Source organism: Solanum dulcamara, chromosome 1, assembly GCF_947179165.1.
Source record: "Solanum dulcamara chromosome 1, daSolDulc1.2, whole genome shotgun sequence".
NCBI lineage: Eukaryota > Viridiplantae > Streptophyta > Magnoliopsida > Solanales > Solanaceae > Solanum > Solanum dulcamara.
The window spans coordinates 50,711,212-50,783,300 of record NC_077237.1 but is presented as its reverse complement, the minus strand read 5'-3'; the positions used below and the strand labels follow the sequence as shown (position 1 = coordinate 50,783,300).

The 72,089-nt window shown below is 37.6% G+C and overlaps 1 protein-coding gene across 1 annotated transcript; it reads right to left on the bottom strand.

Annotated features, from left to right (window-relative positions):
• Positions 1-24,687: 24,687 nt before the first annotated feature.
• Positions 24,688-43,762, bottom strand: LOC129884110 (serine/threonine-protein kinase PBS1-like). The gene is made up of 5 exons (XM_055958480.1): positions 43,254-43,762; positions 41,593-41,798; positions 35,531-35,720; positions 25,792-26,183; positions 24,688-25,670 (listed from the first exon to the last, which is right to left on the bottom strand). The coding sequence occupies exons 1-5, from the start codon at positions 43,363-43,365 to the stop codon at positions 25,188-25,190; spliced, it is 1,383 nt and encodes a 460-aa protein (XP_055814455.1). The 5' UTR covers positions 43,366-43,762; the 3' UTR covers positions 24,688-25,187.
• Between the last annotated feature and the right edge of the window lie 28,327 nt (positions 43,763-72,089).

Here is a 72,089-nt window from a genome sequence, read left to right as displayed (position 1 = left end):
GGGCATGAACACAGCCCCTCAAGAAAGGGGGTCAGTACGACATATGCACTGAGTATGTAAAACATAACATGATACAATTGGAAGCATATCTGAAGTAGAGAAGTAGGGTATAAAATGTCAAATCAGGAACATGTAACAGTACTCTATAAATCATAAAAACATGCATGCTCAAATTTTCAATATAGCCGGCCCCGACAGGGGTTTGGTGAATCATATATGTAGTATCAGTATCAGGCCCCAGGCTATCATCATAGTATCAGTACTAGGCCCCAAGCCATCATCATAGTCTCAGTATCAGGCCCCAGGCCATCATATATATATATATACAGATGCCGACCCTCTAGCGAGGGACTCGGTGAACAACGCAGTGAATTGTACGAATCGGTTAACTGGCCCGTGACTCGGAGAAGAAGTGTAACAGTATACACGAGTAGAGTAGTGAGAAACCAAACACAGTTTAAATCATTATCCAAGACTCAACTATATAAGAGGACTAAGTTATTGTCTAAGAATTTGAGTAACAGTATAGTCATTCTAGCCGCCCTGTAAATGCCATTAGGGGCTACACTAATTATATCTCAAGGTTCCTAGATATATACCAAAGTAAGACTATTCACTTAAGAGTTCCAGAGAAACAGTTTGACTATTATAGGAATTCAATATTTAGAAGTAATTAAGAGATGTTTCAAAATGGAGTTACCTCGGAGTTCACATCAGATTCAACTTATAACTAAGTCAAGGACATGCCCAAAAGAAGAAAGAGAACAAGCTCTATATGGTCTGTACTTTCCTTCAGGTGATCTTCATATAATATTTCGTACTCGGCCCTTCATGGGACTCGGTGAACCACTATGGCATCTTAATCTCATTTTTGTATCAAATGCATCTCAATGAAAATGAGAGATAGCTTCCCATACATTACATTCTGACACATAGAAGCCCTACTAGGCAATACTTAATCTTCACAGGAACTTTAATACTGAGCAGTGGGTAGGGGTTATGAGGCGTACTTGGAATCCTGGGAATGGAATTATCCCCGCACTTCATAAACAATCCACTTAAGGCTAAACATTGCCAAAAGGAAAGAAAGATAGTTGTACGAACTTATACCAAAACATGCCAAGAGAAAGCTTTACATACCTTGTCTGAATTATTCCTTATCCTGCTTGCCTCGCCGTCCTTTGAACCTATTCAACATGAAAGTAGTATGAATATCAACGCCTTTTACTTTCCAGCACCCTAGGTTACATCTTATTATTAATGGATTCTATTTCCTTAGTCGTTTCCCCGACTAGTTCTGTTATTCGCTAAGGCGTCGATGAAAATTGGGCAGTACCTCCCCTATAATGTGCCCTATACAAATTTACAATTAGGTCCCTAAGACCTACATCCAACCAACAATAACAACCTGCATCAATTCAGACCAACAATATACAACATAAACTCCAAATGACTTATTCAAAAATACGGTAGCACAATAGGGCGTCTAGCCTTTATTTTGTAGCACCTTTCATTATACGCAACGAGGGGTCGTGTGGATTCAACTAGCAGCACCCTAACCCACATTAGAACATATTTAGGCCCTGCAACAACACATCAAACCCCTGCAGCAGCACCTCACACGAACAACACTATTCTTCGACGACAATTTAACTATAGCGATTCCAATTTAGTTTATTTCGAACGTCGAGCATTTCTACGACATTCTTAAACTTCCATCAGCATACAAGTGGTGTAATACACCATATAACCATACCATAAACTCCAATTTAAAATAAAAGGTCTTACCTTATGTTAAACTTGTCAAACTTGCCAAAACTATCCAAAATGTGAAATCTGGACAGCCCACTGTCTTATATTGTTTCTTAGTTTCGGAGGGGTAATTAAGGGAAACAGGATTTGTGTCCTCAATAAAAGTTATAGACATGTGTATCAAGGTCGCAAAAAATTTTGAATTACCCCTACAGCAATTTTGTACGAAATTATATGACCAAAACACCAACAGCAGTCCGTGTAAGATTTCCAAAACCAAAATCTGGGCAGTACCTCCTCTACACTTCATCACCCTTTTTCGAGCTGATACAAGTAAAACTGGATTTTGGAGTCTAAATTAAAGTTATATAACCATGAAATACCTTTCCAAAACATATTGAATAACCCGAAACGAAGATATACACAAGAAGTTATACCAATATTACTAACCACTGTCCCTTCCAAAAACGGGTTTGTTAACTAACGTTTTCTCTTTAAGTTTCTCTTAGTTTTCCAAGTGTAGGACTGAAAATATAGTTCCGTAAGCATCGTAATATACATATATACACCTCCACGTATTTTAGGAACGTCGTATATAATTAATTCACGGAGAGAAAATTAGAAAACTCACCTTTAAACTTCAAACGCCATGGCTGCCTCTCTATCTCTCTTTCTCACGTTTCTGTCCAATTTTTCCCAAGTGTACAGCTGAAGAAATGACTTCTTAGTCATCATAATATACATATATATATACATATATATATCTCCACGTGCTTGAAGAACACCGTAGCTAATTAATTCACGGAAGAAAATCAAGGAACTTACCTTAAACTTTCTCCAACCATGGCTGCCTCTTCTCACGTTTTTTTTCTCTATGTTTTGGACTGATTTTTGGCTAAGTATGCTGTACTTAGTCATTACATATATATCCACCCTTTTTTAAAAAGTGCCACATGGAAGCCCCTTGGGGGTGACACGTGGCAGCCCCTAGGACGCCACCTAGTTCATGCGGCCTATCACACGTCGCCATGTGGCAGTGGGGTCCACCCCCCCAAGCAGGCAGGTGAGTCACCTGCTTGCTTGTCACCTGCTTGCTTGAGGTGCTTGCTTGTCACCTGCTTGCTTGACTTTCGTAAGTTCAGAAACTAGTTTTTGCTCCCTCTCGTAGGTTCGTAATCTCGTCTTATTTTAAGAGCCTATGTAACCCATGCTACACAAGCTTGGTATGTACTCCAATAGCTTAAGTATGTAAGACTTCCAAGTTAGTAGCTTACGTAGCTAAATTGAGTTCTACGACTCATTATTTGGCCCCCAATTCCTTCCGGATTCTTATGATTCCATTTCCAACCTTCTCCACTATGGGGTATCACACTCTCCCTTCCTTAGGGTCATTTGATAGTGTCATAGCGTATCCGGCTCACATGATAATGTCTAAGGAACTTAGGAGACATTCTGAGCTTAAAAAAGGGTGGGGGGTAACACACCCGCTCCGAAATTCCCCCGGATAACCAATCGACCTAGCCCTTTTAGGCTGACATCTATCAAAACCTCTGTCGGGCAAACGCCTTCTATGTCACTCTTCTACCCCTTGGGCATATGCTTGTACCCGGGTAATATCTATGCCTGGCTGAGAAGCCATGGCTATACAACTATCAACCAAATAAAGGTCCAAGCCCATAACATAATGATACACCCTATCTGCCATATCAGCTACAACTGTGGGGGCATTCCTCGCCAATGAGTCAAACTCGAGGCTATAGTCTCGAATACTCCTGTCGTTCTACTTCAACTATAAGAATTTATCAACCCTAGCTCATCTCATTTCTGGAGGCAGAAAGTGACAAATAAAGGCTTCTCTTAATTCATCCCATTCAGCTGGAAGAGCACCCTTTCCCCTCTATAATTCCCAAGACTCATGCTAGTTAGCAGCCATATCACGCAGCCAATAGGAGGCCAATTCAACTGACTTAGTCTCCGAGGCCCTAATGATTCGCAGTGTACGTTGTATCTATCAAATGAATTCTTGTGGATCCTCTACAGATCTCGATCCATGAAATTATTAGGGATTACAGGCTAGGAAGTCATGGACCCTCAAGCTATCTTGTCTATTTGCATCATCTAGGACATGCCTCCGAGCCTGTCATGCCATCAGTCCAGTCAGCAACTGCACTGCATCTCTCATAGCTCTATCTTCTGCCCCGTGCTGTGAGACTGGAGGCTTCTGTACTGGAGGTTAAAGATCTACAACTGCTGCTGCCCTAAACTCCTCTAGGGGTGGCGGCGTAGTAGAGCTCGCCGACTGAAGTACCATCCTCAGCATAGACTGGGCATGGGCTCTAGTAACTCTCGGGGCCTGATTGGTTCCCCCACTGCTGACTTGCCCTTCTGGGCCATGGTCACTTTCATTGGAGGCATCACTGTAAATATATAGGTAGGTTAGTAAAGGGTCATCCTAAAAGCATAGCTCTATCACACGATCTAAGATAAGAAAGAAGTAACATCCTAAATGTCCTATAGCCTCCTGTTTATAGATGTGGTGCACAACACACCAATAAACAAGCCTCTACTAGACATGGTCAGTGGAAATTCCAAAGACGAACTGCTCTGATACCACTTTGTCATAACCCAACCCCGTAGGCCATTATGGGTGCCCAAACCGGATACCCACGTATACTCCTACCAACCATAAGTAACTATGTCTCCTACTTGACTCGTAGTATACCAACAGATAAGAAAGCATACAAGCCGACAAGGTTATTATATCATATAGGGTCATTCTGTAATAGGTACACTTGTGAGCCGACAAGGCTGTCATGACAAGGGAACACCCCAAAACACAGTTGATATAAGCATAACTGTACATACATATATACACAACCCATATACAGCTCATATACAACCTACATACATCTCATATACAACCCATATACATCTCATATACAGCCCATATACACCCCACATACATAACCATAGACCTCTAAGAGTAAAAGAAAATAACAGTAACATAAGGCAGGATAGGGCCCCCACCGTACCCGTAAACAAAAAGATATACATTAGGGTTTAGTACCACAATTAGGCTCCCGCACAAAGGATCACTTCTGGACCACTGGGTGGGACTCCTATGCAGACGGATCCCCAAGCTGTATATCTCTACCTGCGGGCATGAACGCACCCCCCGAAGAAAGGGGGTTAGTATAACATATGTACTGAGTATGTGCAACATAACATATCATATCTGAGATAGAGAAGCAGGGGATAAAATACCAAATTAGAAACCTATACTTGTATCATGTGAATCATAAAAGTATGCATGCTTAATTTATACAATATAGTTGGGTCTATCTGGGATCAGGTGAATATACCTGTAGGACCATCATAGGCCCAGCTCCATCACCACCTTATTACATCACATCATCATATATATACATACGTACCATGTCCCTCTAGTGAGGGACTCATTGAGTTTTTCATGTCATTGCATTATCATGTCCTTGTGTAGCGTACTCGGTCCTTTAGTGAGGGACTCAGTGGGTAATGCAGTGAACTGCGTACGAGAACATACCCTGGCCCGATACTTAGTGATAGAAGGTTTACAATATTCACGAGTAGAGTAGTGAGTAACTATATGCAATTTAAATCGTCATTAGAGACCCAATAGTATAAGAGGATTAAGCTATCGTCTGAGGACCCAAGTAGTAGTGTAGTCATCTTAGTTTCCCTCTAAATTCCATTAGGGTCTATATTAATTAGAATCTCGGGGATCCTAGGCATGTACTAAAGTAATACTAGCCACCAATGAAACTGGAAGCACTTATCATCTTGTAGTCTTTAAGACTAGGAGTCTATACATTCAATACTTTCTTAACGTATAGGAAGTTCAAGGAAAGTAGTTTATCTACTATGGAGTTCAACCTCCAGAAGTAAATATGAGACACTTAGGAGTGGAATCACCTTAGCAATTGCATCATCTTTTACTTATATCTACAATATGCCAAAAGAAGAGAAAAGATAGGCTTTACATACCTTTTACGGGTTAATCTTTATCCCGTTTATCTCGTCGTCCTTTGAACCTAAGTAACATAAAAGCAACACGAATATTAAAAAAACCTTTAATTACATGAGACGGAGGGTCCGGTGGATGAAACTAGAAGCACCCACACCTATTTTAAAACATGTTACAGCACCCTAAAACACCACCACACGACTAGCAGCAGCCCCCACACTCACAATGCCTCATTTCGACTACAATTTAACTATAACAATTCTAAATTAGTTTATTTCAAATGTCGAGCATTTCCACGACTTTATTACACTTACATCAGCATTCAAGATGTGTAATACACCCAATAAAAATACCATAAACTTCAAATTGGAAGAGAAGACCTTACCTTACCCGAAATTGGCCAAAACTCGACAGACTTGCACCTCGAAACTTCTCTAGCGCGATGTAAATGTCGTGGATGCTTGCTGTCCATTTTGTGCTGCACCAAGACATGGTTTTATACTAATAATACCTCCATATCATATTGGTATATTCTATATAATTAATTTACAGAACAAAATTGGGATTTACCTTATTTTTCCTCCTAGGCCGCCACTCTTTTCTCTCTAAGTTAGGGTTTGTTTTCTCATTGCCTTGGCTTATTTTTTTGAGATATAACTGAAGTATTAGTTATATATACATATATATAGGTGTTCCTAGGATGTGACACATGTCATCCCCTAAGGGTGACACATGTCCAGCCCCTATTGGGCCACCGCATACATGTTGCCAATTAGGGGCAGCCACGTGTCATCTCTTTTTCTCTTTCCTGTGAGTTTGTAATCTCGTCTTATCTCAAGAACCTATGTAATCCAATCTACGTAAGCTTGGTATATCCTCAAGTAGCTTAGGTATGTCATACTTCTAAGTTAGTGGCTTACGTAGGTAAATCGAGTCCTACGACTCATTACTTGGCCTCTAATTCCTTCGGGATTCTTATGACTCTATTTCCAACCTTCTCTACTATGGGGTATCACATTCTCCCTTCCTTAGAGTCGTTTGATAGTATTGTAGCTTATCCGGCTCTTATGATAATATCTAAGGAACTTAAGAGACATTCCGAGTTTAAAAGTCTGGGGTGTAACATCCATTATGGGACTCGGTGCCATAATCGTATCATCATATAATCATATCATCATATCATTGTATACATATACCATACCCGTCCCTCCAGTATGGGACTCAGTGAATAAAGTCATGTGCATATATACCGTACCCGATCCATCATGGGACTCGATAATAATATAGTAAAATTGTGCATGATAACATACCTGGTATGGGACTCGGTGAATAATACAATACAGTATGCATGAGTGGAATATCATGAGCAACCATATATAATTAGATTATCATCTGAGATTCAATAGAATAATCAAAATAAACCATCATTTGAAAATCAAGACCGTAGTCATCTCCAGTACCCTTCGAATATCATTATGAATTATACCAAATATGAATTATACTAAAATATGAAGGCTTGAATCCTACACATGCATCAATACATAATAATATAAGTTTTGGGAATCAAGAATTAGTCATCCTAGTGTCTCTAAGAAAAGGAGCTTCTTCAGAATTTATACATTCGTCGTCTGTTTGTTTCATATGGATCATGCCAAAAGAAATAAGGATATCTTTACATACCTTGAACTCTATCTAAATGTCCAACATATACTTCTCGAGCTCCTGGGGAGATGGTGTACTTAGATATCAAGGTCGTTTGTGTGTTTTTGATGTTGATGGCTTAAGAGAAATGATATTGTTTGAATCTCATTGTTTGCAGTATTCTATGCATTCAGATTCTGAAAAGATGTATAGAGATTTGAGGAAAGTGCATTGGTGGAATGGCATGAAGAAGGATATTGCAGAGTATGTGGCCAGCTATCCTAATTATCAAAAAGTGAAGGCTAAGATTATTGAATGTAAATGAGTTTAGCATTTTGAACATCTATTATGAGATTGAATAGAGAAGTCAAATTATTCTTTTAAATACATTCATTGAGATGAGATCATAACTATTTTAAAGAGAAGAGATAAGTTGAGAAGAGTTGAGTTTTGAGTTAAGCCCAAAGAGACTAAATGAGTTAATTGAGAAAAATATGCTCACTTGATTTATGAGCGAAAAAAATTGGGAATGGTATTAAGCACCGATTTGGTAAGATAATAGAACAACTCGAACCCTATAAATGACATAGCTTGCATAGGATAGGTTCACGTCGTTCATTTGAGTAACTCCTCATAGTCCCAAAAGAGGATTTTTATTGGATCCAGAGATGAGGTTGCGTCCCTTACCCCTGCACGGTATTGAACTCATGTTGTAATGACAATAGTTCATTGTATCATCACATGGCACATAAGTGATGGTTTTCAGTTAGAGAAACTCTCCAAGAAGTAAAGTATTATATTTTCATATACTAAGTTGCATTATTATTTCAGGTATGTTTAAAGCATTGTCTTTTGTTATATTGAATTCTTATTTGAGTTGACCTATTTTCAAAGTTGAGCTCTTAAGTTGGGTATCCTGATGTAAGTTCTTTCTTCCATTTTACATACTCGTACGTTTTATGTAATTACATCATTTGACCTCTATCATTTTATGATGTAGACACATGTGATAGAGATCCTCAATAGGTGCATCAATAAAGATTCAGCTTTCTACCCAGCTTTGGTGAGACCTCTTTGCATTTAGAGGCACTCTTGAGTCTTTACTTTTCAGTCATTAGTTATTAGATTGAGGTAGTTTTAGTCCTGTCCGGGTACCTATTTTCAGAGTCAGTATTCTAGAGGCTTCATAGACTAATTAGACAGTGTTTAGTTTATTTCCTTGAGTCTGTTTTGAAAACATTAAGTTAAATCGCATACATTATTATGTATTTGAGTTTTGATTATTTATGTTAAAGAGTAGTAAGTAGCATGTTTCATTGTGCTCATCTTAGTTAATTTATGAGTTAGAGTCTTTCACTGAGTGAGTTAGCCAGGCCAAGTGGTTAGCAATAGTTTTCGATTGCTAGCCACGCCCAAGATGTAAACTCGGGGTATGACAAACTTGTTATCAGAGACTAGAGTTCAAGAGTTTATTCTAGGGTGTCTATAAAGTTGAGACTAGTAGAGTCCTTCTTATCAGTGTGATGAAGTGTGCCACATCTATACTAAGGAGGCTATAGTACTTTAGGAATAGTTTCAATTCTTTCATATTCCACCTTGTGCTATGGAGTTTAACTCTATGAAATCTTCTTCTAATTCATATGTTTCACGCTATCAGATCGTGCCTTTGAAGAGAACTTTGAGCCAGAGAAACATTGTTGAGGAAAATATTCCACAAACATCTATAATGCAGACCCAGAATCAAGCTTGAGTTGTCGAGGGTGAAAATGTTATAGGGAATGGGACTCAAGAGCCCAACAGACTACACAGCCAACAAAGACTTCAGAGGTTGAATTTAGGGGAGCTATCTCTATGGTCACCTAACTAATGGTTGTACATACTGGTCATCAGAATACCCAGTCCCGTTCTCTATGTCATACTTTAAACTAGGGGAGGTGTGACTAGAACTCGATACCTTATTCAACTGAGTTAGCCACTGAAACTACTAATTGATTCAACTACGAGCCCAGAAGGTCGGTCAGCATAACATCTAAAATACAAAGTCCAAACCATTAAGATCATAACCTGAATAATGGAAAGTCATATAGATGAACGTAGAAAAGCCAAAAAAATAAAATACTAGCTAGCTGACCAGGCCACAATGGAAGAGGTACATACATACATACATACATACATATATAAAAGGCCTAGACTATGGGGTTGGAAACTGGAAGCTGTAGAAAGAAACCCAAAATAGTGTGTCCACAACAGCCACTAAAAGTGATAAGCATTGGTGAGGACAAGGCCCCAACTATACCCAAACTGTAAACCAAAAGTAAACATCTTATGATAGCTTCAGGAAGAGGTGGAGCTTACCAACTCACAGTTGAACCCCGAATCCTAGTGAAGGGGTCGATCAAAATACCTACCAGGACCTACACGCACAAAATAAAAATGCAACATCCCTAGATAATGGGATGTCAGTACGAATAAAAATGTACTAGTATGTAAGGTAGAAAGTAGAACCATAAATAGTGTTTTTAAAAGGGGTAATAGAGATACCACCTGATATTGAAACTCTGATGGCCTCCATGACCGACATCTAACCTCATAGTAATCAAATATGCATGATATGCTCGTGTAGTCATATATATGTATAAATATATATACATACACACACAGACACACATATATATATATATATATATATATATATGACATACCCAACCAAATGCTAGCAATGCCAGTCTCTTCTGGAAGTGAACCGACATCATATTTGCCAACCTGTGGCCATTTGTACAATATACATAATCTTCTGGGAATATAGGCCCCTTACCTTCGATTTTAACTAAGATACCATGCATAACATGCCATGTATGATATGAACTTTGAATGTACATATTAGGCCATAACAAGAACTTATCCAATCTTGGCTCATTAGTACTCTTATTCTCATAATCACTTTTGTATAACATGCAAATACCTTGTGGAAACTCATATATTTTACAAATAAGCTTAAAAACTTAACTTGGCCTTCAGAAAGATAACTTAACCCTGAAGATATTCATAAGTAGCTTCAGGTGGTTCACTTAGTTCTTATACATGATTCCTTGATACTTAGTAAAAGAAAATATTTTCAAAATCAAGTGTTTTAGTAGTTTAAAAATAAAAAATTATATTTGAGATTTTGGAAATCGACATGTTACTTTAAAGTTTTTAAAATACACTTTAACAAGGAAGAAGGATGGATCACAAATACTAAATTCCTTTCATATTATTTTTTTGTAACACCACCCAATGACGAATAATAATTCATACATATGAACATATAGTCAAGAAAGCCGACAAAATGACATATATAGATGTTGAATATCCTATTTAACCGAACTAGGAGAATATCAACCTAATATCATCATGAAAATACTTTAGATGTGATCTCAATACCTTTCACAGAATGTCTTTCTAACAATAGAATAGTAAAATACAATATTTGACGTTTTAGAAATTTCCCAAAATTCATGATAAAAGGAAGGACAAAGTTTAGCCTTAATATACCTTCCAACCGAAGCCTCAAAGGTGTCTATATGAAACTAGACCAACCTATCAAAACATAATAATTGGTAGAATCAACAAGGTTTTGAGAACGAGCCATGGACATTTAGTAAGGTATTAATGTTACACTCGCGACCAAAAAACTCCAAAGAATAAAATTAGGCCAATAACAATAAGAAATTGCATATAAATCCAACAAAAATATGCTAACCACATCTCAAAGAAGCGACGAGCTCTCGAGGCACTATTTCTAGGTGTACTTCACATTGTTTGATCAAACAACCTTCTTACATGACTCCAATAAGAACCAAACAAAGCTCCAGCCCCTCAATACTTTAACACCATTAATATACAACAATAATAATCAAACACAATAATCCATAGGGGATGCCCGTCACAACAATATTCAAAACAACACTTTGTGGCTCAAAAAATCTATAAAAATGATACTAGAACACAATATCATGAAGGAAGGTTGTAGGGAAATGATTTCATTGACAAAAACCTTTGAAATACAAAGATAAACAATCTGCCTCTTTTAAGTAACAACAAACAAAGTGAAAATCAACAAGAAACTACTACAAATCATCGGTAACTACAACTTTTCGTAACAAGAAGCTTAGAATCTCAATCAACAAATAGATAAGTGTATGAGATCCTTACCTTGCCAATATCTATCCATAACTACTGCCAAATACACAATAAACACCTGTTATCTTCCTATAACAACATCAATGAAGATATTCTATAAAATCGATGGGGCTAACTATACCAAAATGGCAAGCTCGCTATGTAGAGCAAATTCTATTAAACTTACGAGTTGAAAGAATCAGTATTCATGGAGAATTCAGGGACTTTCCTTTTGATTTTTTTGGTGAATTTTTTTTATTTTTCTAAGTCAAAACAAAGCCAATATAACTTATATAAAGTTAAACTGACATAGAAATTAGAGGCCTACCTTACTCATAAAACATCCTTCCTAATATGTTAAGAAGCTTAATCTTATTCCAAAAGTATAAGTTAATTCAAACGTTCAAATGAGAGGGGTGTTACACGAGGCATTTCTTTAACTTGAACTTATTTAAGGGCATCCTTGACCTATAACTTAAGTGTAACTCTTTTATATTGCCACCCCTTTGTAACCTTATTCTCTCAAAGTGATACACCAAGTCATACAAACCTCATACACTCATGCCATGCTACGTATATTATGTAAAAGAAACACGGGGTCTCACATTCCCCCCCCCCCATCAATGTCTGTAAATGGATCCAAACAATTTCTTCTCTCAGCTTTTGGAATTCCCTCTCATAGTATGTGGTCCATTGAAACTTAGCATCTTTCTGAGTGAACTTTGTTAAGGGTGCTGAAAGTGAAAAAAACCTGACATAAATATTTTATAATACTCTGCTAACCCTCAGAAAGCTTCAGACTTGCCAGGTTCGTGGGTCTAGGCCAAGTCTTCACGACCTCAATCCTCTATAATTCAATCTGAATACCAGCATCTAATGTAATATGGCCCCTAAAAAACCACTGAACACAACTAGAACTCATACTTTGAGATTGCTTAGCTTATAAACCCAATCCTTAGAGTAACTGAAGCACTACTTGGAGATGATCTTTATGTTTTGCCTCTAAATAAGAATGTACCAGAATATCATTAATTAATAAAATGACGAACAAGTATAAAATGGCTTGGATATAATATTCATCAGGTTCATAAATATTGTTGGGCATTTGTCAATCCAAAAGACATTACAAGAAAATCAAAATAGCTATAAATAAGCCTGAAGGTTGTCCTTGGAATATTACTCTCTCAAACAACTACCTGGTGGTACCCTAAATGTAAATCAATCTTTGGGAAGCATTCGATATCATATAGTTGGTAAAAATATACCAACCCTTTGTAGTAGATATTTGTTCTTTATAGTCAGCATATTCATTTTTTGATAATCTCTACACATCTACAATAAGTCATCTTTCCTTTCCACAAATAACGTTGGTGCACTGCATAGTGATACACAAGGCCTGACAAAGCCCTTATCTAATATATTTTTCAGTTGTTCTTTCAATTCCTTCAATTTTGTTGGTAAAATTCTATATGGTGGAATTGATATCATCTAGGCATCAGATAATGTATCAATAGAAAAAAATTAATCTCCCATTCTTGGGGAATACCAAGAATCTCACCTGAAAATACATCTAGAAACTTATTAACTACTAGAATAAACTGAAGAGTCGGTGGCTTAGAATTAATATTTAAAACTCACTTCAACAGTATGATAAATACAGCCTTTGGAAACTATTTCTTTGTCTAAAGATTGGAAATCAACTTGCCATTCAATGTTGCCACATTAGCCAGCCATTCTCGTACTACTTCTCTTGGGAACTGAAATCTAATAGTCTTTTCTTAGAATTCGACATTGTCATAACAAGGTGCCAGATAATCCATACCTATATTAATAACAAAGTCGAGCATCTCTAGCGCTATAAGGTCTACAAATTTCTGACGACCTAAAATTTCTACCGTAAAACCATGATAAATCCTCTTGAGCATAAGTATTCAATAAGATAATAAATACAAAGCACCATTTAGATTTCATAGGTACTTATAACTTTTGTCTATAGCATGATCTATTAATTGAAAGAAATATTACCATTCTTAAATGCCCTGTAGCCTTTTAATTATAAATGTTGTGCATAACACACCCACAAACAAGACTCTACGAGACACGGCTTACGGATACCCTGAGATGTGAACTACTCTGATACCAAGTTTGTCACACCTCAAACTAGGGGAGGCATGACTGGCACTCAATACCTTATTTAAGCGAGTTAGCCAGGGCCCAGAAGGTCGGGTTGCATAACATCTATAATACAATGCCTGGACCATTAAGTTCATAACCTGAATAAGCAATTCATATAGACAAACTTAGACAAGCCAAAAAAATAATAAAAATACTATCTAGCTGCTAAGGCCACAACTAAAGACATATTACATACATCTATACATATACATGCCCAGCCATGGGACAGGAGGTTGGAAGAGGTAGAAAGAAAGCCAGAATATTATGTCCACAATAGCCTCTAAAAGTGTCATAAGCACTGGTCAAGACAAGTCCCTGACTATACCCAAACTATATAATAAAATTAAACATCCTATAAAGCTCCAGGAAGAGGTAGATCTTACCAACTCACATTTGAACCCCAAATCCTAGTAAAGGGGTCAATTAGAATCCCTACCAGGACATGCACGCATGAAATAAAAATGCAGTGTCACCAAGCAATGAGAATTCTGTACGAATAAAAATAAACTGATATGTAAGGCAAAATGTAGAATAATAAATAGTTGTTGTAAAAAGAGTATAGATATACCACCTCAAACTGAAACTCGAATAGTCTCCATGACCAACATATAACCTCATAGTATTCAAATATGCATGGTATGCTCGTGTAGTCATATGTCATGAATACATATATATATTGATGCAAATGCATGATATTCCCAGCCAAATTCTAGCAATGGAGGTCTTTTTTATAGAGAATTGGCATTATATTTGCCAACCTATGGCCTTTTGTACAATATGCATAGTCTTCTGTGCAAATAGGCCCCTTACCTCATGTTATAGCTCAGAGTCCATGCATAACACGCCATGTATGATATGAACTTTGAATGCACATATTAGGCCATAATAATAACTTAGCCAATCTTGACTCATTAGTACTCTTGTTCTCATAATCTCATAATCACTTCCGTATAACATGCAAATGTCTTGTGGAACCTCATATGTTTTTCAAATAATCTTGAAAACTTAACTCAATTTATGAAATATAACTTAACCCTAAAGATGTACATAAGGAGCTACAGATGGTTTACTTAGTTCTTATACCTGATACCTTGATAATTAGTAAAAGAAAGTATTTTCAAAAATCAAGTGTTTAAGTAGTTTTAAAAAAAATCTATTTAATATTTTTTGAAATCGACATGTTACATTAAATATTTTAAAATGCACTTTAACAAGGAAGAAGGACTAATCGCAAATACTAAATGCCTTTCACAATATTTTTAAGTCATACCTCCAAATGACGAATAAGAATTCATACATATGGAAATATAATCAAGAAAGCCGACAAAATGACATCTATAGATACCGAGTATACTATTTAACCAAACAAGTGGAATATAAACCTAATAGCATCATGAAAATAGTTAAGATGCGATCCCACTACCTTGACCATATGGTTCCTACTACATATAGAAGCATAACATGCATGAATCCAATTCATACTGAGAACAATATCAAAATTGGTCATATCAAGTTCTACAAGATCAACTAAAGTGATTTTATGAAAAATTGAAACTGGACAATTTCTGTAGACTCTTTTAGCCACAACTGAATCACTAATAGGGGTATAGACCAAAAAAGATCTAACAAGATCTCGGGACTAACAATAAATCTCATAGAAAGATAAGGAGGAACAAATGATAGAGTAGAACTGGATCTAACAATGCATATACATCAAAGTCGAAGACTTTCAACATACTTGTGACCACGTCGGGAGACTCTTCCACCTCTTGCCTAGCTAGAAGGGCATAGAACCTATTTTGGCGTAGGCCACTACCTTGTGGAGCTTCTCCACCTTGATTATTTTGACCTTGGGGACTCCCTTCTCTCCCCTTATTAGGGAATTCAGAGATCTTGTTCCCCATTTTACCGCACCCAAAGGATGCACCAGTATAAGGCAAGCATTTACCTCCATGGTTTCTCCCACACTTAGTACACTTAATATGAGTACTGGATTTAGGTTGTAAAAAACCATTACAACCACTGGATTTAAATTGCAAAAACCCTCCTTCAAATCGAGCCCTCTTGGATACCCTCACCTTCCTCTCCTTAAGCTTCTCCCCTTTAATTTTTTCAGCATGTGTCATTAGCCTAGAGATATCCTTCTCATTAATGAGCATAGCAATTTGGCATTTTTCACCACCAAGTCCGACACACCTGAAATAAACTTACTCATTTGGTCACGAGAGTCAGTTACTACAAAAGGAGCACACTTGGATAACTTTGTAAACTTGAGGGAATATTCCCTTACACTCATGTTTCCTTTCTTGAGATTGATAAATTCCAACACTTTCATCTCCCTCAACTCAAGTGGAAAGAAGGAGTCAAGAAATGTGACCTTGAAATTTTCCCAACCTATGGGACCTTCTCCAACCCTTTCTGCTTTCCGTTGATTGTACCACACTTGAGCAACACCTTTGAGTTGGTAGGCCACCAATTCCTCCTTCTGTTCCAAAGACACTCCCATAATAGTGACAATCTTATACACTTCATCAACAAAGTCTTGGGGATCCTCATGAACCTTTGATCCATGAAACTCGAGAGGGTTTACCATTTAGAAGTCTCTAACCCTTGAAATAGGTGTAGACACATTTAGGGGAGCAACTACTCATTGGTTCACTTGAGTAGTCATGGGCTTGAGCGACAGCTTGAAAAATGGCTTGAAACTCCACATGAGACACTTGTTCATTCAAAGGGTCATTTGAAGTTTGTTTATCCTCCTCAATATTCATTTGGATGCAGTATCTTCGTGGAGGCATGATTCTGTAATTCGCAAAGAAAAAGCGTTAGAGGAGAAATTCTTAGAGTTAAACTATATAGCACAATGAGAACATGAAATAAGTTATATTTTTCCTAAAAATGCCGCATAGCCTCCTATTCATAGATGTATTGCGCTTCACACCAATGAAAAAGACTCTACTCAAACTGGCATGTTAGACTCCCTAGGATACTTTAAACCTTGTGCTCTGATACCAAGTTTTTCATAACCCAAGCTAGACCCTAGGTGCGACACTGCGATTAGAAATCCCAGAGGACCCAACCAAACCTCTTAGCATATCATTAATGAGCATACATAAGGTAAATAAGTAGATAAGCTAAATCATAGACATGGAAGCATAGTCTCAATAAATGGCATAAGTCTCAAAATGAGAAATGTAAGACAACATAGACTCTCAACATCTAACATGCCTCTACTAACTAGATGGGGGCATAAGATAAGTTCCTATCTCATCTATGATGACATAAGAGTAATAAAGTAATCAACTGGTAAAATGAAATAAGAGTCATGTCCTCGAACTGTGAGGACTCACCAATAGCACACATAATAGCTCTAGCCATGAACGGGAGAGTAAAAGTAATCGCCGGATCCTACATTATGATACAATGTAGAAAAAGTATGCATTAGTACATGGAATACATTAAGTATCTGAGAAGTATTCATGAGAAATAAATATTGGACATAATCAATATGAATCATGAGATCCAAGACCAATATCTTAAAACATGAGTAAAACCATGAAAGCATTAAAATATTTAACTCATTGGTTAATGCATCCAAAATATCATCATCATTAGAACTTCATAACTTTACTTTAACTAGTGTGGGATAGGACCTTTAATGTGCGAGCTATTACATGGAATCCGATGATCCCCACATCGACAAGGGGGGAGGCTACTTGACAAGGTAGACTCCGTCCAATATTATCATCATTAAGCGCTATATGTGGATCCACTAGCTAGGTCATATTGGAAAACCTACAGTGGCAATGTAGTTTATGAGACTAGAGGTTGCTACTAAGGCTTAGGTTGAGTCCTCATCTCAAAGTCCTTTCGATGCTAAGTTAATATCCCACGGAATACATATCATAGCACAATCATAAATCATACTTGGCATAGATCATAAGCCGTTCATCATCATACTTCATAGAAAATTGTTCAGAAGTATAGCTCATTGTCATGTGATTCTTGTAATGTGGGTGTAGGCCTTCTATAATTACGAATCTTTTTTCATAGAAACATCATTAGGGTCATAATTCACCCTCATTCATCATCTTGATTGAAACATCATAGAACATCATTCATAACCTTTCATGAGTCATTCATAAACCTTGAAAATATTTCATATTGCTTTACTTAAAATCACTTGGCATTCATGATCATATCTTATACTTGAAATTAGGGTAGAAACATGAATACATGATTAATTTACTTGAAAATAATGAAATTAGATTGAAAACATGCATAATCATATGCTTTATATCAGCCCATACTTAATTAAAATAAATAATATTAATTGAATGCATAGTTTAATCAATAGTGGTAGAATATATCATGAATAAGAAGACCTAGTGCATTCATCATAAAATTAGGGCTTTCTGAATAGTAATCATAGAGAAATTTGGGGGGAAGCTTGGGAATCCATGGATTAAAGGTACCGATGGATGAATTCCCACATACATTAATCTTTAAAATCCCTAACTTGAAGAAATTGAAGCTTGATCTTAAAGAAAATGGTTAGAATTTATCTAAGGAAGAAGGAAACTCTTGAGAGGAGATTTTGATTTGGAGTGTAGGGGTGAGAATGAGAGGGTTAGAAAAGCTTAGGGTAGTTAATAGGTTAGAATAGAGTCCCAAAAACCATTCACATTCATTAATGAAACTACAAAAAATGACCAAAATACCCCCAACTTAAAATTAGAATCGCACCTGGATGGGGGGACCTACCACAGTCAGTGAACATTACCACGACCCGAGGTGGTGGGGTGTGGTGTTGGTCTTAAGCTTCTGGAAAAAGGCCTTTTAAGGGTTACCCTTCACGAGACCCACCATGATCTATTATGGGTATTATGGCCTATGATGTTCGTCCGAAATGAGGGACTCGAACTAGGATTTGAGGGTCTAAGAGGGGTGTCCACCACGAATGGCACCACGGCTCGTGGTGCTCACCACGGACCATGGTCCTTTTTATGAACCCCTACCCTACACACCTGAGTTTTAGAACTTTCATCACGGTGTCCAATATGGCCCATATTGTGTTTGACGGTCTGTGAACCTTGCCCGTGGAGATCACTTGTGCATAACCTGAGATTTTTCTGAGAAACTTCTTTTGGACCTTGCTTTTATGACTTCTCAACTTCCAAGGTCGTACAGAGCTACTTTTCAAAGATTGATATTCAATCGGGTTATCATCAACTCCGAGTAAGGGAATGTGACATTTCGAAGACAGCTTTCAGAACTTGGTATGTTCACTTTGAATTCTTGGTTATGTGTTTTGGATTAACGAATGCCCCTGCAACTTTTATGGATTTTATCAATAGGATATTCAAGCAGTATTTGGATATGTTTGTTATTATGTTTATTGATGATATTCTGATCTACTCACGGAGTGAGGAGCAGCATGCCGATCATTTGAGGATTGTCTTGCAAATTCTCAAGGAGAGTCAATTGTTTTCTAAGTTTAGCAAGTGTGAATTTTGGTTGAGTTCAGTTGCTTTACTTGACCACATTTTCTTCGGTGAAGGCATCATGGTGGATCCTAAGGAGATCGAAGCAGTTAAGAATTGGCCTAGACCGTTGTCCCCTTCCGATATTCAAAGTTTCTTGGGCTTAGCTGGTTATTATAGATGGTTTGTGTAAGGTTTCTCTTCCATTGCATCACCCTTGAATACTCTAACTCAAAATAAGGTGAAATTTTAATGGTCAGAGGCATGTGAGAAGATTTTTCAAGAGTTGAAATATAGGCTTCATTTTGCACCGGTGTTGACTTTGCCATAAGGTTTCGATGGGTTCGTTGTCTATTGTGATTCTTCAAGAGTTGGTCTTGGTTGTGTGCTAATGTAGAATGGTAATGTGATAGCCTATTCTTCTAGTCAACTCAAGGTTCACAAAAAAAACTACCCAACCCACGATGTTATACACTGTACTTTGGTACCTTGGAATGCTTCTTAAGCTTCTTAAGTTAATGGAAAAGCTCTTAAGTTTATTAGAAGTCTTCATGTGAGTGGGATAATCTATAATGCTATCAAACAACTCTAAGGAGGGGAGAATGAGATACCCTAATAATAGGAAAGATTGGGAATAGGGTTATAAGAATTCGGAAGGAGTTGGAGGCCAAGTAATGGGTCGTAGGACTCGACTTACTCATGTACGCCACCGACTTGGACGTCTTACATAACTAAGCTACTTGAGTGCACGTCGAACTTAAGTAGCAAGAGATTCATAGGCTCTTAAAGTGAAATGAGATTATGAACCCACGGAAGAGAAATAAGGATACGTAGTACCTAATGGAAACAAGTAGGTGATGCACCTACTTGGACTAAGTAGGTTATAAAGCTAGTTGGACCAAGTAGGTGACACACCTACTTGAGGTGGTCCCACGCTGCCATGTGGCGACTTTGGATTGGATGAATGAATGAGGTGGCACCCTATGGGGATACCACATGTCACCTCCTAAGTACATGTATATACATGTGTCTTAAGTCTGAATTTCTCACAAAACAGCCTTGAACTTAAAGGAAAAGAAAAGGAAACCCTAGGAGGCTAAGAGAGAGGGGCGACGGCTTGGCCACAGTGAAAGGTAAGCCCCGATTTATTTCCATGAATTAATTATCTAGGATATACCATGATGATATGAAGGTGTTAATAATGTAAAGTTATGGTTTGGAGAAGCACAAAATGGATAGCAAATAGCCACAACATTTCAGCCACAATTAAGGAACTTCCGAGGCGAGTTTTGGCAAGCTTTGGCCAATTTCGGGTAAGGTAAGGTTTTTTCTTTAAATTTGGAGTTTATGGTATTTTTATGGAGTGTATTACACGTATTATATGTGGCTGGAAGTATAAAAATTGCACAAGGATGCTTGACGTTAGAAACAAACTAAGCTAAGGTCGTTATAGTTAAATCGAAGTCGAGTAGTGTGTTGTGGTTGTTGTGCTGCGCTTGAAGGCGGTTTTATTGTGTGTTTCAGGGATGGAAAGTGTTCAAAAATGGGTGTGGGAGCTTCTGGTTTCAGAACACGACCCCCCGTTACGTATGGTTAAAGGTTTTATGAAATAGAGATTAAAAACCCTCTTTTGGTATCGTAGTTTTGAGCGGGCTGTTTGGGACTTGCTTTGGGAAATGTTACAGTGGTATGGTAGTGTATTGGCTGCTGTTTAGTGTGGGTAATATGGATGCTAAGGTTATAATTTGGATAGGGCAAGTTATAGGGGACATGCTGCCCAAATTCTGTTAACTTCTAACTAACTAATAGACTAGTTGAGACTAGTCGAGAAAGGTGAATAAGGAATTGGTTCCTATGGGTAATTGGTGGTAGAATTACAAGCTGGAAAGTTGAAGGTCACTAACCTTACTTTCATGTTAAATAGGTTCAAGAGACGACGAGGCGAACGTGTTAAGAGTAATCCGTAAGAGGTATGTAAAGCTAACGTTTCCTTCTTTTGGCATGTTTTTGGCATAAGTATGTAAATCTTATTCCTTCTCTTGGCATGTTTTTAAATAAGTATGAAAAGCTAATCTTTCTTTTGGCAGGGTCTTTATCAAACAAATATATGAATTTTATATGATTCCAAGGAAGTTCCTGTTCCTAGAGCCACTAGGATGGCCAATTTCTTAATTTCCAAAAGATATTTTATTACGCTTGGATACGAGTATATGATTCCAGAAGTTCTATTTTGATATAATCCATAGTGACTTTCAAAAGGTACTTGATATGACTCGTCTTGATTTTGAATGATAGCTCATTTTGATTATTCCATCGAGTCTCAAATATGATTTAAATTGCATATAGTTTCTCACTACTCCACTCGTGGATGCCTCAATTCTTCCTTTATTGAGCCCGGGCCAGGTTTGTTATCGTGCATACCTCTCTGCATTATTCGTTGTGACCCAACGTGAGGGGGCAGGTACGACCTGTACATGGGATTTGTGGAGTTATGATGTGCCATGTACACATATGATATGATATGATCTGATATGACCACCTGATATGATATGATTTGTTATAGAGATATTCCCTACTCTAGATGTATGTTGTGTTGTGGCACCAGTGATGGGGTGGCGACCACCTTTTTTTTACCGAGTCCCATAATGGGGTCGGATATGGCATATGTTTTTCTGCATGCACTATCTGTGTTTATAATAAACATTATGATATTCTGGATATTTTGCTCATTTTTGCACATTCTGTTCTGGTAATGACTTTACTTATTACAGTCCGTGCTTTACATATTCAGTACATTTTTCGTACTGACCCCCCTTTCTTTGGGGGGCTACGTTACATGCCCGTAGGTAAAGACGCTCGGTTTGCTAATCCGCTCACTTAAGACATCCACCCTGTTGGTTGGCAGTGTTCCTTTGTCCAGAGCCCTATTTTGGTACTAACTTTTCTGTTGTACATTTGTACATATTGGTTAAGGGTACGACGGGGCCCTATCCCATTATATGATTATGTTATCATTCTGTAGAGGTCTGTAGACTTGTGTTGTGGGTTCTGTATAGGTATTTTGGGCTTATGTTCAGTGACGTCCTTCGTGTGCCACATCTATTTTCGTGCGCTCTCTAGCGATATATTTTGATTTCCTCATTTGTTTATTCTACTAACATACTCAGTGGGGCTAAGGATACGTATGGGTGCCTAAATTAGGCATCAATCATGACTTACAGAGTTGGGTCGTGACACACGACTTAGAGTTAGCAGTTGTCGTATTTGCATTGAAGTTGTAGAGACACTATTTGTATTGTGTCCATATGGATGTATTCACCAATCAAAATAGTTTCCAAATGTGTTCACTCAAAAATATTTGAATCTTCGACAAAAGAGGTGGCTTGAATTGTTGAAGGATTATGACATGAGTATGTTATACCATCCGGATAAAGAGAATGTGATTGTCGATGCTCTTAGTAGATTGTCCATGAATAGTGTTACCCTTATTGAGGATGAGAAGAATGAGTTAGTTCTGGATGTTCATAGATTGGCTCATTTGGATGTTCGGTTGGTTGACTCTGAGGGCGGTAGTGTTATTGTGCAAAATGGCTCAAAATCATATTTTGTGGCGGATGTTAAGGTCAAGCAAGATAGTGATCCTACTTTGGTTGAGTTGAAGAAGGCGGTTGCCGAAACATCTATTGAGTATTTCTCCTAAGGGGGAGATAGTGTTTTGAGACATCAAGGCCGATTATATATTCCCGATGTTGATATTTTAAGGGAATGATATTGTCCGAGGCTCATAGCTCACACTATTTTATTCATTCGGGTTCCATAAAGATGTATTGTGATTTGAGGAAAGTGTATTGGTAGAATGGCATGAAAAGGGATACTGTAGAATTCATGGCTAAATGCCCAAATTGTCAACAAGTGAAAGTTGAGCATAAAAAATTGGAAGGTTTAGCTCAAGATATTGAGATTTCTACATGGAAGTGGGAAGCTATGAATATGGAATTCATTATAGTTTTGCCTCGTACTCAAAGGCAATATGATTGATTTGGGTGATTGTCGACCGAATGACTAAGTTGACTCATTTTCTTCTGCTTAAGACCTCATATTCAGCTGAAGACTATGCTAAGTTGTATATACAAGAGTTGGTTAAGCTTCATGGTGTTTCATTGTCTATCATTTCGGATCAAGGTACCCAGTTTACATCTCAATTCTAGAGATCGTTCCAATAAGGTCTTGGTACTCAAGTGAAGCTCAGCACAACTTTTCACCCTCAGAAAGATGGACAGGTCAAGCGCACCATTCATACCCTAGAGGAAATATTGAGACCCTTTGTTATGGATTTCAAAGGTAATTGGAATGATTGTTTACCATTGATAGAGTTTGCCTATAATAAAAAGTTATCATTCAAGCATTCAAATGGCTCCATTTAAGGTCTTATATAGTAGGAGGTGTATATCTCCTATCTATTGGTTCGAGGTTGGTGAAGCTGCCTTTATAGGACCCGAGTTGGTGCATGAGACTATGGAGAAGGTGAGGTTGATTAGAGAAAGATTGAAGACAACTCAAAATCGACAAAGGTCCTATTCAGATGTAAGGAGAAGAGAGCTTGAATTTGAGGTGAATGATTGGGTTTATTTGAAAATTTCACCCATGAAGGGTACGTTTTGTTAAGAAAGGAAAGCTAATTCCTCGTTATGTTAGCACATATCATATTTTGAGGCGGATTGCAAAGTGTCTTATGAGTTGTATTTGCCTTCGGAGTGAGCATTGGTACATCTGATGTTTCATGTGTCCTTGTTAAGGAAGTTTATTGGAGATCCTAAATCTATTGTGCCCTTGGAAAGAATTGAGGTGAAAGAGAGTCTCTTTTATGAGGAAATTTTGGTTGAGATCCTAGACCGGCAAGTTAGGAAGTTGAGGAACAAAGAAGTAGCTTCAGTAAATGTTTCATGGAGAAACCAAGAAGTTGAGGGTGCTATATGGGAAGTCGAAGCCGATATGATGTACCGATATCCTTATATCTTTCCTTCCGTTCCTAGTTAAGGTATTTAGTTCCTTAATGATTCATTCATCCCAAACCATGTGTTTTAGGAATTCTCATGTTTTCATAGGCATTCATGTTCATATAATGGAGCCAACAGATATACATGCCGTAATCCTCTTCCCGAAAGGTTGTGATTGTTAAGAACAGTAGATATACATGCCGTAGTTATTTGTTTTTTTTATTAATAGGATATTTTTACATTAATAAGAAGGTTGTTATTGTAATTTAACTTTAAAGTAGGGAGTTCATGCTCGTAAAGAAAAAGAAAAAGACAACGGAGATTTGCTAAGTTTAAGGAAAAAGAAAAAGACAAAGGAGATTTGCTAAGTTTAGCAACCTAAATGGACGCACTGAGAAGTCCAAAAAGATCCAATCCAGCAATCACTGGAAGCTGCCCTTTTATTCAGAGTTCACTGCGTACAGGAGTTTTCCTATTACCTTAAAACATAAATAATATTATCGTGTCTTAAACTTGGATACAAAGATACAGTCAGCAGACTATGCTTTTGGTATATCAAAAAAAATATGGAGCCAACAGAACACACGTTTTAATTAAGATATCTTTACTCAAGTTTTGGGATATGCCGTCTCCCTGAGCTACTCTCCTATATGCCATCTACATGTCTCAGAAAGAAGGCTGGAACAACATACCCTATGAAATCCCACAAGTGAGGTCAAAGAAAGGTAGAATGTATGCAGACCTTGCCACTACCTCACGGAGATAGAGAGGTTGTTTCCGAAAGAAAAACACACATCATCTACAGAGAAAGGAAAAAGTTAGCTCTGTCATCCTCTCAGTAAGATGGTTGAAAATTTGAGACTTCCAATTTGAGTAGGAACCAATTAGAAGCTCCGATCAAGGCTTCTATAAGTAACCAAACAATCCCTGCAGGGATTCAGAAAGGAAATGGAGCCTGGAGTTCTACAATGGCAACTATCCACTAGTGCCGTCGAAACTGCTTTGATCATTTTGTCTTCTCTTTTCTCTCCAATTTTCACCCCAGATTTTAGCCTCAGCAACTGCTCTCTCTCTGTCCAAATCCCTGTTCAACATCCTTGTTGTTTCCTTCGGTGAGTCGTCCCTCTCAGAACCTCCTTCCGAGTCCCATTTCCATCTACAACTTCCCCCTGCCCCATCATCATTCCTAGATATCCTTCCATCTCTCTCATCTTTATTTTTCGTATCATCATTATCTGCCCTTTGTCCAGGAACTGTACTAGGATCATATACCTGGTTTACTAGATACGAAATGGCGTTTACCACATCTCCTATAGGAGGACGAGCAGCTGCCTGGTCTTGGATACACATAGATGCCACAGCTAGTGCCTGGTAGAGACCTCTCATTGGGAATTGTCCTTGCAGCCGTGGATCTGCCAACTTCGCAAACTTGCGACGGTCATTAAATAGTGGTCTAGCCTGCACAATGCAAAGAACACATCAGTTGTGCAAGTTCTCAACTAACCATGCTTTATTCACGGTCATGATCAGGATAACAAATTCAAAGCATAACTAAACTAAAACGCATTAATAAAATTACCCAAGCAACAAGATTTTGCTGTCCCTGAGGTTGGCTGCTGTCAATAGCCTTGCGTCCAGTGATGAGTTCCAAGAACACAACACCAAAACTATAAACATCAGATTTGACCGTTAATTGACCGGTCATGGCATACTCAGGAGCACAATAACCGTAAGTTCCCATGACCCTTGTGGAAACATGTGACTTGTCTCCAGTAGGACCGAGCTTTGCTAGCCCAAAATCAGAAAGCTTTGGGAAATAACTCTCGTCTAACAAAATGTTGGATGACTTGAAGTCCCTATAAATAACAGGAGGATTTGTCTTATCATGAAGGTACTCCAAACCTTTAGCTGCACCAGCTGCTATCTTCATTCTTGTGTTCCAATCTAATGATTCCTTATCAGGAGGGAGATCTGCACAATAATTATTCACATATCCATGGGCGAAAATTAAGTATGCCGTAAGCCACATAAATTCCTAGAGTACATCAATCTTGTGAGATAGACATGACATATTAACATAAGAAAAGTAGAGTTCTAGATCAGAGCACTCTTAATGACAGAGGTAGCAAACTCATAAGAGTGAAGTCAGCCACTTGCAATTGAAATAGACATTTTTAAAAATGTGTGTTCCAATGGAATTTCAATGGTGAAATATTTCTGATAGACTTTGGGGCAGCGTCTATCAAAAATTGCAAAATATGTTATTTTTTAAATTTAATTTGTCTATAGTCCGTAAGTTATATACGTGGCAAATTCCATGCAAATAGATTTCCAAAAACCTACATAAAAAGGCGCCAAACATATTTTGACAAAACCAACAGAAACTGTCCATATATTTTAAATAATAAATGAAAATGTTATTTATATCACTCTATCTAAAAGTTACTATTAAATTGAACAAGTGCATGTGCACCCATAGGAGGACTCCGGAATCCTAGAGCTGTACAGCTTTGGAAAGTTTAAGAGTACAAACAAAATCAAAATCATAATTGAACACTCAATAAAACTTATTAGAAACATGAAACACCCTAGTCTGATGGAGTCTATTCACCAAGAAGACCCCCACAAAAAATGTTCAGATAATCAGATACTTCCACCAACAAATTATGTAGACATGTCATAATGTAACATCAATGGCATCCATGTTATTTTCAACCGAATTCCATTGGCGAAGGAATTAGTTGTTAAATTCATATTACAAAACATCCATCCACAAGATAGTTCGTTCATATACTGGTTTCTCTGTAATTGCATTGTAGCTTACATGAACAAGCAGAGAGATATGAAGTCTAAGAATCTGCATGTTTGTCGCTTGCATCATGGGAGGCTCGGTCTGGCCGAGCTCAGAGTTATTAAGAGCGCTTGCTTCAGTACTTTAAGCGAGAAGCAAGGCGCAGAACAGGCATAGCGTTTTTCTACCATGAAGCGCAGCCATGGTGAAAAAGTGTACGCTTCTGGGTGAGAAGCAACACAGGCGAGAAAAGTGAGAAGTGTATGCTTTAGAGAGATCTAGGGTTTTTCTTTAAAAAATTTAATGATATACTTACCCGAGCTGAGACTTGCTACGACTAATCGAGTTCGACTGTTGTGACTTATTTTCCTCTGCTCTTCGACTGATGCAACTTCTTGAAGGTAAGTTCTTCTCTTCTTCTTCTCGTCTCTTCCTCTTCTTATCTTCTCCTGTGTTATCTATTTTTTCTCCTCTTCTTCTCTTCTTCTTTTCTCCATTTTCGCTATGGCTATTCGACTGCACTATCGGGGTTGGATTACTCTTTTCTCTTCTTCTTTTCTATTTTTTCAGTTCTTCGACTTGCTGCAATTAGTTTCTATGTTCTGCTCTGTTTTTGTCTCCGTTATGCAATTTTGTTTGCTCTGTTTTTTGTCTCTGTTCTACAATTTTTCTCTGCTTTGTAATTGTTTTCTCTGTTCTGCCTTTTTGTTTGGTGTGATTGTAGTAAAATCTGTCTTTTTATTCAATGGCATCAAGCCAAAAAAAGAGATGCAGCTTTTTTTGTATGCATATTAATATTTTTTATTTTTATATTAAATTGCGTTTCAGTTGGAAAAAAGTGCACGTCTCGCTTCTTGCTTCGGTCAAGCAAACCCTCGGCGCTTTTTTCGAATTATCGCTCTCCAAAACACTAGTGGAGCCTGTGATATGATGTTTTATCCTTGGTTGAATCAGAAAACAAAAAAAGATTGTGTGCGACAAGGCTAACCCATCTCTGTAAAAGTAACTGAGTGCTTTGCGGGAATTATATATATACACACATATGTAGGGTCTTGCTAACCTACAACATGAAGGTAGTAGGTAGCATTGGCCCCATTGTTTCTTTCCCTTAAATACCCCTAATGAGACATACCAACATATTAGTGAAAATAAGTATTTCAATCTTTTCCTCTTAAGAACTCAACTCAACTCATCTTTCGCTCCTCGTCCCTTTCGTCCAAGTCTCTGCAATTTCCAGTCACCTTCCACAACATGCATCTTCTTCCACCATCTATTCAATTAGCTGCACTAATTAGTGGGTTCTCTTTAAATTTCAGATGCAGGGTTAGAGTTTGAAGTTTTGGGGTTTATTTTTTCTTTAGATCTAAGAGGGATATTTTCAACCAAAAAAAAAAAAGAGGACCTTCATATGAAGCATTTCGCCCAAATTCTTCAAATTTCTTCTTATCCAAAAATATGGTTTCCACCATAATCACAGCCTTCGTCTTTCTCGTACAATTTGCTCAATTACTAAGACCAAATTACATATTACAGCCCTCAGGGCTTGAGAAGACAGATATCAAAACCTCTACAACCCACTTTGTGATTTATTTGTTGCCAATAATGGAAAAATGAGGGTCACCCAGAAGCTGATTTCTGGAAACAATAAAGCTTTGGAATTTATGGAGAGAACGGAAATAACAAAAGAGAGAAGGAAGAGATGGACCTGATGGTGAAGGGGGGAGGGGGATCGTGTTAAGATTTTCGTGGATAGAAAAGAATGGCCCTCTCATTGAAATATTATTCGTGTATTAGTAAAGGCATATAACGGAAAACAAAAATGGGGACACTGTTAACCTACTACCTTCATGTGGTTGGTTAGGACACATATATGGTATACTTACATTCGACCTGATATTTGCAAGGAGCATTTTAGTTTGTTTAAAATTTATATTGGTACAAAACATAGAACACCTTTATATTGAGTACGAGATTAAAACGGGTCCAGATGGAGTGGGAAGGATATGATTCATATAGCTGAACTGACTAGTTTTGGATTGAGATGAAGCTGTAGTATTGTGTGTGTGCGTGTATAATTTTTTAAAATATAGATCTACACTATGGATGCATTGATACAAATTATTAATGGGTGCGTCAATACATAGAAATAAGTAGTAGGGTCTATTCACAAACAAAAAGTGTTACTTTAAATCCTTCCAACAGCAACTTCTTTGTTTTTTTGGCTTTTTGTAATATTTCTCTTAAGAGAACTAATCAAAAGGTAGCTGAAAGTTCTAGTTAGCTTGAAAGGTTGCTAGTTTCTTTGTGCTTCCAATCCAGTATTTCCCATACACGATGAAATAGGACCAACTGCAAGCACCACTAGCTGACCCAATCATTGGTTGAATTGTAGGATCTAACATTAGTTTCTTACCCAAATAGGAAGTTCGCAGTCAATTCTCAATATAGTAACCATCCCAAATAATCCTTTGATGATCCATGGGATTTGTATTATAGAATTATTGATACGGCTTATGACATTAGAATCACATAGATTATTAAAATTGACAACTCTTTTGATGGAATGCAACCATTTTAATTTTTGATGCTCCTGTGCATTTTGGAAAATTCTTTAATGTCATTGTATTTTAGATATTACCTTCTTTCAACTCTTAGTTCAAAAGTAGTGTAAGCAAGTTCTCAAATTAATACTTTTAACAAAGATTTTTAACCCTTTTTTTTTGAGAAAATACATAAGTTACCCTTAAACTTGTCTTAAAAAGACAGTTACACACTCTACTCAACGGACGACCTTGTAACACCTCAGATTTCAAACAAGCGAATACTCAACACTTAGCATAGAAAAACAAGCCTGAAATTTTCAATAGCGGGTTACCACGGGTTGACAGTATGAGCTGCGGATCCTTTCCATGGAACTGGATCAGAGGAGATGCAAAACGCCTGAGTTCTACAGAGGCATTCCACGAGCCGTGGAATTGCCACGTGGATTTGAACCTGAAAGAAGACAAAAAGCCTGAGATCCACGAGCCACTTCCATGGGTCGTGGTTGACAGTACGAATCGCACAGTGACTCGTGGTTCACCATTTCTAGAAACTTCATAACGTGTTTCCAAGGTTGTTTTCGTCTTTTCCTTATTTTCCTAAGCCTAAACCCGACAATTTGTAATTGTACATGGGTGTTAATATAAATTCCTAAGTTCCGGAAGTGCATTGGGTGTGAATTAAGGTCATAAAGAACCTCTAGCACTAAGTCAAGTTCAAAGCTTCCCTACTCATTAAGTTTTTGGAATTAGATCATGCAAGGGTCAACTTCAAATGAGCATATCTCTTAGAATATGAAAAGTTATGTGCCCCATTACCCACAAAATTATAGGTCTTTGAGTCTTCTTTCCAATGCCACTAGTCGTTCGTAAATCCGAGTCCGAAGTAAAAAAGTTATACGCAGCACTGTCAAACAATGGCAATCGACGTCCCAAAAGGACGAACCGTAGTTGGTTGCACTGGTCAAAATGATAGACCGTGGTTCTTGGCAGTAAGTGGAAAAGTTGCCTGGGGTAGAATGGGTCAAATGACGGGCTGTCCTTCAACCATAGACCATGTCTATGACCCATATATCACTATATACCATCCGTATATCAGTTTTTCCAAATTGTATAAAAAACGCTATTTTGAGTTTCTTTTCTCACTGTTCACTATTTAATTGACCCCAAGAGCTTTCTTCAACCCTACTAACTCTAGCTAAGTATTTTTCATGATCTTATAACATAAATTCTAGAATTTTTACAAGATTCTAACATCAAATCATCCTGTTATCTCTAGTGATATCGAGAATTCAATTCTAGGGTTCAAGACTTGATTTTTGAGCAAGACCCACAACTATCAAACAAATTATACATCCTTCCGAATCAAGGTAAGTATACTCTCACGATTTCCTAGTGATTCTAACATATGATTATGTATCCTAAGCAAGAATCTATGCTCAAAACCTAGGGTTTTCAAGATAACTCATCTCAAGGTTCAAGAATGGACTTTTGTGATTCTTCTTGAACGTTAGGGTTTCAATTGGAGCGATTGAAGGTATTTAAGGCTACCTTACGCCCTACATCTACCATTTCAGTTAGTAAGATCAAAGCTAGAATTTTTTACCCCAAAGTTCATGAATTCAAATTTCCTCTAATTCGAACTTCTTATTGTTGAATTTGTTATCGAAACTATTGTATTTCATATTCATTGATGATCCTTGATTAATTATTCATGCTTATTCTACCACATGGACCCTTTTTGCTAAAGTTAACTGAAAACCTTGTTATAGTATTTACATGCTTTCACGAATAAAGTAAGTTTCAAGATTATAAAGAATTATTTCAAGAAAGAGTTCAATAAAGTATATTTAGTTTCAACTGCATTATTTCAAGAAAACGCTTCAAAAAAGTATATTTAGCTTCAAGAGCATTATTTCAAGCAAGTGTTTCAAGAAAGTATATTTATTAGCTTCAAGTTCATTATTTCAGAAAAGTCAAATTTTCAGAAAAGCATAGTCAATTTTTAGAAAGCAAAGCTAGTTTTAAAGAAAGTAAAGATTAGTTCTAAAGAAGTATTATTGAGCATAGACTCTAAGTAAGAGATTATAAGTTTTCCCCTAAAATGGGACATCATAAAGTTATTGAGCATTATTGCAATATTTTGAGAGTAGTATTGAGCACCGAGTTGAGTAAGGGTTTAGATAATCCAAACCCTAGTTTGCCCAAGCTTATGACATTAACTACACTTGGGTCAAGGTTCCCAAAAAGACCTACTCCTTGCCGATTCTTCATAGACTAATATGTTCGTTTGTCTATGGTTTGAGATGCGAGAATGGTGTAGTCAATGAGGGGTGATGAAACTACTTTGCGACTAGGAGGCGCGGCAAGACAAAGTAGACGAGAATAATTCATCGATTGTAGGAATTGTAGGACTAGCTAAAATCTGATCACGTACGAAATCATGGTCAGTAGGATGTTCAGCAAGGGTAAGTACTAGAGACAACGTTTGTCAGCGCTCTTGTTGTTTTTCCACGTTCGTAGTGACTGGCATCAATGTTTCAAATTCCTCCATTACTGCTTGTACCTGTCTCAATTATGTAGATATATCGGATTCTTGTTTCTCTAAGTTGGTCATCCGGGACATCACATCATAAAACTGAGATATGTCATTAGTGTATAAAGCACGAGCCTTTTCCCAAACTTAATAACATATCAGGAATGGGCGAAACAAGGGCATCAACTTGGAATCAATAGATCGCCATAGGAGACTACATAATTGAGCATCAACCTTCTCTCATTGCGCTTTGGCTTTTGCATCTTCCTCACTAGCCTTTGCCTTTTCATCTACCATACAAGATTGTTCGTTAACAGCTTGGTGAGTTTTCGTGGTATAGTATGGTGTGGTTAGTAAGAGAACCACGTTTGTTTTGATTGTTTCTTTAATTACATGGTATGGTATGGTATGGTTTGGTTTCATGGTTTTGTAACCATGAAAACCCTCACTTTTTGAAACCATCAATTTGGCGGTATCCCATTGTTACTTAATTTTAAATGATTCTAATTTATCTTTTATTATTTATTAAACGTTACCCTAATATATCTACTGCTTTCACTATCGTATTACTCATTCTCCTCCGCAACAATTTTTGAACCTTCTACACATTCTTGATATTCCTCGTCCATGAAATCCTCTTTCTGGAAACAATCATCTTCAAAAGAGATTTATGCTTCTGGGAGTTATGATCATTTAATTTGATGACCGAAATTATCTTCTCCCTGATGCAATTTCCAACATTATCCGTGTTAACCTCTTGAGATTGTATCCCGAGAAGAGAACAACATTCTTCTTGGAAGTTCAAGTCATTGGAGGAAATGATCAGGCGAGAAAGCCTTTCTGCAAGTTTAGGTGCATAATCACACATCTGTGAGAGAAAAAAATTAGAACCTTGGCTATATATGCGAAGGGCATTTTCGTAAATTTATCAGTTACGATATAGTACCATACAGTCAAACCAAACGACAAAATTATCATTAAACAATAGCAAACATTACAGTCTATCCAAACATAGTATTGTAATGTACAATACAGTACCATACCATACCATACATTACCGTACATTATGAAACCATGGGAAACCACCATCCAAATAGAGTGTAAGTGGTCTTGGACTCCTTGACCCTTGCACCACAACTCAACCAAGAAAGCCCAGGCTAAATAGTTTGAACTTCTCATTCATGTATTTTTAGAGCAAAAAATATTAATCCCGACAGACATCTTGTGAAATCGGACTTTTGTAGCCTAAAATCTGGGAAAAACTTGTCGGAATCCCAAAAAATTTGTTTCTATCGCAGGAAAATCAGATCTGACCACCGGAAAGTGGTCAAAATCAGAAAAAAAAAATATGTGCGCAGGGTCAGAATGATGAGGCGACCCTACAGGGAAAAAATATGCAGAAAAAATGACTGTAGATAGCCTGGAATCGCCAGAAACAGGGGCTGGAGTCGTCGGATTAGAGTTCTGGCGATCGAAAATTAGCAATAACTTGATATTATGGCTCAAAACAGCCACACAACCTCCGTATAACAAGATACACAAAAAAAGTTCATGAAAAAGCCCTCACGCACCGACGTGTGGATCTCACACGTCACTGGTGTCACTGCTTCAGGTGTTGCGTGGGACGTGCACTGCCGGAATGATTGACTGGGGTTTGATCGGCGGAGGGTTGGGGATCCTGTGGTGGTGTTGGTTTTCGCACAACACCGACAGAAGAAAAAGATCACGGAAACAGTCGCCAGAAAATTGAGGCACAGTGACTGTGACTTTGTTTTTTTCCCCGGAAATTTCTCACTAATGCTTTGATACCATGTGAGAAATATTGGAGAAGAATATTATTAAATTGTGTCTCTACATTATTATACAGAAACCCTATTTATAGACAGTTTAACACAATCCTTACAAAGAAGGATTCTATATGCTACTCCAATTCCTATTCTAAGAAGGGTTGCATATACTATTCTTGTTCCTATTCCTATTCCTATTCTAACACCAACAAAGCTGGTGAAGAAAAATGACAAATTGAGAAGGGATTTCTTATGGTATGGCATAAAAGTAGGCAGGGGATATAATCTAGTCAAATAGCAAATCACTCAATTGAGCAGAGAACAGGGAGGTCTGAGAATTAGAAATTTGAGGTTGCAAAACTGTAGCCTTTTGATGAAGTGGTGGTGGAGGTACAATGTTGAAGAATAAGCCTGATGGAAGGAAACTGGAAGTGAACTCTTGCGTTATAGTATGCAATGGCAGAAGAACTTGGTTTTGGAAGGAGATATGGAATGGTCAGATTGCTTTAAAGGATTCATATTCTGATTTATTCTTACAAAAATGCAACAATCCTGATACCACTGTTTTTGAATGCTGGAGCCCTCAAGGATGGAATTAAACCTCGGAAGATATTTGAAAGACTGGGAGGTAGAAAGAGGGGCAAACCTTTTGAAGGATATTGACGGTTTCATAGGTACCTCTACTGTGTCAGACAAGCCGGGATGGAAACATAACAGGTATGTTCAACTAATAGAGTATATAGAAGGAATATTATGGGACTGGCAAGGGGTAATCCAAACATATGGAGGAAATCTGGAAAAGCATAGCACCATCCAAAAGTAAAATGTTTCAGTTGGCTGGTGGCTAGGAGATCTTGCCTAACAAAACACATGAAGTGCTCCAGAAAAGGGGACTACCTATAGTTTCTACATCCTGCATGTGCAGTGAAACAGGGGAAACAAATAGTCATTTGTTCCTCCACTGTAGATTCACAACTCAGGTTTGGGCGATCTTTTTTAGCTTAACAAAGGGTAATTGGACCATGCTAGAACACATCTCAGATTTACTGAGTTGTTGGGTGAGGAGGGAGAAGTAGAAGCCAGAAGAAGTGGTGGAGGATTATTACTTCCTGTATTTGGTGGTCTGTATGAAAGGAAAGAAACGAAAGATGTTTTGAAGATAGGTCCAATTCTCTTCAGAAAGTGAAATGAAATTGAATTGTATCTTTTTATTTTTGGTGTAAAGAACAATGTATAGAAGAAGTAGATCAACTTGTAGAATTTCTAGGAGCTTTGTAACCAGCTTTCTTTTGTCCCTCTCTCTTTCTTTCTTTTTGGAGGTTTCCGGCATATCCTTAATGCACGGGAATACAACAATACCAATTTCTCACCAAAAAAAAAAGGAAGAAGAAGAAGAAGAGATAATCAATCCAAAAGAAAGACAAAAATCACGTTGTGTTTGATGCATTGCCCAAACACTAAGACCCTTTGATTTGAACAATAAATTCTTAGATGGATGCTTGACAGTCGGATGCGTTGAGATTAACATAGGAAATTACCAAAGTAACAACCATCTGAATACATATATGACATCTTTCCACAGTTCATAAGGAAAGAAGCCACTTGCAGGATAAAAGGAGATCAAGATATCACAGATAAATAGAGGGGAAAGCAATGTAAAGTACCATGAAGGTGATCCTCCAATGATCCCAAAGGCATGAACTCGTAGACAAGAAGCCTCTGGTCTCCATCAGCACAGTAACCAACTAATTTCACCAAGTTAGGATGATTAAGAAGGCTAAGCATAAGAACCTCCACTAAAAATTCTCTATTACCCTGAAGCCCATTCCTATCCAATTGCTTAACAGCAACAACCTGACAATGAAGTATGCATTCATCATAACGTGTAAACTGAATGTAGAAGTTCACAAATTTATACATTTAGTGGTAGCAGAACATAATGTGAAGCCAAACTCTCTGTTTAACACAATCTAGCAAAAGATAGGAGGCTGTGAGATTTAAGTTCGGTCCTCTGGGCACAGATACGACAGTTCTCACATTTTTGCTCCATAGAGTTGAATTGAAATTATACATCTTTTAACCTTGCGATGCACTCCTAGATCTATTCCAAACAACTATAGACAAACATCGGAAATAACATGGCATAGATACAAGATATTATGCTTATCTCACACTTAAGCTACAATAATTTCTGTAATGGAATTGCTTTGCCGAGTTTCTGCAAAGAATTGATTTAATGAAACTTGAAAGGATATGCAAGTTTATCATAACCCTTACCTACCGAAAAGGGGTGCAACATCAGACAGGGAAACTTCTGGCGTAGCTTTAATATAACTCACTTTCTTAATTCAAACTCATTGGACCCTTCTTCCTGGGGGGGATGGGGGGGGGGGATCATTTTTAGTGGTTCCTACCTTCTCTACCTGTCGGTTTAACTACAAAACTGCAAAGTAATATGTCAAAATCTCATAACATGAGAATATACTGGACATAGATTAACCAACAAGGGACAAGAACAAGTTTGGACAAGAAAAGAAAGCAAACAAATTCACCTGCTGTACCAGCTTTAAAAAGATTGTTTTTCTTTTTATGAAGGTAACTTGTATTATAAACAAAGAAATACTCCAGCATTAGCGCATGTTTGGCTTAACTTATTTAAAGCAGCTTATAAGCTGCTTTAGATACACTAAGTCAAACAGGCCCAATTAATTTTTTTGAGAGGGACTTTCACAAATTATTTTTTAATTATATTTGTATTGAGAAGAAATATTTTGACGCGACAATTGATTGGTCTTAGATATATCACATATACATAATTTGATATACACGGGTTCAAGCCTTGGAAACAGCCTCTGGCAGAAATGCAAGGTAAGGCTGCGTACAATAGACCCTTGTGGTCGGGCCCTTCCCCGGACCCTGCGCATAGCGGGAGCTTTAGTGCACCGGGCTGCCCTTTTACATAATTTGATATACACGTGCAACACACATATTGAGAAACTAGTATACATACATACATACATATATATATACAACAACAACAACCCAGTGAAATCCCACAACGTGGCGTCTGGGGAGGGTAAAGTGTACGCAGGCCTTACTCCTACCACGGTAGGACGGCTGTTTCTGAAAGACCCTCGGCTCAATAAAAGAATAAAAGCATAAAAAGATGTCAGATAAGGCTAAGAAGTTCAAAGCGATATGGGAAAGCAAATAACATAAGCGACACAGATAAAATAGAGTAATCAAAGTACAGAAAGTAATAGATAATAGAAGAAATCAGCGCACAAGAAATTATAGTTCGCTAATGCGCCTACTAATAAGGAAGAATAACGAGACTATGTACTAGCCTTCTACCCTAATGTGGGTCCTCCACATCTTTCTATCTAAGGTCATGTCCTCGATAAGTTGTAACTGTGCCATGTCCTGTCTAATCACCTCTCCCCAATATTTCTTCGGTCTACCCCTACCTCATCTGAAACCATCTATAGCCAACCCCTCACACCTCCGCACTGGGGCATCTCAGTCGCATTTTCCGCATCTTGTCTTCCACCGAGGTCACTCCTACCTTGTCCCGAATAGCCTCATTTCTAATCTTGTCGCTCCTGGTATACCCACACATCCATCTCAATATTCTCATCTCGGCAACTTTCATCTTTTGAATGTGAGAGATCTTAACTGGCCAACACTCCACCCCATATAACATAGCCGGTCTAACCACCACTTTGTAGAACTTGCCCTTAAGTTGTGGTGGCACCTTCTTGTCACATAGCACTCCGGAAGCGAGCCTCTCTTTCATCTACCCTGACCCAATACGATGTGTGACATCATCGTCAATCTTTCTGCTGCCTTGCATGATAGACTCAAGGTACTTGAAACTACTTTTCTTTTGGATGACTTGGGCACCAAGCCTAACTTTCGCGCCAACCTCCTGAAGTGTCTCACTGAACTTGCACTCTAAGTACTCTGTCTTGTTCCTCTCAACTTAAACCCTTTGGACTCCAAGGTATGTCTCCAATCCTCCAGCTTAGCGTTAACTCCGCTACGAGTCTCATCGATCAGGACTATGTCGTCCGCGAAAAGCATACACCACGGCACCTCACTTGAATTTGTCGCGTCAATCCATCCATCACCAAGGCAAATAAAAATTGACTAAGAGCTAATCCTTGATGCAACCCCATCACAACTAGGAAGTGCTCTGAGTCCTCTCTTACAGTCCGTACCCTGGTTTTGGCACCCTCATACATGTCCTTGATCACCCTAATGTACACCACAGGTATACCTTTAGCCTCCAAACATCTCCATAGTATCTCTCTTGGAACTTTATCGTAAGCCTTTTCAAGGTCAATGAAAACCATATGCAAGTCCCTCTTTCTCTCCCTATATTGCTCCACCTATCTCCTCATAAGATAGATGTCTTTTGTAGTTGAGCGTCCCGACATAAATTCGAACTGGTTCTCTAAAATAGACACGTCTCTCCTCACACTCATCTCCACCACTCTTTTCCACACTTTCATAGTATGGCTTAAAAGCTTGATACCTCTATAGTTGTTGCAGTTCTGGATATCCCCTTGTTTTTGTATAGGGGGATCATTACGCTAGACCTCCATTCTTCGGGCATCGTTGTCGTCTTAAAGATGACATTCAATAACCTAGTCAGTCACTCCAAACCTATCGAGCTCGTGCTCTTTCAAAATTCCCCAGGAATCTCGTCAGGTCCGATCGCTCTTCCCTAGCGCATCCTACGAACAGACCCTTAACCTCCTCGACCTCAATACTCCTGCAATACCCAAAATCGTGACGCCTCCCTATATGTTCCAAATCTCCCAACACAATGTCTCTGTTCTTCATTCAAGAGTTTATGGAAGTATGACTGTCATCTCTGTTTAATGAGGGTCTCCTCTACCAATACTTTTTCATGCTCGTCCTTAATGCACTTGACTTGATCCACATCACATGCTCTTCTCTCCCGCGCCCTGGCTAGCCTGAACAATTTCCTACCCTCGCCTTTCTCTCCTAGTTCAACATAAAAGCATTCAAAGGTTGTCGTTTTTGCCGTCGAAACCACCGACTTCGCCTCCTTCCTTGCTATCTTATAAAGTTTCATGTTCGTCCACTTCTCCACCTCATCCTTGCTTTCTATCAACTTCGCATACGCCATTTTCTTTGGTTCCACCATCCCTTACACTTCTCCATTCCACTACCAGTCCCCTCATGTCGATGACGACTACCTGTCGAGACTCCCAACACTTCCCTTGCTACAATCGTAATACAACTAGCCGTCTTATCACACATACTAGTAGCATCCTCACTACTATCCCAGGCCCCCATATCCTTCAATTTCTCTCCCATCTCTAGGGCACTAGCTGTGGTCAAACTCCCCTATCTAATCCTAGGTCGATCATCCCCAATCCTCTTCTTCCTCATCATCTTGATTCCTAAATCCATCACCAAGAGCTTATGTCGTGTTGTAAGGTTTTCTCTCAGCATGACCTTACAGTCTTTGCACAGACCTTTATCATCTTTTATAAGGAGTAAAAAATCTATCTAAGTCTTAGCCACCGAACTACGAAAGGTTACCAAGTGGTCCTCCTTTTTTGGGAAACTTGAATTGGCTATCACCAACCCAAAAGCTCTTGCGAAATCCAAAAGTGAAACTCCTCCATTTCTATCCCCGAAGCCAAGGCCTCCATGCACATCATCATACCCACCCGAAATAGACCCGATGTGCCCATTGAAATTCCCTCCCACGAAAAGCTTCTCAGTAAGCGGTATGCCTCCCACTAACTCATTCAAATTCTCCCAAAAACGCCTCTTATCCTCTTCACGTAAGCCCGCTATCGGCGCATAAGCACTAATAATGTTCAACGTAATCCTTTCAACGACCACCTTAATCGACATCATCCTATCAGTGACTCTCCTAACCTCCACCACCTGATCCCTTAAATCACTGTCTACTAAAATGGCTACCCCATTCCTATACTTCAATCTACCAGAAAACCAAAGCTTATACCCGTCTATCTCCTTAGCTTTAGGACCTACCCATTTGGTCTCCTGGATACAAGCTATATTAATCTTCCTCTTCTTTAGAATCTTAACTAGCTCTATGGACTTTCCCGTTAACGTCTCAATGTTCCAAGTACCTACTCTCAGTCTAGATGATCCTTTAACCCACTTACCCCTCCTTACCCTCGCTCCCGTCCCCGTCCCTGAACGAGAACATGACCCTAGTCTACCATCACTACCCAAAGCCACGAAAACGCGTATGAACTAATAAATTATTCAAAAGTCTAAAGTCAGCAAAATGTAACTACAAGTGTATGAACAAAGAATAGATATGAAAACCGGAGGTACCAACTCACCTGGTTGTCGCCGAAAAACACTATTCACACCGGAAAAACTTTTTTGTCTCTCCCTTCTAAGAAGAATCTTGCACACAGTAGTGTTGAAATTGCAGATTTGCTTACAAGTTTTGAAATTTCAGATCTGAAATTGCAGATCTCCCTTCTCAAATCGAGCGGATGGTGAAAAATTTCTTGACAGTGAAATCATAAACAGATTGAGGTTTGCTGGATTGACTAGCCACGGTATGATCGGGAAGTGAGAGGAGATCTAAAAGTGGTTGCCGGAAATTTAGCAAAGCAACCGGTGACTATGGCCGGCGGCTTCGAAGACGCTTAGGAAGAAGAACACAGATTCCAGCAATCGTATTTTGTCATAGATTGATGAACTTGAAGAATACCGGAGCTGATAACAATATATATATATATATATATATATATATCCGATAGAGAAACCATTTGACTATTTAACTTATTGGATCCCATTTTGTTGCAACCAAGTTTCTAACAAATAAATTAGCAAATAACCTCGAGCAATGGCGAAACCAGATCTGTCAAAGCAAAAAACAGGGAATAATAATAATCCCAAGTACTGAAACTAGTCTAAAATAGAAGGAGATTGCTGGAACCAGAGAAAGCATTGCTGGAAAGTTAACTGCCCGGTCAAAAGTGGTCAAAATTCAGTGCAACTTGGATGGGGGCAGTCTCAGAATGAAGAGGCGAGTCCACTGAAGAAAGAAATCTGCAGGAGAACACCGCACACATCAGTATGTAGGGTGTGTGACACTGAAAATCTGAATTTGAGTGGCACGCGAGGGACTGTACTGCAGCGGAATTTCTTGGGTTCGGTCACATGAGGGTTCTGATCCTATTGGTGGTACTAGTATATGTGCAACACCCCTGGGGAGTGCGGAAACCTCAGAACAGTGGTGGTAGTTGCTGAAAAGTGCTCTGTAATTAGTTTTCTCTTTTAGATAATTATTTTCACACTAAATGCTCTGACACCATGTGAGAAAGAGGAGAATTTGAGAGAAAACTCAGCTTTATTATTCCCTCGAGCCATTGGGGTTTAAACAGCTAAGTACATATTCTAAAAAAGGAAATTAAAATACATAATTATAGGAATAAAACAATTTATAATGTTTACAAGATCCTAGAATATCTACGAGATTCTAACAGACTTGCATATCCCACATGTACACCTGCCCTACTCTCCACCCTCCGATACAAGCACCAGAAGAAGGAAAAAAAAGGAGTGAACCCGGGGTAACTATGAGACAATGGGGAGTGAATAGTTTTATAAACATCTCGAAGAACTAGGAAAATCTAGAAAACTGTTCAAACATATCTTCTAGATACATTTGGAAGCAGACATTAACAGAAATTACCTGACTACTAGGAAGTCGCCCTTTATATACACAACCAAACCCTCCTTCACCTATGAAAGATTCTGGCCTGAAGTTATTTGTAGCAGCTGCAAGCTCACGAAAAGTGAATGTTTGTGCGGCAATCTTAACAGCCGGTGCGTCCTTTAGCCCCAAAGACTCTCTCTTTGAAATAGCGCTGATACTTCTTGTTTTGAGTCTGTCTGCTCCTGTTCGATATATATCATCACAAAACAATGGAGATCCATAAACACCAGCAAAAACTAAGTTATTGTATTTAAAGATGAATAGAAATATTACGACAAAATATTTGGCTAAGGGGGCCCAGATACACCTTTTTTGCAATATCTCCCAAACAATCAACTCAGAAACCGTCACATACCCAAACAAATAAATAAAGGTGCTTTCTCTCAGACACAGTAAACTTAATGATAAAGGAGTCACACAGTTCAACATTGTAACAAATTATTGATCCCCATGTTCGAGTTTCACCAGAAACAAAAATACTTCCTTAAGCTTGGGCAAGCCAAAAAAATATGTACTATCCACTCTCCAACAGTTCAAACTTTATAATCCAAACATTTACATTATTTTTTACCGGGAAAACAGTACATTTGAATTTGTTATGAGGTCAAGGACACACGGATCAATTTAACTTGTTGAGTAGTTCTTTAGCAGATAAATATGTTAATAAATGAACTTATAAGAACAGTAATGAAGTAAAATAAGTCAATGAAAAAACAGAACTAAGATGCTTGATTTTCTACCTTGATCCGGAGCTAGTTAAGTGTAACCGGTTTCGGATGGAGATGATTTAGCCTAACTTTCTTTAGAAGTAAGACTTAATAAAGAATATAGAAATAATAGAAAGCTTGAAGCACAAGAATACTAGTGTATTGCTTTAGTATTGTCAAAAATCCACTCGCTTACAAGTAAGTAAAAATAATATCTCTAAGCAACAAGGGTAATACATCACCCAATAGGAAAGCTCCACTCGAGCCTCAAAGTATTACACCCAATGTAAATGCTTCACCTGGGAATACCATTACGCATGCCCGCTAATATTCTTATTTGCAGAATCTCATACAAATATATCTACTGTATCTGTTCTTTAATTATGTCTTCATGACACGGGTCCTTTTTATTCTCCTTTCCTGACTTCGGGCCATGAGTTTCCACCTTATTTCCCAATAATGACCATCTGATTGACCCATTCATGAGATTGGCTAACCGGACAGTCAACGACCCATACACTCGAATAATGAACCCTTAATGGATGTTTTTCCTGGAACCTCTATGCCAAATCATCTTCTGGCTTTATCTCTTTGCAAGTAGGCACACGTGTAAGGTAACCCCAATACAATTACCAAAATATTACTCTTAACTCCACATACAGAAATGGACTTATACCCATATTTAAACCAACCAATTCAGTTTAAAGGAGACAAGGCAAATACACAAATACAAGCCTTTTTATTACCAAATCATAATAAATTGAGACCTTGTAAACTGAATCCTAAAGAGAAAAGACAAATATACAAAATCAACTATGGATGAACCACTAAAATAGAAGACACTAAATTAACCGGAACACAAATCAGATCAATCAGCAGTTATAATGTCAATCTATAAGCTGATATATATTACAGATATAAGACACTAACCTGAAGATAACCTGGATATATTTGTGGGTGCGACTTCCTTGAGATCATCTCTGTCTTTTTGGGTATTCAGGATTTCTTCTTTTCTTGAGTCAAAACAACAGAAGCAGCCCATTTACCAGTAGAAGGTTTTCCAAATCCTCCGTGAGTTTTAGCAAATTAGGTCTAAATATCAATCAAGTCCTCACGTACAACTGAAGAAAACTAGGGGGTCAAGGAATGTGATAGATAAGGTATAACTGGAGGAAAAGGCAGAGATTGGGTTATAAATTAGATGACGAAAAAGCCAAGAAAGTTTGGAACGACAACAAAGATAGACAAACAGGAACTCCAATAGCTAGTGTAAGTTGTTACAGAGCTGTAGGGGGCTTTGTCTTCGGCCTCTGTTTTGCTTTGCTTCTCTGTCTCTGTCTCTCTGTATCTCTATCGCAAAACACCCTTTTTTGGCTTTGACCAGACCGTAATCTCTCTCGAGACAGGGGATGATTTACTTCTATACATATATTAATTTCTGTGAACATGAGTTGCACCATAATATGATGTCAACTATATTAAATAGTCGAGAAAATGTCATAAATAGTCTTTTAAATATACAAGTAAATCTAAAATGATTCCTTAATTATATATTTATTGAATTTAGTTCATGAACTATTTAAAAACTTGTTTGGTCTTTTAATTATATATTTATCGATTTTTGTTTCTTAACTATACACTTAATGCTTTAATCCTTCAAGTATTTAAATAGTTATCAGATTTGGTCTCTTATCCATTTTTTATATAAATAACTTAGATTTATATTAACGAAACCCATGCATTTGTGAAATTAAATCTTTAATCTATTTTTTCAGTTGTTTCTCTCTTCCCGCTACCTTTTTTGTCAAATTACTCTTATGAAAAGAATAATAACATCAGCGATTCAAAATTAAATTAACGATGAAAAAAGATATAAGTCCTAATTTTATTCAATGAAGAATAAAATGAAGCATATTATTTTTGCTAATAACTTGAATATGCTATGTTTCCTTCTTTAGCAGTTAACGATACATAATCATCACGAATTTTTTAGTTTTAATTTTCATACAAAAGAAAAATAAGAGATTTTATCTTATCACTCAAATTTCTCTACGTAAAATAAAAAGAACAGAATAATAAAATCGATCTATTTCAAAATTAAAAAAACTAATAAAAGTTGCAAATCTATCATTTTATAAATTTCAACTCCTGAATAATTAAATAATTCTCCTTCAATAAAGTCGTTGGACTACAAATTTTGGAATCAAAACATGTGAGAATAGAACTTTGCTATGAGCTTCCTACGGGGTTATATTGGTTTTTAAGAAGTATATGTGCTTCTTATGGGGATATGTTGTTGTCTAGGATGACTAAGAGTTGTATATAGTGCTATATTGATGCCTTAAAAGGCTATGTGTTTCCTACGGGGCTCTACTTTTGCCTAAGAGGGCTTTGAGTTTACTACAGGGCTATATTGTTGCCTATGAGAGCTATGCGCTGCCTGCGAGGCTATATTGTTTTCTATGATGGCTATGTGATTGCCTACTGGCTAGGGGACTACTGATAGGGGTATATAGATTTATTAGCACCTTCTAGGCTTATGGGGGCCTGGGTAGGTGGTCTTCTTGTTGTTTGTACCTCCGGGCTTATGGGGGCTTTGTTTGGTTGTTATTTGATTATTTTTGATATGTTTAGAGTCAGGATCAGGTCAATACACTTAATTTATTCTTGATTTATTTATATGATTTCTCTTAGTATATCATGATAACTGCTCAAAGTCTATCTCTTTCATACTCATTATTTCGTATTGATGCCTCATTGCCTGGAGGCACTGCATTCATGCCTGCAAGTCCCGACAAATGATCCAATAGACCTACTTAAAAACAGGGTTGACTTCTATAAGGTTGGCTAGCCCCTTTCTTCTAGAGTTGCCAGAGTTTGGAGGTTTTTAGCTTTTGTTGTATATATTTTTGGGTAGGTCGGGGCCCTGTACCGCCAAACTTTACTACTCTTAGAGGCTTGCAGACTAGTATATGGGTTGTATAGCTATGTTATGGCCATGTTGGCCTAGTTTGTTGGTTTGATGAGGCTTGTTAGCTATTTGTTGTATTATCTTGATATATGCCTACTTTCAATTTCGGTAAAGAGATCTTGGTGGCATCGACGACCATATCAGGACTGCTTGTAGGTAATTTCTTTATATGAACTGTTGGGAGTAGCTGTTTCTTTTACAGATTTTTTAACAGGGGCCTTGCCGGCCTAGGGCTTACTTTTAAAGAGATATACTTGTTTGTTTTCTTGATTGCATATGGCTTTCATGTGCTAGTAGCAAATGGTTCAGCAGGGTCGGCTCGGGCATGAGTTTTGACATTAGGTGCCAATTGCTCCCCTTTAGTTTGGGGCGTGTAATGTTTGTAATCAAACTATTGTCATGAAACAAAGAATGAGTAGCTAAATTTCCTAATTCTAGGGTTGTGGCTATGAGTGATGGTTTAATATGAGTTCTTTGAATGAAGATGGGTTTTCACTTTAAGTTATTCTTATATTCTTGCTCTCATTACTTTAATGCCTGATCACCATTAGAATACATTTCTTGTCCATTCTTGAACTCGGAAGAGGAATTGAGGGATAGAACAAGGAATGAAAGGAATGTGTTTATTCTAGGTTAAAACTTAGAGTTTTCGTATCTAGGATACGGATATACCTAATATATCGTGTTTGGTTACGAAACAAGAAAATAACTTACTACTCCATAGTAGGTTCATGTATATCATCGCTCAATGATGTAGTTAGACAGTTAGTTGTGGTATTCGCTTAGAGTTTGGGAGACCATTATTCGTATAATTAACCTTGTAAATCAATAGCTTGATAACCCGTAGGATTCTAAAAGAAGGAATATTATGCCTGAACTCGTGCTAAGCTGCAACCCTAAAATTTACTTAATCCTGGACTTCTCTACGTGAAAATGAATGCTTAATTAGTAGCTTTAATTTAGTTGATTATTTTCAATTATTAGAATAATAAATCAATCAAAATTGTTTACCTCACTTTCATTTAATTACGATTACTCGGAGAATAAAGTATTTGCTAGACTAAAGTCCTTTGGGTTCGATATTCGACTCAAAAGAGTCACTATATTACTTGGTTGACCACGTACACTATGTGTGCTATTGGTAGTAATAAGTTTTTGATGCCATTGCCGGGGAGCCTGAACGATTTCTACATCAACAAACAAGACAAACGGCTCTGCAATATCCTGTACCTCAAGTCGTGCATGAACAAGAGGTGCTTGAAGAAATGGAACTTATGACAGTTAGTGATGTGGAAATCCCACTCATAACTATTGTTACTTCCAGCATCAGGAAACCGACAACTAGGGGTAGATTTGAGCTGATGAAAAATATGGTGCAGTTGTTGCATACCAACGAGCAGTTCACTGATTTACCTTATGAAGATCCCCAAGTGCATATCCAAAATGTTTTGGAGATCAGTGACACTTATATGCCTACTGGGGTATCTCCTGACTATGTGAGGCTCACCTTGTTTCCTTTCTCTCTGTTAGGGTAAGCAAAGTAGTGGTTGAAGTCGGAGCCAACTAATTCTATCACCTCATGGGATGATCTTGCGCAGAAGTTCTTGATAAGGTTTTTCCCTTCAGAAAAGATAACTAAGCTATGAAGTGGGATTTTGAGTTTTAAATAGAGGGAAGGAGAGAACTTATAACAGGCTTGGGATAGGTTCAAGTCCTTATTGATAAGCTGCACACATCATCACTAGACCAATGAATTATTGGTCCAAACCTTCACTGAGGGCTTGGAATCTAATACTAAGATTCTTCTTGATTCTACTGCAGGTGGACATGCAATGGAGAAGACTTATGCATAACTGTTCACTCTATTAAATCACATTTCACAAGGGAATTCTGAATGGGATGGAGGAAGTGCCAAACCAATGGTGCCGAAGACATCCAAGGTAATTGAGGTTGATGCAGTCACTACTTTGACTACTCAGATAGTGGCTATGCATAACATGATGACCACCCAGTTCAACAACTTATCTTTGGGGAAGCAACATGCTCCAATCAATATATTACAATAGGAGCAACAAGTGTGGTATGAAATGTGTGGCAGTGCTGAGCATGCTTTAGAATACTGTGATGCTAATCTGGAGTCTATAAATTTTGTTGGGAATGCTCAAAGAAGGGGAGGGCATACAAACTATGGCAACACCTACAGTCTGAGTTAGAGGAACCATCCTAAGTTCTCATGGGTGGTAACTAGGCTCAAAACCAAGGATATGATCAGTTTAGTCCACAAAGTGGTGGACAACAGTATCAGCAATAGGGCCAGATAAATCAGCAAGGTGGAAAGCAGGGCAATATGAGTGTAGAAGATATGCTAAAACTAATCATGGATGATTAGGCTAAGTTGGTTGCAGATGTTCGTAATAATTAGTTGGCTACAAAAAACATGGAAGCAGTTTGGACAGTTTACTAGTGCTCAGAACTCTCACCCACATGGGGGTTTGCCATGTAATACTATCCCAAACCCAAAGCATGTGAACGACATAGGTGCCCATAGTGGTCGTTAATTGGAGGAGTTAACTCCTAAAAATGCAGCAACTATAGATAAGGGTAAAGAGAAAGTAAGCAGTGAAGCTGGGCCACTTTCACCAGGAACTAACAAGCAGACCAGGACTAAACCATCTTCTCCATTCATGAGGAAATTCAAGAACAGAAGAAGGATGAATGTTTTGGTAAGTTTATTAAGCTCCTTAAGCAGGTACAGGTTAACTTGCCTCTCATTGATGTGTTGCAGGTTATTCCTAAGTATGCCAAGTATGTGAAGGATATTGTTGCTAACAAGAGCAGGCTGACAGAGTATGAAACATTGGCATTTACTGAAGAGTGCAGTTCTAGGATTCAAAACAAATTATAGGCAAAGAAAAAAGATTCAGGGAGCTTTACAGTGCAGATCATAATTGGGAGGTGTATAAATGCTAGGGGTTTGTGTGACTTAGGAGCTCGCATAAACCTAATGTCGATGTCTATGTTCAAGAAGATAGGATTGGGGAATTCAAAGCTGACCAACCACTTTCAGACCGCTCTGTGGCTAGGCCGGACGAGATTATAGAGGATGTAATAGTCCTAGTGGTATCTCTCATGTTTCCCCGTGGACTTGTAATTCTAGACTTTAAGCCTGATCCAAAATTTTCATTTTTTGGGATATCCCTTTTTGGCCACTAAAGGAGATTTGATTGTGTTGCAACAAGTAGGCTGATAATGGGGGCTCATGATAAAGTAGAGGTGTTCGATGTTTACAAGGCAATGAAGTTGCCTGTAATTTATGAGGAGCTATCATCTATCACAGTCATTGATAAATAAGTGGAAGATAAGTACACCGAATCAAAATACCCTCTTGAGTGAGTGTTTGTGGGCCATGACATTTATGGGGATGCATAAGCTAATGAGTTGTTATAGATTCTGGATGTAGCAAATATAAACATTCAGAAAAATTATGTTAGAGCCATTGAACAGAGTGTTGGGCCCTCCATCCAAGCTTTTGATTGAAGAAGCACCAAAGCTGGAGTTGAAAGCTCTTCCATCTTATTTGAGGCATGCTTTTCTGGGTGAGAATGACATTTTTCCTATAATTCTTTCGGCAGTATTTTCTGAAGTACAGGTTGAAGTAGCTCTAGCAACATTGAGAAGGAGAAAGATGGCGATTGGATGGAAGATGTCAGATATACATGGTATTAGCCCAGCACTATGCATGCATAAAATATTTATATAGGAAGGGAACAAGCTGAGTGCACAACACCAACATTGACTTAATCCTGTGATAAATAATGTGGTCCACAAAGAGGTTCTCAAGTGGCTAGATGCAGGTATTGTGTACCTTATCTCTGACAATAAGTGGGTTAGTCTTATGCAATGTGTAACCAAGAAGGATGGTATGACTGTGGTGACTAATGAAAAGAATGAGCTGATATTGATGAGGAAACTCACAGTCTAGCATATTTGCATGGATTAAAGGAAGCTGAATGAGGCCACTCGCAAAGATCATTATCTGGTCCCATTAGTTAATCAAATGTTAGACTAGCTAGCAGGGCAAAAGTATTATTTTTTTCTGGATATCTATTCAGGATACAACCAGATTGTGATTGCTCCAGAAGATTAGGAGAAGACCACCTTCACTTTCCATTATGAAACACATGCCTTCAAGCATATGCCATTTAGATTGTACGATACTCCGGTCACTTTTTAGAGATGTATAATGACCATTTTTCATGACATGGTGGAGGAATTTGTGGAAATTTTCATGGATGATTTCTCTATCTTTGGTGAGTCATTTGATTAGTGTCTGTGGAATTTGGATAGAGTGTTGGCTCAATATGAGGAAACTAATCTAGTCTTGAATTGGGAGAAATGTCATTTCTTGGTGAAAGAAGGAATTGTTCTTGGCCCTAAAGTGTCCAAGGGCTAGAGATGGATCGAGCAAAAGTGGAAGTGATTGAGAAGCTGCCTCCTTCAATCTCTGTTAAAGGAGTGAGGAGTTTCCTTGGTCATGCGGGGTTATATAGGAAGGATTTCTCCAAGACTATAAGACCTATGTGTAGTCTGTTGGAGAAAGAGGTGGAGTTCAATTTTGATTAGAGATGCATCCGGGCTTTTGAAGCACTGAAGAAGAATCTTATAGAGGCTCCTATCCTGATTTCTCCTAATTGGGAGCTACCTTTCGAGTTTATATGTGATGCTAGTGATGTAGCGGTGGGAGAAGTGTTGGGACAATGAAGACAGAAAGTGTTTTACTCCATCTACTATGTGATTAAAACTCTTGATTTTGCATAGGATAACTACATAGTGACAGACAAGGAGATGCCTGCCTTGGTCTTTGCATTCGACAAGTTGAGGTCATACTTGGTAGGTACTAAAGTTATTGTTTATATTGATTGTGCTGCTATTAGGTACCTGATTAATAAGAAGGATGCAAAACCTTGGCTGATTAGATGGATTCTGCTACTTCAGGAGTTCGACCTTGAAATCAAAGACAGAAAGGGCACAAAAAATTAGATCGCAGATCACCTGTCTAGGTTGGAGAGTTCCCTATATGTGCGAGATGAAGGGCAAATTTGGGAGGACTTTTCTGATGAGCAGCTGCTGGCTTTAGAGGTTAGTGAGTTGTTATGGTATGCCGACCTTGTTAATCTTGTAGTGAGTGGAGTATTTCCACCTGGATCCACCAATTAGTAGAGAAAGAAGTTAAGTCTTGATGCACGGTTCTATATATAGGATGAGCCTTATTTGTTTAAGCAAGGCCCAAAAAGAGTGGTAAGGATATGTGTTCCTAAAAGCAAAGTCAAGAACATGTTAGAGAGTTGTCATGCATCTGTATATGGAGGTCATCATGGAGGTGAGTGTACAATCGATAACACTCAACTACATCTTTATGATTCAGAGTGTAGGTAGTCGCTAGCAATATAAACCCAATGTGTAAGGTCGGGGTCGAATCCCACAAGGAACAAATGTGTAGGCGATTGAAGAAATAAAGAATTACAGGCCACTAGTTTGAACCCGAAACAAATGATACAATTATAATATGAAGATTTTAGTAACAATTTAGGATGAGGGAAAGGGAACACGGATACAAGGGCGAAAGCCTTTCCAAGCAAGGAATCAAAGGAAATTTGGGGAATAGGAAGTCAATTATCATTCACATGATCCATTGCACCTTAATCTCATACAAACTCAATCAATCATGGATAAAATCATATATGGCTAGAGTCTAAGTTATCCACCTATTCCTCTCGAATATAGGCAAATAATTCTCAACTAGTTCTTATGAACCCAATTGAGTGACAATACAATTGATTCAACATAGGCAATGCATGGATTAAACTATTTCTAGATAAAATTCAAAGTATGAGATGCCAAAACCTCAAATTATGCACTAATCAACTTTTTCCAAGCTCAATTTCTCTTTCAAGCTCAATCGAAGTAATGGGCAAGTCCGAGTGATCAAATCCATAGGAAAGCATTTAAAGTATGAAATTAATTAGATAATCAAAGACCTAATTCATAAATGGAAATATATTCGATTAATTGTAAAAGCAAAAGAATAAAATCAACAACCCAATCAATTGTCTATTACTAACATAAAATCCCAATTCTATTGTGATAATTACACCTATAATTCATGCAATACAAATCAAGGACATGAAGAAAGGACAAAAATAGTTACAATTACGAATTCATCTCCAATCTGATAGGTAATGGTAGGGAACTTGCTATTGAAACCTAATACCAAGCTATGGATTGTTCTTCAAGGTGTTCTCTCTGTGTGTGATGTAGAATTCTTTTCAACTTTCTTTTCCATAGGTTTTCCATCAGCTTTTGGGAGAATTTGGGGTCCAAGGGTGTAAAATTCTAAAACTACCCTTCCATTCTATCCGACAGTTGCTAAAGCGACACTATGTTCGCAAAAGAGGAACTCGCTTTGTTCGCTTAAGTGAGCCTCTTGGTACTTAAGCGACATTAGAGGCCCATTTCTGCACTATTGTTTCTACTCATTTTCCTCAATTCTTGTGTTTTCCATCAAAACTCCTTGTAATCCATAAATACCTGAAATAAGCATAATTCAATGGGTAATTAGCCTCAATCATTAGATTAACAACACAAAGGCATAAGAAAAGAGCTCCAAATGGGTGAAAATCACCCACTCATCAACAACTCACAAGGTGCTTCAATCTGGGTTCTTCTGGCCGACATTATTTAAAGATGCATTAAAATATATGAATAAATACGATCAATTCGAGAGGATGGGGGCTATATCCCAGCGTCATGAAATGCCACTCAACAATATCTTAGAAGTTGAAAATTTTGATGTGTGGGGAATAAACTCAATGGGACCTTTTCCTCCTTCTAATGGCAAATAGTATATATTAGTGGTTGTGGATTATGTATCCAAGTGGGTTGAGTTTTAGCTCTTCTTACTAATGACTCAAAAGTGGTGATCAAGTTCATTAAGAAGCTTATCTTCACTCATTTTGGTACTCCTCATGCCATGTTTAGTGATGGAGGAACACAATTTATAAAACAATTGGTGTAGAACTTATAGGCTAAGTATGGGGTGCGACACAAAGTGGCTATAATATACCACCCACAAACAAGCAGCCAAATGGAAGTATCAAACCAGAAGGTAAAGCAAATCTTGCAAAAAATAGTGAATACACAGTAGAAGATTGGCAAAGGAAGTTGGATGATGCGCTATGGGCGTATAGGATGGCATATAAGACACCTATTGGGACTTCTCCCTATCAAATGGTGTTTGGCAAAGCATGTCATCTCCCAGCCGAGCTCGAACTCTAGGCGTATTGTGCTATTAAAAAGCTAAATCTTGATTCCGAGTTAGCAGCTAAAAAGAGACTTGGGCAATTGCATGAGTTAGAAGAGTTTAGACTCCACGTCTATGAGAGTGCCAAGCTCTATAAAGAGAAGACTAAGTGATGACATGACAAGCACATAGTCTCTCAAATATTTGAGCCAAGCCAAAAAGTCTTGCTATACAACTCCAGGTTGAAGATATTCCCCAATAAGCTAAGATCAAAGTAGAGTGGTCTATTTGAGATGGTTCAAATGGCGAAGCATGGAGCTGTAAAATTGCGGAATTTTGGAATGCAGACAAAAGCTCTACCTTTTTGGTAAATAGGTAAAGATTTAAGAACTATTTTGAAAACGACGAAGATCATGACAATGAAGTGCTTGAACTCAATGATGAGTGATACTTGAGATGGGTCGTACCGTGAAGTTAAATCAGGTGCTACGTGGGAGGCAGCCTATGATCATTAGGATTTTTTCTTTCTAGTTTTTGTTTATAGCTTAAGTCTAAGTTTTGATTTTTAGTTTTTGTTTTTTTGTATTCTTTTTATTTTCTTGTAACTTTTATAGTAGTTAAGCTATTTTTAATATTTGTAAACCATAAAAAAATTATAGCAACAGTGGAGATCGGGACGTCTCTCCGCCGTGGACTTCAGCCTGGATTTTGGTATTTCGACAGGATTTACAAAAATGGGACAAGAGTGAAGCCTACGACATCTCTGCATAGCGGACCTGGTAATTTTCTTTTGCTTTTTATTAAAAAGTTGGGTTTTGCTCAATTTTTACCCAAATAACCCAACCCCAGTCCCTTTTTAACCCCTATTTTAGCCCTATTCCCCCCATTCCTCCAAAAATTTAAAAGAGAAGGCACGAAGAACACTCCCCCTCCCAAAGCCCTAACATTTTCAACTTTAAATCCATATCGAGGATTTGAATTTATTCATCAAGTTCTTCTAAGTGCTTCATCTTAAGTATCCAAGGTATGTTTTCAACTTCTTCTTTTCTCTCTTTGGGTGAAATTTTGGAAGTGGATTCACGTGGGTCAAAATTTTTGTGAGTTCTTTCTCCAATATTGGTTACAAATTGTGAAAGTATATTCATGGGGGAAGCGATTACGTTCTTAGACCTATTATATGGTACCCATGAATGTAAGTCTTGCTTGAATTGACTCTTGAACTTGAGAATGTTGAAAATTCATTCTAGGGTGGAATAATTTGTTGGTTGTGTGAAGTCTTGAGTAACACATGATAATTGAAGGTTTCAAAAGCCATAGACTCGAATTCTTAAGTAGACTGAATACAAAAATGGGGAATGTGTACTTAAAGTATTATGGGAATGAAATTGTAAGGATTATAACGATGAAGGGAAGTCTGAGTACCTTTTTCTTTGTAGAGAGTGTTCTAGTACATAAGTGTAGGGTGTGATTTTGTTGATTGGATTCCTAGTGGCTGACTATAGTGGTGTCTTTTTCTAGGAAACTATGTCTGGAACTCACAGATCCATAAAGGAGCCCGCATTATCGGTAAGGAATCGAAAGAGGGTTCATGGTGGGGCTTCTGTACCTTAGCAACATTAGTACCACATGTTCAAATGCACCAATATGGCTTAGGGCAGTCAGCACAGCTGTGAAAACTTGGTATAAGGAACACACTGAGGCCAAGTACTTTTTTGATGTGTGTATTGTGGATGAGAATCTACAGAGAGAGTTCCCTCAGATAACGAGGCACATCCTGGAACTCCACATGGAGTTTATTTTTGCTGACCTGATGGATTGTAATCTGCATATGGTCTGGGAGTTTTATGCTAATTGGCAACCAGAGCATGTTTGCATTTTGTGAATGTGAGAGGGATTGATGTTCCACTCACTCTGTTGGCACTGAATGAGCTCTTAGGGACTTCTGAACTGTCATCTGCTATGTTGACTGGGCTAAACATTCGCCCACCCTATCAGGACATCAGACACACTTTGTATGGCTACCAGTCCACAACTAAGTAGACACACCATGGGCACCAAGTCTGCCACCAAACCTACCCGTTTGCCCACATAAATAGGGAAGTGCGTGTGTGGCTTAAGATTGTGATGAACTCTTTGATAGCAGGCCTGTATTTCACTGATGTCTCGAGAGACTGTGTTTGTTTGGTGTATGATCTGATGAAGGGAACTGCAATTAATATGGGATCTGTGTTAAAGTCTACCATGTGCAAAGCTAAGGTCCATTGCGGCAGAAGGTATGCTTTTGGTGGATTAATTACTCTATTATGTCGGAATACGGGGGTGTCCGAAGAATGGTTAGACTACATGTCCCCCTTTACACAGTGACTATAGATGTGGTGAAAACCAAGGGCCCAGATACCAACCATATGTAATATCCTGGGCGTTTGAAGGTTAGAATATGATATAATAAGGTTAAGCATTCCAAAAATGGTCTCGGTGGATTTTTAGGACCCATATATTGAAAGATAATTTTTTCAAAAAATTGCACAAAATAGTAGGGTGCGCGAGAAGTATTCATTTCAGACTTTTTCCCCCATAGGGAAAACTTTCCCTAAGTCAAAATTTGGCTAAAATCTCATTCGCTCAAAATCGGCCTATCCAGGAACAAGTTCGCATCGCTGCCTTCGCGTAGGTTTTCTGTTCGAATTCAGTTTTTAAATGGAGACACTTTAGATATTTGCATAATTATTAGTTAATAAACCTGGACATTGTTAGGACCTAATTCGGCTCTATAAACTAGCCTAAACCTCTAATTTCATTCATTCTTTCACTATTCACCTATTCAAATATTTCTCTCTCTACAAAAGCTCTCAAGGACTCCATGGAAGACTTCCAAAAAATTCTCTCAATCTCTCCATTGAAAGTCCAAGTTTCTTCCAATTTCTTTGGTCTTCTCACTCAAGGTATGTGGGTATTTGATCTTAGGGTACTTTCACCCATGGAGCCCAAAAAATTCTCTACTTTTTTAATTAATTAAAGTGTGTATTTTATGGGTGTTACTATCAATATTTTAATTAAATGAATTATAATTTCTAGTTATGATTATGATCCTATTTCAATATAAATAATGGCTATTGCATAGAATTGAATAGTTTTTCTATGAATTTTACTATCTTGATCTTTGGGGTTTATGATATGTATTATGAGTATTTTCAATTATACTTCCAATTGATGTTATTTTCATGAATTATGTATGGGCTGATATAAAGTATATGATCATGTATGTTTTCAATCCAATTTCATGATTTTTAAGTCAATTGATCATGTATTCATATCTCTATCCTAATTTCAAGTATAAGCTATGATCATGCATTTCAAGTATGCAAGCAAGTTTTATGAATGAGGGTGACATAAAACCCTAATGATGTTTCTATGAAAAGGATTCATAATAATGGAAGACCTACACCCACATTACATGAATCACATGATAATGAGCTATTTCTATGAACAAGTTTATGAAGTATGATTATAAAAGTCTTATTATTTATGAAAAGTATGATTTATGATTATGATATGATATGTATTCTGTGTGATGTTGACTTAACATCGAGAGGACTTTGATATGGAGGCTCGATCTAAGCCTTAGTAACAACCTCTACTCCCTTAAACTACATTGCCACCATAGGTTTGCCAATATGGCCTAGCTAGTGGATCAACAAATAACACTTAATGATAATAATGTTGGATGGAGTCTACCTTGGCATGTAGCCTCGCCCCTTCTCATTGTGGGAATCATCAAATTCCATGTAGTATCTCACATGATCTTATTATCGGTTACGGTTATCTCCCACATATGTATGGTCCTTATAATGTTTTACAAAACTATTCCTATCCTTTACTTTTATATGATACTCTTATGGTTTAAAGTGCTTTGACCTTTCAAATGCTCTCTTATGATTTTACTACTTCTCTTATCATGCTATTTTAAAATGGTCAATTGCACAACATGGTTGTAATTTTACATTGCATTGCCTACATACTTAGTACAGTTAAAAGTACTAATGCATATTTATTGCCTACATTATATCACAATGTAGGGACGGACACTCCATCTTATTCTTGTGGCTAGTCAGTGATCCATTTGAAGAGTTTGTGGTGAGTTCTCATGCTTCAAGGGCAAACTGGGTCATTCTTTCTTTTATTTCTATTTTTAGACTATTTTGATATTTTGAGACTATTATATGTCATGTTATTACTTTCTTGAGGGTGAGCTAGGAACGTGTCCTTATCCCCGCCTATGTAGTCAAGTAAAGGCATATTGGATAACTATGTAAGAAGTCTATGTTGTCTGGATTCTCTCTAGTTATACTATGCCTTCTTGGACTTTTATGAGTTTTCGCTATTTGTTACCTTATGTATACTTATGATATGCTAGGAGGCTTGGTTAGGGTTTCTTCGGGAATTCTAATCACCATGTCACAACTAGGCCTAGTTCGGTTCATGACAAATTTGGTATCGGAATACAAGATTTTGACGTGTCCTAGGGAGTCTAACATGCCGCATCAAATAGTGTCTTATTCATGGGTGTGATGCGCACCACATCTATGTGTAGGAGGCTATGAGTCATTTGAGGAAATCTCTTTCTTTCATGATCTATGTCGTGCAATAGAGTGTAATCTAATTCTTTTCCTCTAACGAATGTTCTTTGCGATTTTTAGCAAATGCCTCTAAGAGGAGCTCCACGTCAAAGAGGGGTTGATGCTAATGAGGGACAATCCCCTTAAGCTCCTAATGATTCTCTAGCCGATCAAGTTACTTATGCCGAGTTTCGGACCACCATCTCTATGCTAGCCCAAGCCATGACTACTTAAGTGAACCTAGGAGTTGTGGCTCCTCCAAATGTGTCTACACCGGCTTCAAGGGTTAGAGATTTTATAAGGATGAATCCTCCTGAGATTCATGGGTCCATGGTTGATGAGGATCCCTAAGACTTTGTTGATGAAGTGCATAAGATTGTTGCTGTTATGGAGGTATCTTCGGAGAAGAAGGCAAAATTGGGGGCCTACCAACTCAAAGGTGTTGCTCAAGTATGGTACAATCAATGGAAGGCTGAAAGGGTTGAAAAAAGTCCCATATGTTGGGAGAATTTCAAAGTTGCATTTTTTGACCACTTCTTCCCATTTTAATTAAGAAAGGCAAAAGTGCTGGATTGTTTCAATCTCAAGCAAGGTAACATGAGTGTGAAGAAGTATGGCCTCAAGTTCACAAAGTTATCCAAGTATGCTCCTTCTTTAGTTGTCAACTCTTGTGTCTAAATGAGTAAGTTTATTTTTGGTGAGTCAGACTTGGTGATGAAAGAATGCTGAACCGCTATGCTCATCAAAGATATGGATATTTCTAGGCTCATGAAATATGCTGAACAAATTAAAGGGGAAATCTTAAGGAGAGGAAGGTGAGGGAGTTCTATAGGGCTTGATTTGAAAGTGAGTTTTCTTAATCCAAATTCGGTGGTGGCAATGGCCTTTTCTAAAAAGGACAAGGTTCTTCACAATCTTCAGGCCAAATATTTGATAAAGATAGGGTGCCCAACCCTATGGCCCAAGGTGGTAGTTCTAGTGGGTCTACTCCTCCTTAGTGTACCAAGTGTGGGAGAAACAATGAAGGTAAATGTTTGGTTGGTATGGGTGCTTGTTTTGGATGTGTTAAAATGGCGCACAAGATCTCCGAATGCCGTAACAAGGGGAGAGAAGAGTGTCCTCAAGGGAAATTAACGCAAGGTGGATAAGCTCAACAAGGTGGTGGCCCACTCCAAAATAGGTTCTATGCACTCCAAGCTAGAAAAAACGTTGAGCAGTTTCCTAATATGGTTACGGGTATATTGCGGGTCTTTGACTTTGATTTTTATGCTTTAATTGATCCGGGTGCCACATTGTCTTTTTTTACTCCTTACCTTACTATAAGATTTGATATATTCCCCAAAATCTTGTTAGATCCTTTTTTAGTTACTGTCCCATTGCCCGTTGGTGATTCAATTCTAGGCAAGAAAGTCTATAGAAATTGCCCCATGTCGGTCTTGCATAAAATAATCCCTTGTGATCTTGTTGAACTTGACATGACCAATTTGATGTTATTCTTGGTATGGATTGGCTACATGCTTCCTATGTATCTATTGATTGTAGAAACTGTATGGTGAAATTCCAATTTCCTAATAATTCGGTATTTAGGGGTCAATTTATATCGTGCCTAAAAGCCCAAAACATTATTTCTAAGGGGTGTATATATCATCTAGTGCGAGTTAGGGATACGAATTTCGAAGCTCCTACTATTGAGTTGGTTCATATTGTAAATAAATTCCCCAATTTGAATTCTGATGACTTGCCTGGTATTCCCCCCAAAAGGTAAATCAATTTTGGTATAGATCTTCTTCCCAACACTCAACCCATCTTTATTCCTCCTTATCGTATGGCCTCGGTGGAACTTAAGGAGTTGAAAGAACAATTGAAGAATTTGTTATATAAGGGTTTCATAAGGCCAAGTATTTTACCATGGGGTGCCCCATATTGTCTGTTAGAAAGAAGGATGAGTTACTTTGCATGTATATAGATTACCATAAATTATCATCTAGTTTGGATTAGAGATACTAATTCCGAAGCTCCTACTCCTGAGTCAGTTTCTGTTGTTAATGAGTTTCTGGATGTTTTCCCCGATTACTTACCATACATTCCTCCCAAAAGGGAAATAAACTTTGTATCAATCTTTTTCTCAATACTCAGCCTATCTCTATTACTCCTTATCAAATGGCCCCAGCAAAATTGAAAGAGTAAAAGGATCAATTGAAGGATTTATTTGATAAGGTCTATATTAGATCGAGTATCTCTCCATGGGGTGCTCTAGTTCTCTTTGTCAGAAAGATGGATGATTCTCTCTGTATGTGTATTGATTACCGATAATTGAATAAGGTCACAATTAAGAATAAATACCCCATTCCAAGAATTGATGACTTTTTCGACCAACTTCAAAGAGCAAGTTACTTTTCAAAGATTTATCTTCGATTAGGTTATCATCAACTCCTAGTAAGGGAATGTGACATTTCGAAAATGGCTTTTAGAACTCGGTATGGTCACTTTGAATTCTTGGTTATGTATTTTGGACTAACAAATACCCCTACAACTTTTATAGATTTGATAAATAGGGTGTTCAAGCAATACTTGGATATGTTTGTTATTATGTTCATTGATGATATTTTGATCTATTCTCGGAGTGAGGACGATCAGCCCGATCATTTAAGGATAGTGTTGCAGATTCTCAAGGATCGTCAGTTGTTTGCAAAATTTAATAAGTGTGAATTTTAGTTAAGGTCAATTGCTTTGCTTGACCATATCGTCTCTGGAGAAGGAATTATGATTGACCCAAAGAAGACCGAGGTGATAAATAATTGGCCTAGACCGTTGTCCCCTTCCAATATTTGGAGCTTCTTTGGCTTAGCCGGTTATTATAGACGGTTTATGGAAGGTTTCTCTTCCATTGCATAGCCCTTGACTACTCTGAATAAAAAAAAGTTAAATTCCAATTGTCCTAAGCATGTGAGAGGAGTTTTGAAGAGTTGAAGGATAGACTTACCTCTGCTCCGATATTGACCTTGTCGAAAGGTTCCGATGGGTTAAGGCAACCTAAGGTTCATGAAAACAATTACTCGACCCATGATTTGGAGTCAGAGGCCATGGTATTTACTTTAAAGTTGTAGAGACACTATTTGTATGGCATCCATATGGATGTATTCACCTATCTTAAGAATTTGCAATATGTGTTCACTCAAAAGAATTTGAATCTTCGACAAAGGAAGTGGATTGAATTGTTGAAGGATTATGACATGAGTGTCCTATACCATCCGAAAAAGGAAAATGTGGTTGCTGGTGCTCTTAGTAGGATGTCCATGAATAGTGTTTGCCATATTGAGGATGAGAAGAAGGAGCTAGTTCGGGATTTTCATAGAATAGCCCATTTGGGTGTTCATTTGGTTGACTCCGAGGATAGTGGTGTCATTGTGCAAATTGGTTCTGAATCATCTTTTTTGGTAGATGTTAAGGCAAAAAAAGATAATGATCCTTCTTAGGTTTTATTGAAGAAAACGGTTGCCAAAATGCCATTGAGGCTTTCTCCCAAGGGGGAGATGGTGTTTTGAGATATCTAGGCCGATTATTTGTTTTGGATGTAGATGGCTTGAGGGAAATGATATTGTCCGAGGCTCATAGTTTAAGATATTCTATTCACCTGGGTCCCATAAAGATGTATCGTGATTTGAGGGAAGTGTATTGGTGGAATGGCATGAAAAGAGATATTGCGGAGTTTGTGGCTAATTGTCCAAATTGTCAATAAGTGAAAGTTGAGCATAAAAAACCGAGAGGTTTGGCTCAAGATATTGAGATTCCTACTTGGAAGTGGGAAGCCTTGAGTATGGACTTCATTAGTAGCTTGCCGCATACTCGTAGGCAACATGATTCTATTTAGGTGGTTGTTGACCAAATGACTAAGTATCTCATTTTCTTCCCGTTAAGACTTCATATTCAGTTGAGGACTATGCTAGATTATATATTTGAGAGTTAGTTAAACTTCATGGTGTTCCATTGTCTATCATCTCAGATCGAGATACTCAATTTACATTTGCCGAATCACTCATGTTATGATCTTCTACATTCTGGGTCTTCTCGTTCTGTCATCTGGCTTATGTTCTTCATGTAACATTCAAACATTGATGATTTCTATCTCCTATGATTTGAATACACATCAATTCTCAAGCCCCGCTATTATTTGCTACATTTAAACGGGTTTGAGGTTAGTTTTGGAGAACTTTCCAAAAGGGTCTTGGTAATCAAGTGAAGCTTAGTACAATTTTTCACCCACAAATGGATAGTCAGGTCGAGTGTACCATTCAGACATTGGAGGACATGTTGAGAGAATGTATTATTAATTTTAAAGGAAATAGGGATGATATTTTTCCATTGATAGAGTTTGCCTATAATAACAATTATTATTCTAGCATTCAGATGGCTCCATTTGAGGCCTCATATGGTAGGAGGTGTAGATCTCCTATCGGTTGGTTCAAGGTTGGTGAAGTGGATTAATAGGACCAGAGTAGGTATTTGAGGCTATGGAAAAGGTCAGAATCATTAGGGAAAGATTTAAGACAACCCAAAACCGATAGAAATCCTATTCAGATGTGAGGAGAAGGGCACTTGAGTTTGAAGTTAATGATTGGGTTTACTTGAAAATTTCACTCATGAAGGGTGTGATACATTTTGGTAATAAAGGGAAGCTTAGTCTCCATTTTTTCATCCATATCAGATTTTGAGGTGGATTTACAAGATGGCTTATGAGTTGAATTTGCCTTCTGATTTTGCATCGGTGCATATGGTGTTTCATGTGTCCTTATTGAGGAATCTTGTTGGTGATACTACCTCCATTGTACCATTAGATAGCATTGATGTAAGAGAGAGTATCTCATTTGAGGAAGTCTCGGTTGAGATCTTAGACCAGAAAGTTAGAAAGTTTAGAAATAAGGAAATAGCTTTACTTAAGTGTTATGGAGGAACCAAGAGGTTGAGGGTGCTACATGGGAAGCCGAAGCTGATATGTTGTCACGATATCCTCATCTCTTTCCTTCCATGACAGTTGAGGTATTTAGTTCCTTCATGATCTATTAAGCCCAAATCATATGTTTAAGCCATTCTCATGTTTCCATATGCATTCATGTTCATGAAATGAGTTTTAAAGTCATGTTTTAGTTTTAGATTGAATATTTCATGTTTTATGCATTTTCGAGATGTTTTGGGCTGCTATTTCCTTTCCTATTCAGTTCATGCTAGTTTGAGTCCCATTCATGGATGTATCTTCCCAAGAGGGAGATATAAGACCCCAGAATTTGGAAAGTCATAAAATGAGGTTCAAAAGAAGTCTTAGGAAAAATATCAACTTTTGCACCATATGAAAACCACATACAAGGTTCACGATCCGTGATCCTCAGTACGGTCCGTTCTACACTCCATGGTGGAAGTCCTGAAACTCAGGGTTTGTAGGGAAGGGTTCACGACAGGGATCATAGGCTGTGATAAGCATCATGAGCCGTGGTGCCCTTCGTGGTGGACACCCCTTGAGACCCCCAGATTCCATTACAAGTCAGGGACCATGACCCCCCTCCCCTATGCCCCATGGTGACCTTTACGGCTTATGGTGGTCTCCATGAAGGGACCCCTGCAAAACCCCAAGTTTCCAAAGTTGAAGTCCACCACCACGACCATGAATACGACCTGTATTGGTCTTCACGGGCTGTGGTAGAGATTTATTCAGTGATCCGAATCCAATTTAAGTTGGGGGTATTCTGGTCATTCCCTATATTTTATTAAATAATGTGGATTCTTTTTGGGACTATATTCTAACCTATTAACTATCCTAAGGTCTTCTAACCCTCTCATTATCTCCCAAACACTCCAAATCAAAATCTTCTCTATGAAAGTGTGCCATCCAAGTCTTCTTCTAGGTATGTGGGACTTCATTCATGGTTACCTTTCACCCATGGAATCCCTAGTTTTCTCTCCAAATTCTTTATGATTTTGATAAAAAAAAAAGCCCTAATTTTATGATAATTCATTGGGCTCTCTTATTCATGATATATGTTATGATTATTGTTTAAATTATGCATCCAATTGATATTATTTTCATGAATTAGGTATGAATTGGTATAAAGGATATGATCATGCATGTTTTCAATCCAATTTTATGATTTCCAAGTAAATTATTCATGTATTCAAGTTTTTACCCTAATTTCAAGTATAAGCTATGATTTGAATTTCAAGTATGCAATTATGTTTTATGAATGAGGGTGACTCAAGACCCTAATTATGTTTGAATGAACAAGGATTCGTAATGATGGAAGGCCTACACCCACATTACATGAATCACATGACAATGAGCTATTCTTATAAACAAGTTTTATGAATTATGATTATGGAAGGCTTATGAATTATGTCAAGTATGATTTATGATATGATATGTATTCTTGGGATGTTGACTTAGCAACAAGAGGACTTTGAGGTGGGGACTCGACCCAAGGGGTCCTTACTAGCAATCTCTAGTCCCTTAACTATCTTGCCACCGTAGGTTTGCCAATATGACTTAGCTAGTGGATCCACATATAACACATGTTTATATTATACAGAGTCTACTTTAGCAAGTAGCCTCCCCCTTCTCAATGTGGGGATCATCGGATTTCATGTAATAGCTCGGATGGTCTTATTGTCAGATACAGTTATCTCCCACATATGTATGGTTCTTATGATGATAAAGTTTTGATGCCTTGACCAATGATTATGATGTTTTAATGTTTTCATGGTTTTACTCATGTTTTAAGATATTGGTCTTGCATCTCATGATCTATATTTATTATGTCCTATATTTATTGTTCATGCATACTTCTCATATATTTAGTGCATTCCATGTAATAACGCATACTTTTGCCTACATTGTATCATAATGTAGGGTCTGATGATTATGGTTATCCTCTTCCTACTTGTGGCTAGAGTTTATACCTTGTACTGTTGGTGAGTCATCACATTTCGAGGACATGACATTATTTCATTTTGATAGTTGACTTCTTCATTACTTTTATGTTGGCATGTGTGATCTTGGGACTTGTCTTATTCCCCCATCGAGTTAGTAAAGGCATGTTAGATATTCATGGAGTCTATGTTGTTGCTTTTGCTCATTTTGCGACTTATGCTCCTTTTATTGGGGTATCTTGATTTAATTTTATTTGATCTATTCACCTTATGTATGCTCATGAATTTTATACTAAAAGGCTTGGTTGGGGTTCCTTGAGATTCTAATCATCGTGTCACGGCTAGGCCCTAGTTTAGGTCTGAACAATATGTATATATCAAAACCATGTGAGCGTGGACTTATTTCCGTGCCTATTTCCCTTTACCAAGTCAAGTCATGTTACTAACACCCAAGTAATTCATATGAATTTAACCCATCGGAAATCAATAATCCACACAACATACAGATCATACCAAAATTAGGTAAATACAAGTCACAAAGTAGCGGTACTAACCTAGAACTCTAGCTAGTTCAAGTCCAAGGTCTCGAGACCAACAAGTACAAATAAAGTGAATAATCCAAAGATAACACAAATATCAAACTATCCTAACCAAGTCTAAAGAAGAACCCGTAACCTACCTCAAGGCCGAAATCGCACCTGAACCTCTATTATGGAGCTTTTCTTTTTTGTAGAGCCTCTAAATAGTGTCACTCTATCTAATTAGCGGAGAGAACATTAGAATAAGACAATTGGTACACATATTATAATTTACAAATTTGAAATAAAAAATGGGCTAAAATTAGACCTTGAGACCCAACAAAATTGCAATAGTGACTCCGTCACAAGTTCCAAATGAGCTCAAGGAATTTATGCTCCAAAAATGGGCACAATCCGAGCTAAAATTGTCCCAGAACAGTTCCACCATTAAAGGAGTTAAAATGGATCAAACCTTAAGTTTAGGGAGAAATTAACGAAAATTACCAAGAGAAACGGAAGATTCAACAACCTTGGCATGTACCGACGTGAATTTCCAACATCCTCTAACAAGAATTGCCAAATTTGGACAAGAATTGCTTCCAAAATCATGATTTTTCTATGTCAATAGTGAAGGATTGCATACTGAAAACAGGCTTAAAAGTTCACTGGTGCCAGGCCTTTTGGCCTTCCCAAACGCAGAAAATAACTCCATGAACGTGGAGGTCAGTCAATTGACCCATTGAGGATGTAGAGGCTAGTCGCGAATGCGGAGCACTGACCTAGTGACCTCCATGAATATGGAGATCCTCCTGCAATAGTGGAGCATAGGCCTATTGGCCTCTGTAAACGCAGCCAGGGGCCCATGATCGTGGAGAAGGAATGTCAGCTACACCAGCAACTAAATATCAGCAATCACCCAAGGATGAAAATTTCCCTGTTGGAGACTCAAAACTCATTCGAAACCCCATCGATACAAACAAATCATGCTACCCTATTGGAAAAGGCATTTCAAACTCAATGGAAATGACGAAACAACCAACAGAGGCCGTCTCGTCAAAATATTAACAAAAGTCAACACTTATAAAGAATTCACAAACAAAGCACCCAAAGAAACAAACTTATCCCAACAGTCTCAGGAATCAAACCAAAGGCCGTTCTAGATCAAACTTAAAATTCTGGAGCTAATCGCACTAACGGAATTTCAATCCAAGCACGTTTATCAAGAATATTGATCAAAGTTAAACTTTGGCCAAAACTTCAAAACTAAAACGCCTAATCGTACAAACTCAAAATGAAAATCCAGAATCCTAAACTGATCATCACACTAGACCAAAATGACCCTTATGGAGCTGATGGAAATTGACAGAATCCTCATCCAAAATCATAATCTCCAAATGTTGACTAAGTCAACTCTTTCAAGCCCTAGGCCTAAAAAATGGCCAAACTCACTCAAAACTCACCCGACCTCCTTGGAAAGCATGACACCTATCCCAACATCGTACAAATGCTACAAAGAAGCTATAGGAGGGGTAAAATAGTAAAAGTATGCAAAAATATGAAAATGACCACGAGAGTTATTACATACATATTATTTTGTGGTCTTGCATAATTATTACTCCATATAAAGGTAATTGACTTTAATATCTATTTGAAAAAGTAAGAAATTAAACATGTTGATGGGATGTTATCACTAATTAAAAAAAGTTCAGAAGAAGAAGATATATATGAGTAGGTTGAACACTACATTCACTATATGGAAATTTTGAATTAAATTTCATGTTGGTAAATCAATTTTTAAGTAAGCCTAATCAATGAGAGTTTTTTCCTGTCCTTAAACTTATGTTAATTAAACGGTTTCACATAAAATAAAATAATAATAATAATAAATAAAATGATAATTTTACTACCATATCACTCTTAATTATTATAAGTTATCTCATTCATTATGAAATAAATAATAATACTTAATAAAAAAATTGAATAGGTATAAAATGATAAATTATCTCTTATATTTGAATTAAATATGTGAAAATAAATATTTATTTTTGGTATAGTAAACCAACAACAATGAATAAAGGAGTATATTTGGAGGAATGTTCTCATAGAATCCCCTCCCTCCCCCGTTATTATCAAAATCAATAAATTATTATCAAAATCAATAAATTTTTCATAATCTATCTTATATATATATATATATATATATATATATATATATATATATATATATATATATATAGGAGAGGCAAAAAATACAACATGCCAGGACCACAAAAAGTATTGTATTTATCATTAAATTAACATCTATATGTTCTATATTCGATATATTATTATTAGGAGAGGTTAAAACCTCCACATTTAGCCAAGTGGCAGCGCAGTGGACATGTGGCAGTTTTTTTTAGATAAAATTAGTTAATTAGGTAATAATTAGTTATTATTTTTTTGCCCTTTTTAAAATTCAAACATATATCTCTATATCTATATCTATATCTATTTTTATATCCATATATACATATATATTTTTATTCTATATATTATTAATAGGAGAGGATAAATACTCCACATTAAGGCAAGTGACATTCCATGAATAAGGCATTTGGCATCTTCGGACAAAAAGTTAGTTAGATTAGATATTATTTAAAATTTTAAAAACTGAATGTCGAAAAATTAATTAAACAAAAAAAATTAAAACTATAAAAAATGATAAACTACCATGCAAATTAGAGCTTTGTCTTATTTCTTTCAATTATATATCCATTTTAATGTAAAGAACACTAAATTCTTTTACTATTAATCTATATCTATATCTTCTATATATGATTGTAATGACCCTCAGAGGCATTTTTGAAATATAGAATTCATTTTATCATTTAAAGCATTCCTATAGCGGCCCAAGTCATTTATGACTTATTGGCACTGATTGTTCGGTCGCCTAGTCATTCAATTGGGTTTTAGGGTCGTTTCCCTGTTTTGGAGCTTTTTATAACTTGAAAAATTGATTTCAGTCATAATTTCAGGAAAACGACCTTAGAATGGAATTCTGATAGTTCCATCAGATCTGTAATGACAAAATTAGGCTAGTAGCATGGTCAGCACAAGTATCAAGATAATTATTATGAGCTTGGGGTCATTTGGCGCTTTTGCCTTTGAAATTTGGCCAATGATTGACTTCGGTCAATGTTCTGTGGAAACTTGCTTGGAAGATAATTCTGGCAGTGCAGTTAGCTCTAAAATATCGAGTTTAGTCTACCATGACCCTTCATTTACTTTTTGAGGCTTTCAGTCTAATCCCGAGGCCCGTTGTGGAATTTGGCTAAAAATGACACTTGGGTGCGGGACCCAATTTATGTTAAAATGACCTCGTATGGAATTTTGAATGCACCATTGAGTCTGGAACATTAAATTTTGTGGGGTAGCATATCTCGTTGCTGCGCACGACGTTTCGAACGAATCTCGAGCACATTGTTGGAGAAATGGACATACCAAACTCCATTTTGCACCAACCGAGTCTAGTGCTGTCACTAAAGAAACTCTTGATCGCTAAAGCGATTGCCGCTAAAGTGGTCAGGGGGTCACTAAAGCGACCAAGCCCTCTTGGGTAGGTGAAGCTTAAGCGGCAGACCTGTCGGTAAAGTGACTGATCGCTTAAGCGACCTGGTGTCGCTAAAGTGATGCCTGCCTATTTGAGGTGGTCTATTATGACCCGACCTAGGTCTTAGTCGTAACATAAAGATTGGAATACTAGGGACCCCAACCATAAGCCATCTTATCATACATCACATACATAAGGTAAAGAACAATATAAAGATGAGAGAAGTAATCATTAAGTAGGGAATGGGACTAAGGGAAATCAACTCTATAAACGTCCAATCCGGACTACACCAATATATCGTCTAAACATGCCTCTAGTCTAATCTTTGACGAGGGCTTAGGAAAAACTCCTAGATTACCCTAACAATAGAAGAAAGTGTAAACAATAGTAACATGAATAAAAGTCTTATCCTTGGTAGAATGAGGATTCACCAACTTCTTTGAAATCTAACAAAAACTCTAGCCACGAGCGGGGTAGTCGTGAGTGTCGTCCGACCCTATATTATGAGATAATGTAGGCAAAATATGCGTTAGTGCATTTGAATGTACTAAGTATGTAAGGTATTCATGAACAAGTAAAAGAACATATAAATATGCCATAAGATGCATGACCAATCATAGTGAACATGAGTATGGCTTAAAAACAATTTAAAACATAAGAAACTCTTGGTCAATGCATATCATAAGACTTCAACTTTCAACTCATAACTTGACACCTCATAGCTTAACTTAAACTTGAACTTGTGTGGGATAAGATCGTTAACCAAAAACTAAGACCGTGTGAGCTACTACATGGAATCCAATGACTCCTGCATTGAAATAGGCCGATGACTCCTGTATCGAAACTGTGGAGGCTACCTTGCCAGGGCATAATCAAAGATACTCAACTCAACTGGGCTATGTGGATCCACTAGCTAGGCCATAAAGGCAACCTACATGGGCAACGTAGTTTAGGACTTTAGGTTACTACTAGGATTCCCTTGGATAACCAACTGCGTTATTCGACCGAACCCCACCTAGAAGTCATCTCGGTGCTTAGTCAATATCCCAACAAAAACTCATAAAAGATAATCATCACTTAGTAGGGAAAGATAGTAACTGCCTATCAATCCATCTTTAAAACATTTAAGAATAGCTCATCTAACTTGATGATTTATAAGGATCTATAACTTCGGTGAGAATTTTCCTTATTACCATCTCAAAACATCTAATTATCTTAACTTTGATCATCATCCCAATATTTAACTTTAAAATCATAATCTCCTCTATAACTCATTGAAAACTATCATTATAAATCATTTAACTCATGATTAACTCATAAAATTATCTTTACTTCATAATCATAGCTTGAAAATATAGCTTTATTCATGGGAATCTATAATTCAACTTGAAATCATGCAATTCATATAAAAACATACATATAAAGATCATTGATAACATTTAAAAATGAAATAAAATCAGCCCAATGCAATTAATCAAAACTAAGGTTCATAATCAATTGTAAATTGAATGAAAACTTGAGAAATCTTTGGGGCTTCATGGTGAAAAGGGCCCATGAATCAATCCCCACACACCTTGCTTAAAATCACTTAGAATTGAGAAGAAACCTTGATGAAATCTGGAAACCCTAGCTTGAATTTGGAGAGAAACCTTGCGAGAATTTGAGAGTTCTTGCCTTGGAAATTTTGAGAGAATGATTTGAATTGGAGGAGATTTTGAAGAATAGGGCATTTATAGACTTTGAACTTGGCTATAAAAGTGTCTAGGTTCATTGAGCCGAACTTTAGAAAAGACACAATTGCCCTTCATTAAATCCCATATTTTAAGTCAATGAATGGGTTTCTACGGGCTGTCTAAGTATTGATAAGTGGTCCAAACGACTTGTGCTGCAGGTCTTAGAAAAGGGCCTGAGAACATAGTCTCTGAAGTTTGTGAACGACCAATGTTTATGACCCGTTGTCTCAGAAACGGTCCGTTCTTAAGGCTCGTCCTGCAGGTGTAAAAACCTGCAAATATACTAGTCTCTAAATTTTGTGATGGGTGGTCTTTACGACCCGTCCTAGCTTCTACAACCCATCTTGCAAGTTCGTAGACTTGGCCCTGAGGGATCCTTGAAACTTGGCCTCTGAACTTAGCTTACGATGGGTTTCTATGAGCCTTTATCTTGAGGATGAATCATCATGACAAGCCATAGAACCTCTCCTAAGGGAAACTTCAACTTTTGCTCAAAGGGTCACTCTATGACTCAACTTTATGAGCCGAAGGCATCTCTATGAGCCGTAGAGGGACTCGTTCACCTGGATAGGTTAAAAATTCTAGGACTTTGTTCCTTGGTTCTAACTTTTCAACTTACAGGGTCTTACAATATCTCCCCCTTGGGAACATTCATCCTCGAATGAGATTAACTTATCATATGAAGGACACGGGAAGAGGACTAGCAACCCAACATGAACATCATGAAATCTTAAAATGCATGGAACGTGAAAACTTCAACTTAACACAAAAATCATGACTTTAAAAATCAATTTTTTCATGAACATGCATGCATATGAATGACATAGGAGGAACTGAATATGTAAGAGTTCAACTAGCTTGAATAAGAATACTTATTATTTAGGCTTGAGTAGAGAGAAAGAGATATATCCGCCTCTGCCTCCCAAGTAGCACTTTCTACTTGTTGATTCTTCCATAACACCTTGACGAACACAACTTCTTTGTTCCTCAACTTCTTAACTTGCTGGTCTAAGATTTCCACTGGAACTTCTTCATAAGTCAAATTTTCCTCAACACTTAAATATTTCAATGGCACAATGGAGTTTGGATCACCCATGAACTTCCTCAACAATGACACATGAAATACCGGGTGAACCTTAGATAACTCAAGTGGCAAATCTAACTCATAAGCCACCTTGCCAATACGTCTCAATATCTTATAAGATCCAACATATTTAGGGCTCAATTTCCCTTTCTTACCAAAACGCATTACACCCTTCATGGGTGAGACCTTTATATAGACCCAATCATCTACCTCAAATTCGAGCTCTCTTTTTCTATCATTGGAATAGGACTTTAGATGACTTTGAACCGTATTCAACCGCTCTCTTATGATTCTTACCTTCTCCATAGATTTGATAAGCAAATCTAGACCAATCAAGGCCATCTCATCAACTTCAAACCATCCCACCGGGGATCTACATCTCCTCCCATACAATGCTTCAAAATAAGCCATTTAGATGCTAGAGTGATAACTATTATTATAGGCAAACTCAATAAATGGCAAGTGTTCATCCCAACTTCCTTTGAAATCAATAACACATGCCCTTAACATATCTTCTAAAGTTTGGATCGTTCTTTCGGCTTGACCATTGGTTTGAGGATGAAAAATGGTACTTAACTTGACCTTTGTATCGAGACCCTTTTGAAACGACCTCTAAAAGTATGAAGTGAATTGTGTACCTTGATCCAATATGATGGACAAGGACACACCATAAAGTCGTACTAACTCACGAACATATAACTTAGCATAATCTTCGACACCATAGGATGTCTTAGCTGGTAGAAAATGAGCCGACTTGGTCATCCAATCCACAAAAACCCAGATGGAATCATGTTGCTTTTTAGTAAGAAACAAACCTGTTATGAAATCCATATTCACATATTCCCACTTCAAAGTAGGAATTTCAATATCTTAGGCTAGACCTCCCAGTCTTTGATGCTTAACTTTAACTTTCTGGAAATTTGGACACGTAACTACAAACTCCGCTATGTCATTCTTCATGCCATTCCACCAATATACATCCCTCAAGTCATGATATATCTTGGTAGAACCTGAATGAATATAGTATTTGGAACTATGGG

Excerpts from the sequence above, each read along its gene's own strand:
- LOC129884110 (XM_055958480.1), bottom strand. The coding sequence starts at position 43,365 with ATGGGCTGCTTCTGTTGTTTTGACTCAAGAAAAGAAGAAATCCTGAAT. Across the intron at positions 35,721-41,592 it reads GGCGACTTCCTAGTAGTCAG|GTTGTTGCTGTTAAGCAATT; the intron begins GTAATTTCTGTT and ends CTTCATTGTCAG. Across the intron at positions 25,671-25,791 it reads AGCAAAATCTTGTTGCTTGG|GCTAGACCACTATTTAATGA; the intron begins GTAATTTTATTA and ends TGCATTGTGCAG.